Genomic DNA, 72,089 nt, shown 5'->3' with positions numbered 1-72,089 from the left:
TGGAGGTCGGCGGGGCTTGAATGGATGGCCGGGGGCGGTGCCAAGCACGGCGGTGCAGTGAGGTAGAGGGGAGGGCGCAGGCAGGGGAGGAATACTGGGCCGATGGTCGCTGGCGTTTCGAGGAAGATCGTCAACACTGACTCGCTGGAGGTAGATCAAGGCGATCTACCTGTTCTTTGTACATCAGACGGTACAGAAAAAATGGACTGACCTATTTGCTTTAAGTCGACTATTATTTTCATAGAATCCTGTAGTAATTTAGTGTGCCATGCATGTTGTAGAGCTATCATATGTCTCCCGTCATTTATTTCTCACCGACCTGCTATCTGCCGCCTTTACACTGTACTAATTGTGCACACACTTCACCCATACTCACATTATTGTTTTTTTATGCATGGGTATTTTAGACTTTGACGCAGTGTTGATGAATGCAGAAAAGAAAAGACAGAAGTCGCTCCAGTGTAATTCGAAGATAAGCACTAAGCGTTCCAGCGCTCTAACGGGTGCAGTGTCAGCAGTTGGAGACAGTAAACTTAGCTCTGCAGTTGATGATCTCAATTGCCACACACAACCATCCCAGGTGCTTACTTTAACTTTGCGCTGTCAAATGTGGTTGCATGTTGCATATGGTGTCTAGCTTGTATTGCTTCCAATTTGGTTAAATTGCATCTGCTTACTTTACACATTATACCTTTGATAATGACATGCCTTCCTATTTTTGATACATACTACATATGTCTATTAACCATGTTCATACATCAAACTAATGCTCTTTTGTATCCCTCGCCAATCACTTATGATGAGACAGTCACCCGGGTGGGTTTCTGTGAGACACCATACTCATTTAAAGAGTGCAGTGTCATCCTCCCCACATGATTCTCAAGAAACAGCAAGGCTAAATGAAGATAGTCAATGTAGCTCTCTAGTTGATCACCGCAATTCCTCGACACCACCATCGCAGGTGCTTGCTTTTACTTGGCAGTGTGATATGTAGTGTTCGTCTTACATGAAAGTAGTGTTCGTCAGTATCATGCATCAATGTCTGAAGAGCAAATTTTATTCCTTTTTCTTGTGGGTTTGACTTGACAAGGCAAAATCAAGAAAGAGGAAGGAAAAGAGTAAGGAATGCGATGATGGTGGTCCTCTGCAGCAACGTAAATGGAGCATCTGTACCGATTCTCCTTGTACTGATAGTGCATTACAAGGTCCAAGTCTCCGCTCCCCTACTCCACCATCCAAGGTGCTTGCTCTAACTTGGCAGTGTGATATCTGGTTGCATGTTGCATATGGTGTCTAGCTCGTATTGCTCCTAATTAGTGTAAACTGCATCTACTTAGCTTACACATGATACATGTGAATATGACACGCTTTCCTGTTTTTGGTACATACTATATCTTATGATAAGGCACCTTTAAGTCACCACTGTGATATTGGTTGTGTCTTGCATATGATTTCTAGCATGTACTGCTTCTAATTTGTTGAAATGCCATACAGTTTGAACTTGGCAGAGTGATATTGGTTGCATCTTTCATATGGTGTCTAGCTTGCAGTGCTTCTAATTTGTTGAAATGCCTTCTGCTTAGTTACCACATCATAGGTGTGAATATGTCACACCATCTGTCTTTCATACATATTCCATCCTCGCATCATGTGTTTCCCTTTCATCCGAGTAGTGTTCGTCAATATCATGCATGAATGAGTTCTGAAGAGCGAATTTGATTCCTTTTTCTTATCGGTTTGACTTCATATGCAAAATCATTACAGCTGAAGGAAACTAGTCCGGCAGTGGATGATGGTGGTCCTTCGGAGCAACTCAAACAGGGGGTCTCTACAGATTCTACTCCGCCATCCTCCCAACAAGATTCGCAAGACAACACAAGGCTAGACAGTCAACGTAGCTGTGTAGATGATGAGCACATATCCCCTACTCCAACATCACAGGTGCTTGCTCTAACTTGACACTATTATATGTGGTTGCATGTTGCGTATGATGTCTATCTTGTATTACTTCTAACTTGAATTGCATCTACTTACTTTACACATAATGCCTGTGAATATGACACGTGTTCCTGTTTCTAGAACATGCGTGTACATGATGAGCACATCTCCCCTACTCCACCATCACAGGTGCTTGCTCTTACTTGGAACTGTTATACGTGGTTGCGTTTTCCGTATGATGTCTAGTTTGTATTGCTTCTGATTATGTTGAATTGCATCTGCGTAGCTTACAACTTATACCTGCAATGATCACTTACCCATAAGACACATTTAACTTGGGACTGTGATGTAGGTTGCATCTTGCATTGTCTTCTAGCTTGTACTGCTTCTAATTTCTTGAAATGGCACTTACGACGAGACACTTTTTACCTGATAGAGTGATATTGGTTGCATGTTCATATGGTGCCTAGCTTTCATTTCTTCTAATTTTATTGAAATGCCTTCCGCTTACTGTTTTTTCATACATATTCCATCCTCCTATCGTACGTGTGAATATGAAACATTATCTTTTTTTGTATATATTCCATCCTCCTATCCTGCGCTTGCCTTACATCAAAGTAGTGTTCGCCTGTATCATGCATCAACCAGTTATGCAGAGCTAATTTTCTTCATCTTCTTATGGTTTTGACTTCATAAGGCAATATCAGAAAATAGGAAGGAAAATAGTAAGTTAGGGGATGTTGGTGGTCCTCCGCACCGACGCAAACAGAGACTCTCTAGATTTGCCACTGCTACTGCTAATGAAGTTGAAGTCCCAAGTCTACATGATGAGTTCATCTCCCAGACTCCACCATCGCAGGTGCTTGCTCTAAGTTGACAGTGTGATAATTGGTTTCTTGTTGCATATGTTGTCTAGCCTGTATTTCTTCTATTTTGATTAAATTGCACCTGCTGAGTTTATACGTTATACATGTGCATATGACATGGCTTTCTGTGTCTAGAATACACTACATCTATCTATCACACCATGTTCTTACATCAAAGTACTACTGTTGTGTATCCCGCATCATTCACTCATGATTGGACGCTTTTAACATGGCATTTTGATAGTGGTTGCATCTTGCATTGATTTCTACGTTGTACTGCTTCTAATTTTTCGAATTGCCACTTATGACAAGACACTTTTAACTTGGCAGAGTAATATTGGTTGCATCTTCATATGGTGTCTAGCTTGCATTACTTCTATTTTCTTGAAAATACTTCTGCTTAGTTTGCACATCGTAGCTGTGAATATGTCATGCCGTCCTGTTTTTCTTACATATTCCATCCTCATACGGTTGTCTTACATCAAAGTATTGCTTGTCTGTATCATGCATCAATGAGTTCTGAAGAGTGATTTTATTCTTTTGTGTTGTGGGTACAGCTTGACATGGCAAAGTCAAAAAAGATCAAGGAAAATAATATAGTAGGGAGTGTTGTTACTCGTCGGGTGAAACGGAAAAGGTTCTGCCGTCGAGATTCTGCTGGTACTTATAGTGCAGTAGAAGGTCCAAGTCCACCAGCTAAATCTACAAACACAGTATCACCTGCTCCACCAGCTGCAGCATCCGCTTCAACTATACCAGCATCTCAACCAGTTACTCGTTTGTTTGCTCCAGAACTGGCCAGTTCCCAAGCTGCCTTCACACCTAACACTACTTCCAAAGCACTGCTGACACAACAGGAATTGGCAAGATCAGATGAACCTCATGAGCATCAACACCAAGACGGTACCTGACCGAGTCAAGTTGCAGTTGCATGCTCCTCTATATGTACTCTCATAGTTTGATGTACACTAACACTTTCCATATTCGTTGTTGAACTAGCACCACGGCGCAAGCGGAAACAGACATCAGGGATAATGCTTGACAGATTAACAAAATCTAAAGGAGGAAGAATGGAGATCCATTTTGGGGCAGGTTTAAAAAGGCCACGTGATGCTACAGAGTCAGCCAAGTTAGTATCAGAGGCAGCTGTTGCCGTTAGGTGTCATGCACGTATCCTCCCAACGTGGATCCAGTACAGGAATGAGAAAGACAATACCCAGTTTAACACCTTCCTTGACCATTTATCCGTAAGTAATGTTATTCATCACAATTAGTAATATTGTCTTGCTCTGTCCCATACTTTCTAGCTTCCTCCTAATAAGACTCACATTCTTTTTTCAACAGATGAGGTTCAAGTTGGATCCGAAAGATGATGCAACTAGACAAGCATGCACTCATGTTTTTCAGTCTGCTCTGCGACAGTATCGGTACCACCTTAGAAAATCTCACTTTGAAGGCAAGGCTAACAATGAAATTGCCCAAACATCTCCAGTGGAATATATTACAGATGAAGACTGGACAGCCCTCGTTAAACACTGGTCTGATCCAAAGTATCAGGTAGGCTATATGTATTTGATCAGACCACATATTGAACTTGTATTTATGTATGTGCCTTACAAGTGTATCTTCTTCTAGGCTAATTGTTTGAAGAACAAAACCAACCGTTCTAAAGTGAAATTCCAACAGACCACAGGATCTCGTAGCTATATTGCACACTGCGAGGCTCTTGTAAATAGCTGCTACTTCCTTCTTTTTTTGTGCCATATTATCGTATCTATATTGACTTGTTCCAAATACAGAGGAAAACTCGTGCGGACCAAAAAGAACCTGGACCGAATGCAGTGCAAATCTTCAAGGATTGCCACACCAACAAGATGAAGGGCATGGGCACACCAGTTCAAGCCGCTGTTGTAAGTCCTTACTCCTCCTGCCTTGAACTGATTGGTACTGTGATGTGTTCATTTAACTACTTCGTTTGCAGCCAATGTCAGTTACTCTGTTCACTTTTATTCACAGTTGTCTTAACGTATCATTTCACCTTACATGGTTTAAAAGAGATGAAGGATATTCTTTTGGTCTTGATCTGTAATCTAGTTGTTATGTTCACGTGCGCACACAATGATAAAATAGCCTGTTTGTTTTATATCTGTTTGCCCATGATATGAATGATGTCATACTATGTTCATCCTACTTTAAACCATGTCTCTTTATCCTTAGATGTCAACGAATGTGAGGAAATAGACAATACAGTAGGCATGCTACATGGACATATGTTCCGAAAATGATTTTATTATGTAGTTGGCACTACAATACATGCTAATGTATTACAGTAGTTCACCAAAATAAGTTATGTATAAACGTTTAACCAACTTTGTTTGTTTTTGTCTCATTAGTAACTTATCTGGTACACTAATCTACAAGTTCAAACTTTTAGGAAGCTATGGAACAAATGATTGAACAGCCACAACCACCTGAAGGTGACGAGGCTGCTACAGGCACAATGTCACCTCTTGCTGCAGTGCGTCAGTATCTCTCCACTAACAGTGCAAAAAGCACCTTCCTGCGTAATTCTGGGTTGGTTGTCAAGGTAACCTCGTCCAAATCGCCTACTGAACAAAATCTTCCTTCTAGACAGAGTGATATATCTGTGCTCCAGACACAAGTCCAATCCCTAATGGACGTTGTTTCGGAAACAAGAATAGTGGTTGAGAAATGTCGTCAAGATATGAATGGTTTTGAAACTAGACTATCAGACATTCGCTTCGTTGTTCAAGAGCAATGGCGGAAAAAGGTGGAGATCGTGCTGCTCCATCAGATTCTACAGCCTGAAACATTAGCACTCAGGTCAAATGATTTGTGCTTCTATACATCTGATGGTAATTTTATCTGGAAGGACTGTAAACTTTATGCCAACAGGCCTTTTGTTGTATGGTTGGAATTTATTTTGTTGTGATACAACATTTATGATGCTGCCTCAGGCTGCAGTAATTACGACACTATTTTTGTATAGTGTAGGTTTATCTTAGTAATGTATTCGGCCAAAACCTTCGTAGGAGCCCAACATGCCAACATTCGTCGGGCCCATTCCAATTGGGCTAAAAACGATTACGGGCCGAAATTGGCATGTAGCCCACTAAAAATATTTGGGCCTAAATCAGCATAAGCTTTCATATTTTTCTGGTAGGCCTGTGCCCATAGTGGGCCTTTAACAGGCCTAAACATAATTTGGGCCCTCAGTAAAGATAGGCCGTTTATAGGTGTAAATATCTCGAGCCCATAAAATACAGGGGCCTTTAATAGACCGAAAGTGAGATTGGGCCCTGATTGTGCCAAATAACCCACTGGACTTTAATAGGCCGAAATTCGGACGGGCCGTAAATGCGCCGACCTAATACACGGGCCTTTAACAGGCCGGAACTTCGATCGGGCTATATTATTGTCATTTTTATATGGGCCGTTAATGGGCACGATATGATGTTGGGCCACATATGGCCCATGGTTTACGTCCGGCGTTAACAGGCCGAAAATGACAACAGGCCGAAAGTGGCCCAAAGCTATAGTGGGCCTCTAACACGCCGAATGTCAGACATGGCCGAATATGACCCAAATCCTTCACGGTCGTTTATGGGCCAAAAGTTTTGATGACCTGTAAATGGGCCCAAATGAAGCCGGACCTTTAACAGGCCGGAAATACACCGGGCCGTAATTCGGCCCAATTACTTAGCGGACTGTTAACGGGCCAGAAGTGACCATGGGCCGCGTTGATGACAAGTTTAGGACAGGCCGTTGACGGGCCGATTTGACAGAGAATGTTGGGCCTTTAGCTGGGCCGGCCCATTATGGTCGGCAGAATCTAGTGGGCCTTTAGCTGGGCCGGCCCATTGTGGTCCGCAAAATCTTGTGGGCCTTTAGCTGGCTTGGCCCATTATGGTCTGCAAAATCATGTGGGCCTTTAGCTGGGCCGGCCCATTATGGTCCGCTAAATTTTGTGGGTCTTTAGCTGGGCCGGCCCATTATGGTCCGCTATATCTTATGGGCCTTCGGTTGGGCCGGCCCATTTAATCTTTATGGGCCATTTTTGGGCCGGTCCACGTGTCAACATATCATAGGCCCATCTCGACAGTTGGATGAGTGACACCTGTGCCAACGCGGAGCTGACGCGTGGATCCGTCAGCCAATGAGAATTTTACACGTGGAAAATCGACATCGCTCGTGGCTGTTAATGGGTTATCGGATCCAAAATCCGACCCGATAGGTTAACGGCGTTCCGTTACGGTGGATGCCACGTGTCGGTCACCCTTGACGAAAGCACTTCTGTGATGCGCGATTTATCGTCATGGAAGTGGACACTTCCGTGATGATAATTTTGGCAATGTCATGGAACACTTCTACGACAGCACATGTATGACTATCTTGATTCCGTCATAAATTTGTCATGGATGTACATGCATGACAGAAAACTCGACCTACTGTGACAAACACGTTGTTGACATCAGATTTTGGCATGGTCAAGAACTTATTTAACATGGCCTCAAATGGAGAAGTGATCTACATGAACATCTTTGAAGTTTGGGCCATCGTCGTCCGATTTCATCCCGAAAGCCGAAACTATGCTCAAAGTACTAAAATCTTATATTCAGAGTACAGTTTGGCCGATTAAGCCCCTAAGACGACCTCAAATAGAAAAATGACCTACACGAGTTGTCTTTGTATCGTCAAAACGGTCAATTTTGATATAAAAATCGTCCAAATCCGAGTTCTTATACAAAAGTTACAGCAACTGGAGTGCAGCACTGTCACGAGGCGAGATGTGGCGTGCCCCACCAGACACATGTCTGATGGGTAGCGCGAGAGAATAGCCTGTTTTGCGAGACTGATTTGACCCTCAAGATGACCTCTGATCAAAAAACTTTCAACATGAAAGTTGTTCGTCTCGTCGAAACGGTTAAGATTGCTTTTGGGCTCGTTTTCATCCGAGATCGTTTACCATCACAAAAATGACCCGCAAGGTGCAGACAGTTTAAACCGAACAGTTTTGGAAAGTTCGGATAAAACCAATCCGAATTTGACTAGGGTTCTCGACGTGAATCCAAGCCTTTTCCTTGCACGGGAAGTGCAGCCACCTCTTATATATCTAAGGGATGATGGCCAATTGAACAACACACAATCGATCAAATCATCTACCACTTTCTATCTTTTATCTTTTCTCCCTAACCCTAGTTCTTCTTCTTCCTCGTTCTTCGTTTGTTCTTCTTGTTGCAGGCCGGCGAACCTCGAGGCCCTAGGGGCGATCAGGTAGACCTAGGGCAGCCCATAGCTTCCGCGCGCCCTGACGGGGTCCCTCCCGGGCGTGTGGGGTTTCGGGTCCTCAAAAGCACCCGCTGGATTGCTTGCGTACTGCCCTTCCGAATGGGTCTCCTTCGACGTGAGCTACGGTGCATCACCCCCAGCGTCGAGGGTACACAGTGACGTGTTCGTGTGCGAAGACACTTTTTGGCGACTCCACTGGGGACGAAGCTTTGAACGGTCTCCAGCCCGTTCTTGCTACGAAGAGATCGTCATCAAGTTGCTGCAATCTACAAAGGTAATATGAATACCCAATTCCCCTTTGTAGATGCAAATAATCTATATGTTGTTGCTGGATCACCTAATGAGCATAATGTATCGGCTAGCCCTAGTTTTATTAATCATGCATCTAATTATGCGCAAGGGCCGATGCAAAGAAATCTTCATGCTTCAAATTCTTATGATTTTAGCAACGTACAACATATGTATCCAAACTCTCATCCATTGGCAACCCCACAAATCCATATGCCGATGAACAACATGATGGGTTTGGTTAATCAATTTGAAACACCTCATGTCCAAATTTCTAATAGCATACAAGAAAGTGTTTCACATTTTTATTCATTGGCAACTAATTTTCAATATGTGAATCCAACCTTGCCGATCGATGGGAGAATTGGCCATGCTACTACTAGCTATTCGGCCAGTTACTCTCAACCATCATATGCTACACCTCATGTTAGTAATTTTTCAGCACTGTATGCAACTGTAGATGTTCATAATTCGGCCCCGCATCTTCATGGTCATAGCCGAATAAGTGAAAATTTTACAGGAACACATGTGTCATCATCAAATACTGTAGCATATAATGCATACTCTAGCAATTCAAGAATTTCGGCAACACTCACGAATCATTGCCGAAAGAATCAGAAAGTATTGCGGAGCAATCTCTTCTAGAAGTGGTTGTGGCTGCGTTAAAAAAGAGCTTGACACAAAATAAGAGGATTAGTGCGCTTTGCCTTGAACAATATAAAAAGGGGTTGTATCCTGATTATGCTGCAATAAAGGCTAGAATTTTGCAAGAAGATGAAACTTCATCAATTGATATAATTGGTGAGAGAGCATATGGTTATACAGCAGTGCATACACCTCCACCTAGTACCGCATCATATCATACACCCCCTACACAATTGCAAAATTCCGGCAACACTAACACTTCATTGCCGAAAGATTCTAAAAGCATTGGGAGGCAAACTAATCTAGAGCAGGCTGGAATTGAGAGGGGAGTTAAAGCTTTGCGCGATAAGGTGCAGGTACTTCGCCAAGAGAGAATTGATAGGGAATTGGCTCAAAGAAAAGAAGCCTTGCCAATTGATATAACCGGCAAAAAGAATGATGATTCGGAAACTAAAAGTGCTTCGGTTGAAAAAGTTGAATCAAGTAGTATATATTCCGAATCCATCAAATCCAAAGAGACAAGCATTATTGAGAAAGGGCATGGGAAGCATAGCAAAACAACCATGTTTGATTTTTCTGAAGTTAATGGAACCTACTTCCTGCCCTAGGAGTTTCATGCCATAGAAATTGACAAGCTTCAAGGACAAGAGCAAGTAGCCGAACAAAGTTCGGTTGACAAAGATCTTCAAATTTATGATGCACGAAATCAAGAAGAAAATTATGACATGGTGTTGGGAAGTCATCCAGAAGCAAAGCACAATATTATTCATCATATGCAATCATCATGCTCTCCCAACATATTTGAAGAGGTATGTCTAGCAAGTAATTTACCTATTTTTAGATTTGGTCACAACTTTATTGGTGATGCATCTATTAGAAAAATTCTAAGAAGTAATTTTCAAAGACCAATGAAGAAGGGCAATTTACTTGTTAGCAATAAAATTGTTACTAAGCATATCGGTCAATATATTGTACCATTCAAAGAGACCGATAGTGACTTATTACTGCAGCCAAAGCTTTTCCCATTGCTTTATTTAAAGTTCATATCTAATTGGGTAGCTTTGCTTATTTCTTACTTGGCTTACACTTGGTCTCAATTGAGCAAGCCGATGCCAGTATAGTTTCTTATCCAAAGACATCAGAGATAGACTGAAAAACACAATGCATAGCCGAATGGGGTGATGCAAAATCTGAACCATTCGTTTGCTTAACTCCAAAGCCGTTCTCACAACAAGATCGGATAGAGAATACAAAGTTTACCTTGAAATCAAGCATGTGTGATCAAATATTAATTTGGTGTTGAGAAATAATTATATTAGAATTCTTGATCACCATGTTGAGCCATCTGTCCAGGGACGAATGTATTGTAAGTTGCATGATTCGTTCAAGCATAATTTTGAGGATTGCAACATGTTTCATCAAATAGTTAAATCGGCCATTGATAAAGGATGATTGAAATTTGTTGAGACACCAAGTGATCACCAGTCTATTCCGATTGGACCCGATGGCAGAAAGTTTTTGCATCAGCTACTTCGAGCCGATCCATTTAAAGAGAAGGTAAAAACTGCAGGTGATGGGATTAAGCTTTCAAGTAAAGAAGTTGTTGAAGAGGATAATGAACATAATCTTGAGGGCAAAAATTCCATCGAAGCTACAATGGAGACGCCAAGGACTGGGGGGCAGCAAGCAAATTCAGAGATCGGTGCAAGCACAACCAAAGGAAAGAAAAGCCGCAATAAGCACAAGTGCAAGAAATTCAAGGTCACTTTTGCACAATTATTAGATAAATATCAAAATAGGAGTGAAGAGAAAAGTGCTTATCGGCCAAGTAATGCAAAAGCATCAAGATCACCCCCAAGGAACAAATATGAGGATCGGTATTGGAAAAGTGAAAATTTTCATGCAACATATTCATATCCTTATTTTGGGCCGCCAATGCCAGTGTCCTGGATTTCTCCCTATGCTCGTGTAGATTCATATCCATCATGGGATAGGTATGATACAAGGGCACATTCTCCATCTTATTTTAGACCATCTCATCAATATTATGCAGCTCCAAGAAGATCACCATTTGAACAATCGCATGTTAAAGACCGTTTCAATCATAAGGAATCAGTCCAGAGCTCAAAGAAGAAGAATGAGGTGGTCAAGCAAGTTTACCGTGTTAAAAGAGATGGTCGTAAGAGTGCAACTTCGGATTTGATCTCAAATGAAAAAGAGCCAATTAAAGTGTTGAAATTGGCTACTAAAGGCAATGAGATGAAGCAACCAATTATTGAGAGTCAAAGTGCCAAATCTGAAGAAAAGAAGTTGAGAGTGCACAAGGTCAAAATAGAATCACAGCCAAGATGCCCACTCGGTTTATCGTATTGGCAAAGCTGTCAGGACCCCGATTCTAAGTCACACCGATCTAGCCTGTAACACCTCATATCACTTTGCGGCCTCGCGCACGGTATTCCCACGGGTGTCGCCTTACCATGGCCCAGGACCGTTTGCACCTTTTGGCTCACGTATATGATAGTGTCACTAGCATCCATATGACAGAGAACCCGGGCCGACATGACTAGTCGTGAACCCAAAGTGGCACTAACTTACGGGGACAGGCATACATGAATCAACATCGAGCATGTCGGTCAGCAACGTGTGAATCCGGGCTATAGCACTGGGCTAATAGGACTCCGGTAACCCAGGCTGTAGCAGGCTAGGCAGGACTCCGGATGTCACCGTGTGACATTTCCCCGAAGGGACAGACACAGGAACAAAGTGAATCACATGTCGGCCAGTTAAGTGCTCCGGAGCAGTAGTGCTGGGCTAGAAGGACTCCGGTGAATCGGGCTGTAGCGGACTACTATGGCTCATGGAAGCACAAGACTACATTTCCCCATAAGAGAGGCTAACAAGGATAAACAACTAGGTTGTCGGATCCCACACATACCAGGCATTTCAATCATACACCCAATATGCTCGATATGTGTAAATACAACATGGCATCACAACATAACTCTACGACTCAAGGATTTATTCAATAGGCTCCGAGGAGCGAGATATTACAAACATGGATCTCATGACCCCACATACAGAGCATACAAGCAACAAGCGAAAGCAATACATGTCTGAGTACAGACAATTACAAATGAAGAAGGCTGAAAAGCCTGACTATCTACAAGATCCTCCCAAGGGTACAAGATCATAGCTCAGGTATCAAGCTAAACGTCGAAGTCCAGACGGAACTACTAGCGAGACTGGCGTCTCTCTGCAAAACATAAAATAGTCAAACGTGAGTACAAATGTACCCAGCAAGACTTACATCAGAACTAGCTACATATGCATCGGTATCAACAAAGGGGGTGGTGGAGTTTAACTGCAGCAAGCCAGCTTTGACTCAGTGGCTAACCTGAACTACGACTGCAAGTAACTCTTTTCAGGTGGCGCACACGAGTCCACAAATTCACCATACCAATACACCACTATGGATCCGCTCCCGTCTCCCTGCGAGAAAGCCATCCATAGCACTCACACTTATCTTGCGCATTTTAGAGTATCCACTTTCACTTGTCTATGAACTATGCAAGGGGTCCAAGTTTCCATATCCGAGGAATCCGGCTATTCGAATAGATAATGATAACCCTGCAGGGGTGTACTTCTTCACACACGCTCTCGCCACTTATCGCCCTGTACACGTCATGTACCTCAGCAACCTTCAAGTGGAAGCCGGGCGAGGGTGTCGGCCACGACCTGACTAACCTCACAAGTCTCTCGTCCAGGTTTATCGCCTATTCGGGTTCCATCCGTAAGGAGATCCGGCCGGGGTGTCACTCACGGCCCCAAATGATGTGTGCAGGGTTCCCAAGCCCACCATCCGGGTGCCACTTGGTACACCGTGCCACTGTGCCTAGTCTGTCCCAAGCCCACCTGTACCGGGTGCCACTTGGTAGACTACTAACACTACCTACAAACACCAGAAACTAGTTGCAACTCCTGGACAGAGATCGAGTTGATTAATAAGCCGAGAGGGGCCGAGTTACCGGAACCCAATGTGTGGTAGTAACTGTTCATGGATCACAAACACAGAACTCAGTTCCTGAGAACGGCTGCAATGAGACAACCCACCATGTACTCCTACATGGCCTCTCACCGCTACCTTTACCAAATCGTGTTCACACACTTAGCTCTCAACGGTAGGACATGTTCACCACGTTCCAATTCATTCCCGATGAATCAGACCTGACTCAACTCTAAGAAGTAGCAGGCATGACAACAAGCATGAATGAGTAGGCACATCAGGGCTCAAACAATTCCTACTCATGCTAGTGGGTTTCATCTATTTACTGTGGCAATGACAGGTCATGCAGAGGAAAGGGGTTCAGCTACCGCAGCATGTAACAGTTGAAACGTTGTTGTCCTAATGCAGTAAAAGAGAGCACGAGCGAGAGTGTGGGATTATATCGGGATGAACAAGGGGGTTTTGCTTGCCTGGCACTTCTGAAGATTATATAGCTCTTCATCGGTGTCATAGAACTCATCGTCGGAGCACATCTATCGAGAGGGGACAACACCGACAAACAGAGAATAAACACAATCAATGCAATGCAACAATATGATGCATGAATGTGACATGGCAATATGCTGTGATTTGAGCTCATGCAACTAGCAACAGGTTAAATGGAGTTGGTTTGAATCAAAGATTCAAATTCAAACTCCATATGTGATGTTTTAAATGCCCTTCATATGATTTGTCCTAAACAGCAGCTATAAGTTGTTCTAACATGCATGAAAATGGTATAGATGGATAGATTGGATTTTTCTGATCATTTTTCATATATAAATTATTTCATTCTGAGTTACCGTTGAATTTATATGAATTTTTGAAGTTTATACTATTTTCTAGAATTTCTAATTAGTTTCTGATTTATTTTAATTCCAGAAAGAGCTTTACTGCGTCAGCACTATGTCAAGGTGATGTCAGCAGGTCAACTAGATGGGTCCTGGTCAAACCTGGCCAGTGGGGTCCACTGGTCAGTGACACAATGCTGCCTAGGGTCAATGACAGGTGGGTTCGGTCAACGGCCACGTCAGCAAAGTCAACCTAACATGTGGGCCTAGTGGATTAGTCTAAGTTAAACAGGGAATATATGCCGGGGATCAATTAGGGAGTGGGGCCCATCCGTCAGTGGCACATGGGTTAAGCTAACCACGGGGTTAGTGGCTAAACTAACCTGCCACGTCACCTAACTGGCGTTTAACCGCCAGCACTAACAGAACGCGGCGGCGCTCCTCGTCCGGCCATCTCCGGTGATGGGAGCTTGCGTGGCTGGGCTCTACGGACGCGTTGTGGTGAGGCGCATCTAGTGGAGCACGCGGGGCGAGCTGGGGTGGTCAGTGGCAGCGACGGTAGCGAGCTGGGCGGCCGCCGGAGCTCGGTCATCGATGAAAACGACGACGTGGTGCACGAGAGGCTCAATGGGTAGCACCTATGGTTTAAGCGGGCGTGCACAAAGCCAACGGGCACAAGAACGGGACCAAATGGTCATTGGGGCCTCGTCGGCGATGAGCTTGTGCGGCGGCGGAACTCGACCACGGTGGGGATCGAAGCTACAGGGCGAGCGAAGCTACGCGGTTAGCGGGCGAAGAAAGAGAAGCTCACAGGGAGGGGGATGGTGCAGACGGCGGGGCCGGGGACACGTTGGTTGCCGCAAATTGATGGTGAGGTAGCCGGCGGTCGGAAGTTGAGGATGAGCTCGGGGACGACGCTACAGGGCTCCCGCGGTCGAATGGGTTGGTGCAGACGACGCATAAGGTGATGGCGGTTCCTCTGGAAGCATCAGCGAGGTGCGGGGTGGACGGTGGCCCTGGTGGTGCTCGTCGGCGCTCTCGGGTGCCCGTGGTTGAACACGGGTGAGGGAGCAGAGGAGGGGGAGGGGTCCACAGCGAGAGAGGGGGAGTGAGAGGGGGTCAGGGGGTGTCGTGGCGCTGTTTGGGCGCGACGAGGAGGAGCCAGGCAGGCAGCTGCCGGCGTGGCGCGCCGTGGTGCCGTGCTCGGCCTTGCCGCTGCCAGTAGGTAGAGGTTGAAGACAAGGATGCCCCTGGTGGGCTGGGCTGGTTTGTTGGGCTGCCAGGTAAGACGACCCAGATAGTTTCCTCTCTTTTCCTTTTTTTCTGTTTTTTATTTTCTGTAACTTCAGGGCTTTATTAAAAATGCCAGGGCATTTCCAAAAATCATGAAACTAATCATGGCTACTGTTTATAATGTATCCAACAGTAAACATTTTAGTTTATGATTATTTGAGCATTTAAAATATATTATAGCATTTAAATGCAAATACTATATGATTTAATTCAGTGACCCTATGTTGTCCTAGAAAAGTGTGCACCATTTTTGTCAGAGGTTCTAGACCAAGACAAAGATGATGAACATTTTAGAAGGGCATTTCAGGTTCATTGAAAAAGTATTTTAGTAACCCTTGTTGGTTTGAGTGGTGTTGGGGGTTTCTGTCATCCCCATTTCAAGTTTCTGAGAAAATTAAACATGATGATATGATGATCATGCAAGGACAAGCAAAGGCTAAGATAGGGTTGTGACAACACGCCCCCACTAAACAAGAATCTCGTCCCGAGATTCAAGAAGTGGAGTAAGAAGACAGAGGGGTCACAAAACTATCACAGTCTTCTTGATCCAACTGCCCTTCTCGAAGATACCGATATATTGCATCACATTGCTCTTGACGTCTTTGTCTTCGAGATCTTCATCCAACACGATGACGACGGAAGGAAACTCTACAGGAAACGATCTTCTCAAAGATCGAGAAACTCAAGATCAACTCATGGAGTGAGACATTGAAACATCTCTTGGGCTGAGACACAAAACACACATCGAGAGAGATGGGAGGTGTCGGTGTCAAAACCGGCGGATCTCGGGTATGGGGTCCCGAACTGTGCATCTAGGCCGGATGGTAATAGGAGGCAAGGGACACGAAGTTTTACCCAGGTTCGGGCCCTCTCGATGGAGGTAAAACCCTACGTCCTGCTTGATTAATATTGATGATATGGGTAGTACAAGAGTAGATCTACCACAAGATCGGAGAGGCTAAACCCTAGAAGCTAGCCTATGGTATGATTGTTGTTGTGTATGTTGTCCTACGGACTAAAACCCTCCGGTTTATATAGACACCAGAGAGGGTTAGGGTTACAAAGTCGGTTAGAATGGTAGGAGATCTACATATCCGTATCGCCAAGCTTGCCTTCCACGCCAAGGAAAGTCCCTTCCGGACACGGGACGAAGTCTTCAATCTTGTATCTTCATAGTCCAGGAGTCCGGCTGAAGGTATAGTCCGGCTATCCGAACACCCCCAAATCCAGGACTCCCTTAGTAGCCCCTGAACCAGGCTTCAATGACGATGAGTCCGGCGCGCAGATTGTCTTCGGCATTGCAAGGCGGGTTCCTCCTCCAAGCACTTCATAGAAGATTTTGAACACAAAGATAGTGTCCGGCTCTGCAAAATAAGTTTCCACATATTGCCATAGAGAGAATAATATTTACACAAATCTAATCTGCTGACGTATTCCATAGTGTGACGCACCACGGCCAAGCCTTTATCCGAGTCGTTTTATTATCCCACCTCAGCGCGTCATGCGAGGCGGTTTCCTTGGCACGTCTTGTTAAAGCAGAGATCGTGTCCCCTTATTCCGGGATTCTCATCAATACGGGCGTGGGTAACCCAACCGCGCCATCGATTACGGCGCTTGGAGATAAGCGAGTTTTATTAGGCTGGTGGGGACATGTAGCTGCGTCCACCCATATAAGGGGATAAAGATCCACCTTTTCACCTACGCCTTCTTCCTCCTTCGCCTATCCATTCTTGCGCACTCAAGCTCCAGCGCCCAAGTCCGCACTCCCAACCTCAACCTTCTCCAGTCATGTCCGGAGTGGGAGGCAAGTGGATGGTCTCCTCCGTCACGGAGGGACATATCAAAAAGCTGAGGAAGGCCGGATACCTGTCTAACGACATCGCGTACCGGCTCCCCGAAAAGGGGCAGCTCATCCCCACCCCTAGGCCCCATGAGAGGGTGGTGTTCCTCCCCCATTTCCTCCGCGGACTGGGCTTCCCTCTCCACCCATTTGTCCAGGGGCTCATGTTCTACTACGGCCTGGATTTCCAAGATCTGGCCCCGAACTTCGTCCTCAACATCTCGGCTTTTATCGTCGTGTGCGAGGCCTTCCTCCGCATCTGCCCCCATTTCGGCCTATGGCTCAATACTTTCAACGTCAAGCCGAAGGTGGTGCGCGGCAGCCAGGCGGAGTGCGGAGGCGCCATGGTGGGCAAGATGACCAACGTCCTCTGGCTCGAGGGCTCCTTTGTGGAGACCCTGAAGGGGTGGCAATCGGGGTGGTTTTACATCACCGAGCCGCGCGGCACCGAATGGGTCGCGCCCCCCGAGTTCCGGTCCAGACCCCCAATGCGGCTCACGTCCTAGAAAGAGATGGGCCTGTCGTGGGGTAAAAAAGGAGAGCTGACCGGACTCCAAACATGCGTCAAAACCCTGGTGGACAAGAAGCTCAAACTTGTCAACGTAGTCCAGGTTATGCTCATCCGCTTGATCCTCCCGGGCCAACAACGGGCTTTCAACCTGTGGGAGTTCGACCCGGCACGGCACCAGACTCTGAGCAGGCTCTTTGACACGACGTACGAAGATGCCTGGAAGATGCTTTTCAAGGGCGCCGAGGCTCCCGTATCCGCTACTGAGGATCGCGCATTCAGTGCACAGCGTCACGCTCTCGCGGTAAGCTATTTTTTTTCCTTTTACAGGGTATCAGTTTTTCATAGTTTGACTCCATGCGGGATCTAATCTCCCTTACCTTTGACAGGATTGGCAGGTGACATCTGGACAGATCAACTGTCCGGCTCCTTTGCCCAAAGGCCCAGCGGATGCTCGCTTGGCGAAGCTGCTGGTTCCGGCACCCTATGTGGTGCCGGAGAAGAAGGTCAAGAAGAAGGCCACGGGGACTCGAAAGAGTGCCCGACGCCCGGAGGTGTCGGATTCATCATCCGACGAATCCAAGACGAATTCCTCCCGTGAAGACGAGGAGGAGGAAGAAGAGACCCCTCCCCCTCCAGCGGGGGAAGGGAAGAAAAGGAAGGCCTCCCCAACTGGGGAGGCCGAAGGGTCCAAGAAGGGGAAAACCCATCCTCCGGACTATTCCACCGACGCCGACGGCGGCGGAGAGGAGTGGGCGCCTAGGGCCAAGCCCCTGGCCAAATCGTAAGTATCCGGATACCAGAGTAATTCATAGTATTCCTTTATTTCACAGCTTTCCCTCATGTCGAATATGTTTATGCAGCCCACCCAAAGACCGGCTCGACGCGTCGTCGAGCGGCTCACTGGACTCGTCGGACGTGAACTCACTTCTGACGGCTTCCTCCCCCCGCCCTACGGACGACACCAAAGTGTTGTCCCAACAGCTTCCAAGCCGGGGGGAGGTGGTCCTGGAGGCGCCGCAAGGCGACCTCCCGGATTCCAGGAGCAAAGGGGATGAAACCCCTCGGGGCTCCAAGTCTGGCTCTAGGCCGGACACCACTCCGGAACCTTCAAAGGTTCCAGAGTCCGGCGGGGGACCTCCTTCCAAGAGGAGCAAGTCCACCGTGCCAGCAGCCCCCGTCCAACCGGAGGCGCCAGACAATATGTTGGAGGCGCTCCAAGGCGCCTCCATCGACGAGGAGCATAATAGCGCGGTGGTCCAGAAGGTTCAGTCCGCCAAGAGCGGACTGACTGAAGCTTGTACTAGCCTTTTGACAGGCTTTGAGGTAAGTAAAGAATGTGTAAATAATAGTACCGCATAGACAGTAGCCCCTGATGCTCTGTTTGGCATTCGGGAAGAAAAGCCGAATAGAGGATCAAATAGAATTCGTAGGAGTCTAACAAAAATGAGTCAATATACATATGCAGGCTTCCCTGCTTGCGTCCGCCGCACTGACTGCGGAAGTGGACGCGCTAAAGCAGAACCTCGAGCAGTCCGAGCAAGAGCTCGAACGTGCCAAGAAGCAGCTCAAGGACAATGAAGGTAAGAAATACCTTGTTAAAAATATATATAAAAAGGTGCAATTGCAAAGAATGGCAGGATTATCGTGGCTAATGTAGGGGCCTCGTCTGATGTGGCGACCCTTAAGCAAGCGCTGGTCGAGACCGAGAAGAGTGCGGCCTCGGAGCGCACCGAGCGGGAGAAATATGAGGCCGAGGTTGGCAAGGTGCGGCAAGAGCTCCAGGCTCTCATGGAAAAACATGAGAGTTTGGAGCTTAACTCGAAGACGCAAGCGTCCGAGCTCGTGGTGGCTATTGAAAATGCCAAATCTGCCAAGGCCGAATCCCAGAAGACCCTCCAGGAGTTGGATGAGGTGAAGAAGATAGCGGCGGGTAAGGCATTCTTTATGAAAAGCAAACACATAAACGTGAGTTACTTGTTACTTACCCGAATCCGGAGCTCTCCAGGAGCGTTCGCAGATCTTCCCCGGAGTGTATCCGATGCCGCCGCATTCTACCGAGCCGAGGAGGGCAGCTCGACAGAGAAGGTGTTCTGGTCTCAGTATACTGAGGCCGGACACCCCGTGCCCCTGAGCGACCAGCTGAAGCAACTGGTTGAGCTCCACAAGGCGGCCGAATAGGCCATAAAGGGCCTCAATGTTCGGCTGTGGCCTGGAGGGGCTCTGCCTGGGACCTATTTCGGGCTGGTGCGGCGGTTGGTGGAGGCCTGTCCAAGGCTCGAAGTCATCAAGCACTCCGTCTGCATTGAAGGTGCCCGTAGGGCCCTTGCCCGTGCTAAGGTGCACTGGGGCAAGCTGGATGCTGAGAAACTTGTGAAGGATGGGCCACCGCCGGGGAAAGAGCATCGCAAGCCCGAGAATTACTATAAGGATGTTCTGAAGGGTGCCCGCCTTGTGGCGGATGAATGTTCTAGGGATGTAATTTTTGAGTGAAACTTGCTCGTTTTGTCCTGTGCGCTGAAAACTTGTTTATATGCGCTAAGCAATGCTGTTAGAATTTAAAATATTACCTTCTGTGTGGCTGTTTATCAATTCTGAGAGATGGCGAGTCGTCGGCTTCTGCCCCCGTGCCGCTAGTGCCAGGGTGTTTGGGGATAAACCTGAGCGCTCTTTTTCCCATGTTTGGTTCCTTCGAGGGAGGCGCTCAGCCCAATGAACAAGGCAATCGGACTATAATGCATGAACACTCTCACTTAGCCATAGAATTCTATAATTTTAAATTTCGGCAAAGCCCCTGGTATTCGGAAGACCGAATTCGGGGCGCTATCCACTCCTTGGCCGGACAGAGCCGTCTCCTCGCCCTAAGCGGCATAAGTCTTTAGGGACTCGAAAAAACCTCTCGAACAGTGACCAGCTCTCACTTCATCATGACAGTCAGTTTTAGCTTTCTCCACTGAGGTGCTCGACCCAGCTCAACCGGGGCACAATCGCAGTGGTTCTCCTAGTGCTACCTTAGCCGATATAGCGGAACGTAAGGCACCAAAACATAGGAGCCGGGAAAACCCAACTATTGACCCAAGACATGATTCGGAGCCGATGCATATAATGCTATAAGTTCGGGGTGCTGCACTTGTTAAAGTGTTCGGACTTCTCACACCATATTGAGGGGTACTAAAGCCCCAGGCGTATTTTGGCCGTACCAATGTGTACGGGTGCAACATGTCATTAAGGAACATATATAAAGAAAAAAGGTAATGCAAAAATAGACGAAAGCTATGCATTGTTAATTAAGAAGGTGTGCAATCAAGGCAGAATGATACAAGTAATGCGATAAGTGGAAGGTTGGACTAATTAACATGTCCATTCCAGGAGCAAGATGCGGAATAGCATGCGGAACGGGTATACTGCTCGTGATAGAGACCACCTGGGAGTTCCGTAGTGCGACGTGGCTTGTCTGCTTCCCTGGTTCTTGCATCGTTTGTGCGGAAATTGAACTGCCGAATAGGCCTTCCGAAGGATGAAGTCCTGAAAGTAAGAGAAAATTAAAAAATCGGCAACCCCTGGTACGGTTTAAGCCGTGTTTTGGGCGTGCCGTGATGGTGCCCCTCCCCCTGTGCCCATGGTATCTCTAGAGCGTAGTTATGTATGCGAAGTACTGGCGTCGCCTTTTTGCGAGGGTTGGGGTTGGGGCCGCATTGCTACGCCTGCTCGGATCATGCCACGCGGTCTTTGTTGTAGGTTACTCCGGGCGCGCTTGACGGTGTCCGGTCATTTAGTGGCCGGACTGGAGAACTGCCTGGAGAGGCTGCTTTGAACTTCCGCTGCAAGGGCCGCCATGTGCTCCTCTGTTCGGAGGGAGCGTTCGGTGTTTCCATTGACCGAAATTACTCCTCGAGGGCCTGGCATCTTGAGCTTAAGGTATGCGTAATGCGGTACCGCATTGAACTTAGTGAATGCGGTTCGCCCGAGCAGTGCGTGATAGCCACTGCGAAACGGGACTATGTCGAAGATTAACTCCTCGCTTCGAAAATTATTCGGAGATCCGAAGACCACTTCAAGTGTCACTGAGCCTGTACAGTTGGCCTCTACACCTGGTATTACGCCTTTAAAGGTCGTTTTGGTGGGCTTAATCCTCGAGGGATCTATGCCCATTTTCCGCACTGTATCCTGGTAAAGCAGGTTCAGGCTGCTGCCGCCGTCCACAAGGACTCTAGTGAGATGAAATCCATCAATAATTGGGTCTAGAACCAATGCGGCGAATCCGCCATGATGGATGCTAGTGGGATGGTCCCTTCGATCAAAGGTGATCGGGCAGGAGGACCATGGGTTGAACTTTGGGGCGACTGGCTCTACCGCGTATACGTCCCTTAATGCGCGCTTCCGCTCCCTTTTGGGGACGTGGGTTGTGTATATCATGTTCACCGTCCGCACTTGTGGGGGAAAACCCTTCTGTCCACTGTTGTTCGACGGCCGGGGCTCCTCGTCGTCATCGCTATGCAGCCCCTTGTCTTCATTTTCGGTGTTTAACTTGCCTGCCTGCTTGAACACCCAACAATCCCTGTTGGTGTGATTGGCCGGCTTTTCGGGGGTGCCATGTATCTGGCACAAGCGGTCGAGGATTCGATCCAAAGTGGACGGGCCCCTAGGATTCCTTTTGAATGGATTTTTCCGCTGACCGGATTTAGAGCCTCTGAATCCGGCATTAACTGCCGTATCCTCAGCATTGTCGCCGTTAATGCGGCGCTTCTGCTTGTTGTGACGCGACCTGCCACTACTGTCCCTGGTGTCCGAATTACCAAGGTTCTTGGTCATATTGTTGCTACGAGCAAGCCAGCTGTCTTCTCCCGCGCAAAAGCGGGTCATGAGTGTCGTGAGTGCTGCCATAGATTTCGGCTTCTCCTGTCCAAGGTGCCTGGCCAGCCACTCGTCACGGATATTGTGCTTGAAGGCTGCTAGGGCCTCAGCGTCCGGATAGTCGACTATTTGATTTTTCTTTGTTAGGAACCGTGTCCAGAATTGCCTGGCCGATTCCTCTGGCTGCTGAATTACGTGACTTCGGTCATCGGCATCTGGGGGTCGCACATAAGTGCCCTGGAAATTTTCGAGGAATGCGGCTTCCAGGTCCTCCCAACAACTGATTGATCCTGTTGGCAAGCTGTTAAGACAATGCCGAGCTGGTCCTTTAAGCTTGAGTGGGAGGTATTTGATGGCATGGAAATTATCACCGCGGGCCATGTGGATGTGAAGGAGATAATCCTCAATCCATACCGCAGGATCTGTTGTGCCATCATATGATTCGATGTTTACGGGTATGAAACCCTCGGGGATTTGATGATCCATTATTTCGTCTGTAAAGCAGAGTGGGTGTGCGGCGCCTCTGTACTGGGCTGTATCATGACGTAGCTCCAATGAGCCTTGTCTACTGTGTTCGGCCCCGCCAAATTTGTGGCCGGCGTGACGGTTACCGTCTCGAGCTGTGGGGCGCCCACGCGATTCGTAGATCGATCTTGTTTGCCTTGCCTTGTCCTCCAACATGTCTCGTAAGTCCAGCGCATATTCCCATGCCTTGGTATGGGGTGCGGCTTGAGTGGAGGGCCGAGAGGCCTCTCTATCGCGACCACGAGGTGGCCGGTCGGCCGCATCCATTGCTTCCTCCTCTAATCGGGGTAGCAACCTGCGCTTTGGGTAGCTCTTGGAGGGGCGTTCGAGTTTATGCTCTTCGGCCGCAAGGACTTCAGTCCATCTGTCGACTAGCAAATCTTGATCTACCCTAAGCTGTTGCTGTTTTTTCTTGAGGCTTCTTGCCGTGGCCATAAGCCTGCGTTGAAAACGCTTTTGCTCGACGGGATCCTCTGGCACGACGAATTCGTCATCGTCGAGGCTTGCCTCGTCTTCGGAGGGAGGCATATAATTATCGTCCTCGACCTCTCTGTCTACCGCTCTCTCGTGAGGGCTGGTTTCTCCATCCTCCTGTGCTAAATCTTGCTGGAGGGGGTTTTCTTCGGCGCTTTCCGGAGTATTATTATCTCCCGTGCTGGAATCACCTTGTTTGTTTTGGCGGGATTTTGAGCGGCGCCGTTGACGCCGGCGCTTAGGCTGTTTCTTGGAGGGGTCATCCTCCGCTGTTCCATCGCCATCTCCCTCTTTTGGGGTGTCCACCATGTATATGTCATACGATGAGGTGGCTTTCCAGGGCCTAGTAGGCGCTGGTTCTTCATCATCAGCGTCCATACCGTTGATGTCTTCGGAGTCGAAGTCGAGCATGTCGGTTAAGTCGTCGACAGTGGCTACAAAGTGGGTGGTGGGTGGGCTTTGAATTTCTTCATCGTCCGTACCCCAACCTTCCTGACCGTAGTCCGGCTAGGGCTCTCCTGATAAAGAGAGAGACTTTGGTGACTTCAGGATATCGCCGAAAGGCAAGTGCTGAAAGATGTCCGCGGCAGTGAACTCCATGATCGGCGCCCAGTCGGATTCGACTGGCAGGGGCACGGAGGGTTTGGAGTCCGGAGAGGAGTTCGGCTCCTTGGAGTCATGAGTCTCGCAGAGTACGGGGCTGGTGCTTGGCTCAATCGCCATTGGGGTCGCAGCCCCAGAGGTGGCGTCCAACTGCCCATCCTCGATCGGCGCAGTTGGCTCCGAATTAAGGGTCGGAGCCGATGCGGGTGCGGCCTCCAGGGCACTGTTCAGCGGCAGAGCTAGATCTTGCTCGTCGTGACAGTGCGGCGCGCTCGGTAGTGGCTCGAATCCGTCTAAGATCATGTCCCCACGGATGTCAACCGTGTAGTTTAAACTTCCAAATCTGACCTGACGGCCAGGGGCGTAGCTTTCGATCTGCTCCAGATGGCCGAAGACGAAGATCTGTCCGGGGAGGAAGGTCTCACCCTGGACTGCATCGCTATCGATGATCGTCGGAGCCATCGAGCCTGACAACGATGACACAGAGGAACTCTCAATGAAAGCACCAATGTCGGTGTCAAAACCGGCGGATCTTGGGTAGGGGGTCCCGAACTGTGCGTCTAGGCCGGATGGTAACAGGAGACAAGGGACACAAAGTTTTACCCAGGTTCGGGCCCTCTCGATGGAGATAAAACCTTACGTCCTGCTTGATTAATATTGATGATATGGGTAGTACAAGAGTAGATCTACCACGAGATCGAGGAGGCTAAACCCTAGAAGCTAGCCTATGGTATGATTGTTGATGTGTGTGTTGTCCTACGGACTAAAACCCTCCGGTTTATATAGACATCGGATAGGGTTAGGGTTACATAGAGTTGGTTACAATGGTAGGAGATCTTCATATCCGTATCGCCAAGCTTGCCTTCCACGCCAAGGAAAGTCCCTTCCGGACACAGGACGGAGTCTTCAATCTTGTATCTTCATAGTCCAGGAGTCCGGCTGAAGGTATAGTCCGGCTATCCGAACACCCCCTAATCCAGGACTCCCTCACCACACATCACTCTTTAATGGCTAGGAGATGCCGTGCGGATAGCTGCTTGACTGAACGGGAGGCCTGCGAGCGCACTCCGATGTGTAGACTGACCGAGAGGCGTGCAAGCTGTCCTCCAGTGCGTAGGCTCACCGGGAAGCATGCGAGTTGTACGCTGCTCAGGCTCATTGGGAAGCGAGCCCTTTGACTTCCATGGCTGCCTGCCTTGCTCGCATCCTCTCCATTAATGGAGCCCAAGCTATTGTTTAATACGGCCGGCCTTACTGTTTGCTGCTACCTCTTGAGCATGCGTTGGTTTTCCCTTGAAGAGGAAAGGGTGATGCAGCAAAGTAGCTTAACTATTTCCCTCAGTTTTTGAGAACCAAGGTATCAATCCAGTAGGAGACAACACACAAGTCACCTAGTACCTGCACAAACAATCAAGAACCTCACAACCGACGCGATAAAGGGGTTGTCAATCCCTTCGCGGCCACTCGCAAAAGTGAGATCTGACAAAGATAGTAAAGTAAATATTTTTGGTATTTCTATTGTATAGATTGGAAAGTAAAGATTACAAAATAGTAAACGAGATGCAATGTAAATAAAAGAGATGCAAATATAATAGGAAAGAGACCCAGGGGCCATAGGTTTCACTAGTGGCTTCTCACAAGATAGCACGTATTACGGTATGTGAACAAATTACTGCCGAGCAATTGATAGAAAAGCGCATAGTTATAAAGATATCTAAGGCAATGATCATGAATATAAGCATCACGACCGTTTCAAGTAGATCGAAACGATTCTGCATCTACTACTATTACTCCACACATCAACCGCTATCCAGCATGCATCTAGAGTATTAAGTTCATAAAAATAGAGTAACGCTATAAGCAAGATGACATGATGTAGAGGGATAAACTCAAACAATATGATATAAACCCCATATTTTTATCCTCGATGGCAACAATACAATACGTGCCTTGCTGCCCCTACTGTCACTGGGAAAGGACACCACAAGATTGAACCCAAAGCGAAGCACTTCTCCCATTGCAAGAAAGATCAATCTAGTAGGCCAAACTAAACCGATAATTCGAAGAGACTTGCAAAGATATCAAATCATGCATATAAGAATCCAGAGAAGAACCAAATAATATTCATAGATAATCTTGTTCATAAACCCACAATTCATCGGATCTCGGCAAACACACCGTAAAAGAGTATTACATCGAATAGATCTCCAAGAACATCGAGGAGAACTTTGTATTGAGAATCAAAGAGAGAGAAGAAGCCATCTAGCTAATAACTATGGACCTGAAGGTCTGTGGTAAACTACTCACGCTTCATCGGAGAGGCTATGGTGTTGATGTAGAAGCCCTCCGTGATCGATTCGCCCTCCTGCTGATCATTGGAAAAGGCCCCCAGATGGGATCTCACGGGTACAGAAGGTTGCGGCGGTCGAAAAGTGGTTTCGTGGATCTCTGCGATGTTTCTAGGGTATAAGAGTATATATAGGCGGAAGAAGTACGTCGGTGGAGCTACGAGGGGCCCATGAGGGTGGGGCCACGCCTACCCCCCTTGGGCGCGCCCTCGTGCCTTGTGGCGTTCCAGACTTCAACTCCAAGTCTTCTGGTTTGCTTTCAGTCTAAGAAAGATCATCGTGAAGGTTTCATTCCGTTTGGTATTCTTTTTCTGTGAAACTCTAAAATAGGCAAAAAGAAAAAGAAACTGGCACTGGGCCTCCGGTTAATAGGTTATTCCCAAAAATAATATAAAAGAGCATATTAAATCCCATTAAACATCCAAAATAGATAATATAATAGCATGGAACAATCAAAAAATATAGACACGTTGGAGACGTATCAAGCATCCCCAAGCTTAATTCCTGCTCGTTCTCGAGTAGGTAAATGATAAAAACAGATTTTTTGATGTGGAATGCTTCCTATCATAATTATCAATTTAATTTTCTTTATTGTGGCATGAATGTTCAGATACGAAAGATTCAAGAAAAAAGTTTAATATTGACATAAAAATAATAATACTTCAAGCATACTAACAAAGCAATCATGTCTTCTCAAAATAACATGGCCAAAGAAAGCTATCCCTACAAAATCACATAGTCTTGCTATGCTCTATCTTCATCACACAAAATATTTAAATCATGCACAACCCCGATGACAAGTCAAGCAATTGTTTCATACTTTTGATGTTCTCAAACTTTTTCAATCTTCACGCAATACAATGACCGTGAGCCATGGACATAGCACTATAGGTGGAATAGGATGGTGGTTGTGGAGAAGACAAAAAGGAGAAGATAATCTCACATCAACTAGGCGTATCAACGGGCTATGGAGATGCCCATCAATAGATATCAATGTGAGTGAGTAGGGATTGCCATGCAACGGATGCACTAGAGCTATAAGTGTATGAAAGCTCAAAAAGAAACTAAGTGGGTGTGCATCCAACTCGCTTGCTCACGAAGACCTAGGGCATTTTGAGGAAGCCCATCATTGGAATATACAAGGCAAGTTCTATAATGACAAATTCCCACTAGTATGTGAAAGTGAAAAAATAGGAGACTCTCTATCATGAAGATCATGGTGCTACTTTGAAGCACAAGTGTGAAAAAAGGATAGTAGCATTGTCCCTTCTCTCTTTTTCTCTCATTTTTTTAATTTGGGCCTTTTCTCTCTTTTTTATGGCCTCTTTTTTTCGTCCAGAGTCTCATCCCGATTTGTGGGGGAATCATAGTCTCCATCATCCTTTCCTCACTGGGACAATGCTCTAATAATGATGATCATCACACTTTTATTTACTTACAACTCAAGAATTACAACTCGATACTTAGAACAAAATATGACTCTATGTGAATGCCTCCGGCGGTGTACCGGGATGTGCAACGATTCAAGAGTGACATGTATGAAAGAATTATGAAGGTGCCTTTGGTTAGTAGGTTAGTCCCAAAAATAATATGAAAAGGTATATTAAAGCCCATTAAACATCCAAAACAGATAATATAATAGCATGGAACAATCAAAAATTATAGATACGTAGGAGACGTACCAAGCATCCCCAAGCTTAATTCATGCTCGTCCTCGAGTAGGTAAATGATAAAAACAGAATTTTTGATGTGGAATGCTACCTAGCATAATTCTCAATGTAATTTTCTTTATTGTGGCATGAATGTTCAGATCCGAAAGATTCAAGACAAAAGTTTAATATTGACATAAAAATAATAATACTTCAAGCATACTAACAAAGCAATCATGTCTTCTCAAAATAACATGGCCAAAGAAAGTTATCCCTACAAAATCATATAGTCTGGCTATGCTCTATCTTCATCACACAAAGTATTTAATCATGCACAACCCCGATGACAAGCCAAGCAATTGTTTCATACTTTTGATGTTCTCAAACTTTTTGAATCTTCACGCAATACATGAGCGTGAGCCATGGACATAACATTAAAGGTAGAATAGAATGGTGGCTGTTGAGAACACAAAAAGGGGAAGATAGTCTTACATCAACTAGGCATATCAACGGGCTATGGAGATGCCCATCAATAGATATCAATGTGAGTGAGTAGGGATTGCTATGCAACGGATGCACTAGAGCTATAAGTGTATGAAAGCTCAACAAAATAAGCTAAGTGGGTGTGCATCCAACTCGCTTGCTCATGAAGACCTAGGGCATTTTGAGGAAGCCCATCGTTGGAATATACAAGCCAAGTTCTATAATGTAAAATTCCCACTAGTATATGAAAGTGACAACATAGGAGACTCTCTATCATGAAGATCATGGTGCTACTTTGAAGCACAAGTGTGGTAAAAGGATAGTAACATTGTCCCTTCTCTCTTTTTCTCTCATTTTTTTATTTGGGCCTTTTTCTCTATTTTTTTATGGTCTCTTATTTTCTTTGTTTTTTCTTTTCATCCGGAGTCTCATCCCGACTTGTGGGGAATCATAGTCTCCATCATCCTTTCCTCACATGGGACAATGCTCTAATAATGATGATCATCACACTTTTGTTTACTTACAACTCAAAAATTACAACTCGATACTAGAACACAATATGATTCTATGTGAATGCCTCCGGCGTTGTACCGGGATGTGCAATGACTCAAGAGTGACATGTATGAAAGAATTATAAAGGTGGCTTTGCCACAAATACGATGGCAACCACATGATCATGCAAAGCAATATGACAATGATGAAACGTGTCATAACAAACGGAACGGTGGTAAGTTGCATGGCAATATATCTCGGAATGGTTACGGAAATGCCATAATAGGTATGTATGGTGGCTGTTTTGAGGAAGGTATATGGTGGGTTTATGGTACCGGCGAAAGTTGCGCGGTACTTGAAAGGCTAGCAATGGTGGAAGGGTGAGAGTGCGTATAATCCATGGACTCAACATTAGTCATAAAGAACTCACATACTTATTGCAAAAATCTATTATTTATCAAAACAAATTACTTCGCGCATGCTCCTAGGGGGTAGATTGGTAGGAAAAGACCATCGCTCGTCCCCGACCGCCACTCATAAGGAAGACAATCAATAAATAAATCATGCTCCGACTTCATCACATAACGGTTCACCATCCGTGCATGCTACAGGAATCACAAACTTTAGAACGAGTATTACTCAAATTCACAACTACTCAACTAGCATGAATCTAATATCACCATCTTCATATCTCAAAACAATCACCAAGTATCAAACTTTTCATAGTATTCAATGCACTTTTTATGAAAGTTTGTATTATACCCATCTTGGATGCCTACCATATTAGGACTAATTTTATAGCCAAAGCAAATTACCATGCTGTTCTAAAAGACTCTCAAAATGAAATAAGTGAAGCATTAGAGATCAATAATTTCTATAAAATAAAACCACCACCGTGCTCTTAAATATATAAGTGAAGCACTAGAGCAAAAAATTCTAGCTCAAAAGATATAAGTGAAGCACATAGAGTATTCTAATAAATTCTGATTCATGTGTGTCTCTCCAAAAGGTGTGTACACCAAGGATGATTGCGGTAAACTAAAAATCAAGGACTCAAATCATACAAGACGCTCCAAGCAAAACACATATCATGTGGTGAATAAAAATATAGCATCAAGTAAAGTTACCGATGGACGAAGACGAACGAGGGGATGCCTTCCGGGGCATCCCCAAGCTTAGGCTTTTGGTTGTCCATGAATTTATCCTTGGGGTTCATTGGGCATCCCCAAGCTTAGGCTCTTTCCACTCCTTATTCCAAAATCCATCAAATCTTTACCCAAAAGTTGAAAATTTCATAACACAAAACTCAACAGAAAATCTCATGAGCTCCGTTAGTATAAGAAAATAAACCACCACTTCAAGGTACTGTAATGAACTCATTCTTTATTTATATTGGTGTTAAACCTACTGTATTCCAAATTCTATATGGTTCATACCCCCCGATACTAGCCATAGATGCATCAAAATAAGCAAACAACGCACGAAAAACAGAATCTGTCAAAAACAGAACAGTCTGTAGCAATCTGTTACTTTCGAATACTTCTGTAACTCTAAAAATTCTGAAAACTTAGGAAGACCAGGACAATTTGTATATTGATCTACTAAAGTTGGAATTGGTATTTTATCGCTCTCTGGTAAAAAATGAAAATTATTTTTGTAAGTGCATACTTTCTGTTTTTATCAGCAAGATCAAACAACAATCACCCAAGAAGATCCTAAAGGCTTTACCTGGCACAAACACTAATTGAAACATAAAAAACATAGTAATAACAGAGGCTAGATAAATTATTTAATACTAAATAGGAACAAAAAGCAAAGAACAAAAATAAAATTGGGTTGCCTCCCAACAAGCGTTATCGTTTAACGCCCCTAGCTAGGCATAAAAACAAGAATAGATCTAGGTATTGTCATCTTTGGTATGCAATCCATAAGTGGCTATCATTATAGATTCATAAGACAATTTAATTTTCTTCCTAGGAAAGTGTTCCATGCCCTTCCTTAACAGAAATTGGAATCTAATATTTCCTTCTTTCATGTCAATAATTGCAGCAATCGTTCTAAGGAAAGGTCTACCAAGAATAATAGGACATGTAGGATTGCAATCTATATCAAGAACAATGAAATCTACGGGCACATAACTCCTATTTTCAATGATAAAAACATCATTAATCCTTCCCATAGGTTTCTTAATGGAGGAATCCGCAAGATGCAAATTTAAAGAACAATCATCAAATTCACGGAAACCTAGCACATCACACAAAGTTTTTGGAATTGTGGAAACACTAGCACCCAAATCACACAAAGCATAGCATTCATAATCTTTAATCTTAATTTTAATAGTAGGTTCCCACACATCATAAAGTTTTCTAGGGATGGAAACTTCTAGTTCAAGCTTTTCTTCATAAGATTGCATTAAAGCATCAACGATATATTTAGTAAAAGCTTTATTTTGGCTATAAGCATGAGGAGAATTTAACACGGATTGCAACAAGGAAATACAATATATCAAAGAGCAATTATCATAATTAAATTCCTTGAAATAAAAAATAGTGGGTTCATTGCTATGTGAAGTTTTGACCTCTTCAATCCCACTTTTATTATTTTTTGCATCAAGATCTAGAAACTCAGAATCATTGGGACGCCTTTTAACTAAAGTTGACTCATCCCTAGTCCCATCTTTATCAGGATTCATATTGGAAACCAAAGATTTAATAGGAGTCACATCAATCACTTTTATATCTTCATCATTATTATCATCTAGATCTTCCTGTTTAGTGGCCATTTTATTAACTAAGGTGGTTTGCTTATCTGAAATTTGGCCTACTAAATTTTCAAGATGAGCAAACTGAGATTTCAAACATTAAAATTCCTTAGACATATCATCGAGCACTTTATTCATGTACTCCATAAAACTTTTTTGTTCTTTAAGCTCGTTTCTGAAGAAATTATTATGCTCAAACTACAAAGACATAAAGCTTCTAATGTTGTTTTCAATTTCTTCCAACCTTCTAAGGTGAGTATCAACGCTTTTTGGAAGAGTCGTCAAAGCAAACAGGCACACTAACACCCAAGAACACAAGAAGCAAGCAAAAAGAGATGAACGGAAGAGAGGCAAATAAAACGGTAAATTTGTGAAGTGGGGGAGAGAAAAACGAGAGGCGAATGGCAAATAATGTAATGCGAGGGAGAAGAGTTTATGATGGGTACTTGGTATGTCTTGACTTGGCGTAGATCTCCCCGGCAACGGCGCCAGAAATCCTTCTTGCTACCTCTTGAGCATGCGTTGGTTTTCCCTTGAAGAGGAAGGGATGATGCAGCAGAGTAGCGTAAGTATTTCCCTCAGTTTTTGAGAACCAAGGTATCAATCCAGTAGGAGACAACGCACAAGTCACCTAGTACCTGCACAAACAATCAAGAACCTCGCAACCAATGCGATAAAGGGGTTGTCAATCCCTTCACGGTCACTCACAAAAGTGAGATCTGATAAAGATAGTAAAGTAAATATTTTTGGTATTTTTGTTGTATAGATTGGAAAGTAAAGATTGTAAAATAGTAAACGAGATGCGATGTAAATAAAAGAGATGCAATATAATAAGAAAGAGACCCGGGGGCCATAGGTTTCACTAGTGGCTTTTCTCAAGATAGCAGATATTACGGTGAGTGAACAAATTACTGCCGAGCAATTGATAGAAAAGCACATAGTTATGAAGATATCTAAGGCAATGATCATGAATATAGGCATCACGTCTGTGTCAAGTAGATCGAAACGATTCTGCATCTACTACTATTACTCCACACATCGATTGCTATTCAGCATGCATCTAGAGTATTAAGTTCATAAGAACAGAGTAACGCTTTAAGCAAGATGACGTGATGTAGAGGGATAAACTCAAACAATATGATATAAACCACATCTTTTTATCCTCGATGGCAACAATACAATACGTGCCTTGCTTCCCCTACTGTCACTAGGAAAGGACACCGCAAGATTGAACCCAAAGCTAAGCACTACTCCCATTGCAACAAAGATCAATCTAGTATGCCAAACTAAACTGATAATTCGAAGAGACTTATAAAGATATCAAATGATGCATATAAGTATTCAGAGAAGAACCAAATATTATTCATAGATAATCTTGTTCATAAACCCACAATTCATCGGATCTCGGCAAACACACCGCAAAAGAGTATTACATCGAATAGATCGCCAAGAACATCAAGGAGAACTTTGTATTCAGAATCAAAGAGAGAGAAGAAGCCATCTAGTAATAACTATGGACCCGAAGATCTGTGGTAAACTACTCACGCTTCATCGGAGAGGCTATGGTGTTGAGGTAGAAGCGTCCGTGATTGATTCCCCCTCCGGCAGATCGCCGAAAGGCCCCTAGATGGGATCTCACAGGTATAGAAGGTTGCGGCAGTGGAAAAGTGGTTTCGTGGCTCTCTGCGTTGTTTCTAGGGTATAAGAGTATATATAGGCGGAAGAAGTACGTCGGTGGATCTACGAGGGGCCCACGTGGGTGGGGGCGCGCCTACCCCCCTGGGCGCGTCCACCTGCCTCGTGGCGTTCCAGACTTCAACTCCAAGTCTTCTGGTTTGCTTCCGGTCCAATAAAGATCATTGCGAAGGTTTCATTCCATTTGGATTCCATTTGGTATTCTTTTTCTGCAAAACTCTAAAATAGGCAAAAAAAACAGAAACTAGCACTGGGCCTCCGGTTAATAGGTTAGTCCCAAAAATAATATAAAAGAGCATATTAATGCCCATTAAACATCCAAAATAGGTAGTATAATAGCATGGAACAATCAAAAATTATAGATACATTGGAGACGTATCATTCGCCTCCCGCGGACCACCACCAACGCCATGGTACAGAAGGGTCATTTGCCACTAGTCTTCCATTTTGCTGAAGTCGACTCCAAGCCGAAGCAGATAGAAAATAAGGAGGAATGGGGCCTCATGGACATGGCCCTGAATGAGCTGGCCGTTGCGGTTGCTGCCCTCATGCCGGTCCTAGCTCCCATCCCCGCGCCCGCGCCCGCGCCAGAGACTATCCTCGTAGCATTGAAAGGCTGGTTGCCGAACACTATCACAGAGCTGGAAGCCGCGGCCGTCAGCGAGGTCTCTGCAGACCCACGCAAGCTCGTGTACATGCCAGCGCCAGCGCCCGTGCTCGTGCGCGCCCCTGCACCCATTGCGGTGCCGGTCCCCATGCATTTGCCTGCACCTACGCGCCCGTGCCCGTGTGCGCGCCCCCCTTACCAGCATGGGACACCCCCGTCGACCACTACCTTCCAGCGTCGCGAGTTGCCGTCCTCCCGCGCCCCGCCCGTCGGTCGCGCGATGACATGATGTTTGATTTTCATGTGAAGAACATTATGTGCTGCCTTGAAGATTTCAATAATGGCGTCCCGAAGGACGACAAAGATAACGCTGGCGCCGCACGCCGCCTGTGCCGCCGCCGGAATTAGTTTTTTTTGGGGTTTAATATTATATCTCGAGCATATGAATATAAATTCACAATGTGACTAAATGAAAGATATGGTTTGAACGAACTTGTGTTTTTCTCTCTGAATGTAAAAACTTATAAAACGATTTTCTTAAAAAACGTCAATGGTTTTTAAATATGAAATACTCATCGCAAACGTTTTAGTTAGAACACCCGTATGCAAACCGACAGCTTCCCAGGAAGCCAAGGGAAAATGTGTCGAGCAGAATTTGTGCAACTCTTGATCGCAAACTTTTTAGATAGAACACCCATATGTAAACCGACAGATTCCCTGGTAAGCCAAGGAAAAATGTGCCGAGTAGGATTTGTGCAGCTCTTCATCACAATAGTTTTAGATAGAACACCCGTATGCAAAGTGATAGCTATGGTCTTCCCCAGTAAGCCAACGGAAAATTTGCCGCGCAGGATTTGTGCATCTCTTCAATGCAAACGGTTCAGATTGAATACGGTATGCAAAGCAATACTTCGTCGCTAAGCCAAGAGAAAATCTGGCATGCAGGATTTGTACATCCCTTCAACGCAAACATTTTTTTGGATGACCCGTGTGCAACCATGTACAGACAATTTGGTAAGATTTGCATCTATCATATTGGGTATATTGCCATTTTCCAAACTAGAAAGATTGACATTTGTTGATCTAGTAACATTGCCCTTTGTCAACCTTATAACACTACCATTTGTCAACCTTATAACACTGCCATTTGTCAAAATATGCAGCTAAAAATCAGTAGCACTATCTAATTTTTGCAACTAAGATTCAGTAATTAAGCATAGATTTCATTCATAGGTTAAGCAATCGTTCTTTATACAAACAGTTCAACTCGATAGCTGAACCGACCAAACTTTTCCCCAATTGTTGCCAACCACTTACTGAAATAGCTAGTTCAACTATATATACTAGCTAATTTTAAGTAAGTTGTATAGTTCCACCACATCAATAGTCAGATGAAATGAAACAAATAGTCCCTAAATACTACTACTACTGAGGGGCTTTGTACTAATTTTGGTAGCCTCTCCTCTGCCGAGCGTGCTCAGTAAGAGGCAGAGGAGGAGGAGCCTACCGACAAGCTGGACAACTGCAATATGGTGCCTGCCGCTACTGTACCTTCAGCGACACTCACCCTCACCTCCAATGCCCTCTGCCGCTCCAGACGACCCCTCTCAAAGGGCGGGACTCCTCATAGATCTCCTGATTCCTCGCTTCTGCAGCGGCGTGTGCTGCGGTGGTAAGGCTCTTTGGGTGCTCAACGAGGCGCTCTCCTCCTCCTGCAGGAACTCGATGTAGCGTGCAAGGTCGCTGACGCACGTGCGGGTCTCCACCTCCGCCTCCCGCCTTCCAGCGGGAGTGGCGGAGCGGGTGATGACCCCGGCGGTCGATGGTGGGCTGGCGGCCACAACAACCGACCATGGGGTGGCGGCCATGACCACCACCTCCCGCCTTCGGGCCGCGGTAGTAGAGCGGGTCATGGCCACGGTGTCCGGCAGTGGGGTGGCAGCCACGAAGGTCACCTCCCACCTTCTGGCCACGACGGCGGAGTGGGCGATGGCCCTCGCTTTCAACCGTGGTGTTGTGGCCATGGCGGCGGAGTGGGTGATGGCCCTGCTTTCGACCGTGGTGTGGTGGCCGCGATGGCAGACGGTAGGGTGGCGGCAACGGCGGCCGGCAACAGCTACCGACGAGCAGTGGCGGCGGAGCGTGTGGTGGGTGTTCCGCGCACACCCAATAGGGACGCCACGCGCACTACACTATGCTCAAGACGGCTGATTTTGTTGAATTCTTCGGGGCACAATCCATTGAAGAGAATAGCACAAGCTTTAGCATTATATTGCAGCATCTTCAACTCTTCCATGGTAGCTTCATAGTTCGATTCTTTCCCATCAAAGAATTCACCTTGCAAGCCAATACACACAATAGCCCAGACGGTGGGGTTATGTCCAAGAATATGCATTTTCATCTTATGCTTCCAACTAGCAAAATTAGTACCATCAAAGTAAGGACCTCTACGGTGGTAATTTCCCTCACTAGACACCATACTCTCCTAGGTTGTGAAACCAAGGCTATGATCACCAAAAGCTATGGAAATCAAAGCAAATGGAGACCAAAGCTCTGATACCACTTGTAGGATTGAAAGTATGTCTAGAGGGGGGTGATTGGACTACTTGACCAAATAAAAATCTAGCCTTTTCCCAATTTTAAGTCTTGGCAGATTTTAGCAGCTTAGCACAAATCAAGTAATCAACCTACACATGCAATTCTAAGAGTATAGTGGCGGAATGTGAAACAATTGCATATGAAGGTAAAGGGAGGAGTTTGAAGGGAGCAAACGCAATGTAGACACAGAGATTTTTGGCGTGGTTCCGATAGGTGTTGCTATAGTACATCCACGTTGATGGAGACTTCAACCCACGAAGGGTAACGGTTGCACGAGTCCACCGAGGGCTCCACCCATGATGGGTCCACGAAGAAGCAACCTTGTCTATCCCACCATGGCCATCGCCCACGAAGGACTTGCCTCACTAGGGTAGATCTTCATGAAGTAGGCGATCGCCTTGCCCATACAAACTCCTTGGTTCAATTCCACAATCTTGACGGAGGCTCCCAAGTGACACCTAACCAATCTAGGAGACACCACTCTCCAAAAGGTAATAGATGGTGTGTTGATGATGAACTCCTTGCTCTTGTGTTTAAAATGATAGTCTCCCCAACACTCAGCTCTCTCTCATGGGATTGGATTTGGTAGAAAGATGGTTTGAGTGGAAAGCAACTTGGAAAAGGCTAGAGATCAAGATTTATGTGGTTGGAATGGGATATCTTGACCTCAACACAAGTGTAGGTGGTTCTCTCTCAGAAAATGTATGTTGGAAGTGTAGGCATATTCTGATGGCTCTCTCCATGAAGGAAGAGTGGGTGGAGGGGTATATATAGCCTCCACACAAAATCTAACCATTACACACAAATCACCAAACTCGGTGGGACCGAATCATAAAACTCGGTCAGACCGATTAGGTTCATAATGTGACTATTAGGCATTTCGGTGGGACCGACATGTCAACTCTATGGGACCGATTCCATTAGGGTTAGGGCATAACGTAATCTCGGTGAGACTGATTACACAAACTCGATGTGATCGATTTTGGTAATAGACAAACAGAGAGTTGGTCACGCAAACTCGGTGGGACCGATTCGCTCATATCGGTTAGACCGAAACATTACGAAGGGGAAACAGAGAGTTTGCATTGCAGTCTCGGTGGGACCAATCGCTCATCTCGGTTAGACCAAAACATTACGAAGGGAAAAAGAGAGTTTGCAATCCCATCTCGGTGAGACTGAGATCCCTATCGGTGAGACCGAAGTGACTAGGGTTTCTGGCAGTGGCTATGTCAAGTGAACTCGGTGGCGCCAGATAGAAGATTTCGGTGGGGCCGAGTTTGACTTTTGGTTTGGGACATATGTGGATATGAGAAAGTAGTTGAGGGTTTTAGAGCATATCACTAAGAATTTTGAGCAAGTAACTCATTAAGCAACGCCTCACCCCCTTTTAATAGTATTGGCTTTTCCTATGGACTCAATGTGATCTTGGATCACTAAAAGTAAAATGTAGAGTCTTGTGCTTTGAGCTTGAGCCAATCTTTTGTCCTTAGCATTTTGAGGGGTCCACTTTGTAATCCATGCCATGCCAATAATTGAGCTTTCCTGAAATATTCATCTTCAAGTAGCATTAGCTTAGTGAGCTATATGTTGTTAGGAATTACCAAAACCACCCAGGAATAGTTGCACTTTCAATCTCCCCCTTTTTGGTAATTGATGACAACATATAGATCAAAGCTTCGACAAATGATCATAAGATTGAAAAACATCGTCGCTTTGAGAAGTATGTGATAAGCAAGAGCTCCCCCTAAATTTGTGCATTATTTAAAATTTTCTTTTGAATGCAAATGCACAATCAATTAGGTTCATGGGTTACTCTTCCATGTCACATACACCTTGGTGGAGCGCTCAAAATGATAGTAATTAAAAGCATGCACTCATCACCAAGCAAGTGAATGATCATATATGAGATTTAAAAGATGGTATCATTCAACAAGCATTAAGGTAGCATATGATCAACTACATGATCACATGAGTATCTCACAAGGACATAAGGACATAAAGTATCTCACACAAGCACACAATAAAAATGTTCAACCAAAAGCAAGACACACTCTCTCAAAGCCAAGGATCTATACATATTTCTCCCCCTTTGGAAACAAGTTACCAAAAAGTTCAAAAATGCATATGCTATACATCTCTCAGGCTTGGTCTTCGGGAGGTGGTGTAGAGAGACTCCAACGATGAAGGCTTCCGATGATGTAGTTGGAGCTGGTGGAGGTGGAGTGGGTGCTGGAGGTGGCACTGGAGCTGTAGATGCTGGTGCTGACAATGTAGCTCTAGCATCTGAAACTGGCAGTGCAGCAGATCTTGGACCTCGTGGCACACGCTGAAAAGCATCAGTAGTTGCCTTTCCTTTCCTCTCCTCTGCTTCCTCCTGAAGCTGCTCAACTGCAGTCTGAATCTCAGTCACCTTCACATGAAGATCATAGAATTTTGTCTCCACAATCCTCTCCAGGCTCTCCTGATTCCGAGTCAGGGTAGCCAAGCCCTTCTCAATCCTCAGTGTAGCTTGAATCAGATAGCCCAATTGATCTTGCTTGCTCTTCAGGAAAACTTGAGATGCCTCTTCAACATTGGGCATCTTGGCAGCTTTCTAGCCTTTGCCTTGGCTCTCTTCTCCTGGACTTGAGCTGATGATGGTTCCTCCTCATTCATCACAATAGTGTTGTCTTCAAATTCAGGATGTAAGGGTAGATGCTCCTTGTCCAGCAAATAAATTCGTATGCCCATCTTAGAATTGATGAGCTCCTGAATATGTGGAGCATACCCACAACTCCTCTTTTGATTAGCAGCAGTCCTCTTGATCGTTTCTACAATCAAACTCATAACCTTGAACTTCTGAGGGACATCAAAGATTTGCAGCATGTTGATGCAGTGTCCTCTGATCATCTTGTGATCTCCTGACTTGGGTAGAAATGTGTGCCTTAAGATCCAGTTAATGGTAGGCAGACCAGACAACAAGAAGTGTGCAGATCCAAGCTTGTGTGTTTACAAAGCCTTATCAGGGATCTCTTTGTACATGTTTGCCATGGAGTTGTGGTCTTTCTTCTTGGTGGCATACACATCCAAGTCATCTTCATGTTCTTCGGGGGCATTGATTAGCTTGGCCCATTCTTCAACTGTGGACTGGTACCTGGTACCTTCAGACATCCATACTATCCTTCCATCTGGATAGAAGTGGGTAGTGGAGTCAAACTGCATGATCAGCTCATCATTCCAATTAGTGAGCTTTTTTCCAACAAACTCATCTACTCCACATGCCTTAAAGTTGTCATATACTCCCGGGAAGTGATCTTCATTCTTCTGGATGTATTCCCAATCCACCCATTTCATGTCACACACAATGGGCTTCTTGTCAAGCAAAATTGTCTCATAGAAGTCTTGTTGTTCCTTTTGTATGGAACCTGTAGTCAACTGCAATCCTCCTCCTAACAGCATAGGGATCAAACTGTCTCCACAATCTTAGTCCTGCATCTTTCCTGATGTGCATGTCCTCAGCGACTGGATGAGCATCATTGTGGTCAGGAATTTTGGGCTTCAACTTCCTCAAAACAAGAGAATCATCTTCCTCTTCTTCAGCTTCAGGCACTGGGGCCTTGTTCTTCTCCTTAGCAGGTATACTCCTGGTGTTCCTCTTGGGTTTGGAAGGTTTCCGAGCAGCAGCCTTGGGAGTAGATTTGGGCTTAGATGGAGCAGCCCCTGACTTAATCGCATCTCCCATATGCTTCTGAGACTTGGGATCTGGTGCAGCATCCTCTTCCTCCTCCTCTTCTTCTGGATATCTCATAATGGAGGATCTACCAAGCACTCTGGCAGTGGTCTTTTTGACCCTTTCCTTCCTCTTCTTTCCTTCTCGAACAACGTCTTCAGTTGGCTTGGAGGTTTAAGCAGTTGAGGCTATAACCTTAAAGGTTGGCACCCTCTTGGCAGGGGCCTTCTTGTGCAAGCTAGGCTTAGTTGTAGCAGTCGACCCATATTCTTTCTTCAGCACCTTCCTCTTGGAGCTGACTTCCTCCTCAACAGCCACATAGTCCTCATCTTCAGAATCTGAGGTTTTCTTCTTCCTTGACCTGGTGGCTGCTTTGGGCAAGTTGCTTGGTGTGCTCCTGCTGCCATCATCAGAAGTGCTAGAGGGACTAGTTCCCTCACTCAATTGCACTTGTTCATCTGACTTGTTCTGGCTGTCAGTCTGGTCAGACATCTCTGCAAACTTACTAACATCAGACCCTGTGAATAGATATAGATGAGGTAGAGTGGATGAGCATCACAAAGTGCAGAGTTTTGCAAAATAGATGAATTAAAAACATAGTTTTAGTTCTTCACAAAAAGCATTTCGAAGCTACCGATTTGTAAACTCGGTGATACCGAAGCAGCTTTTGGAACCTAAACTAGTGAACTCAGTCAGACCGAGTGATAGTTCGGTGGCACCGAGACTGCTAGGGTTTCACAAAGAATCGAACTCGGTCACACTGATTTGCAGTTTTCGGTCAGACCGAAAGTGTAACTGCAATGGCCTAAGCCAAATCGGTGAGACCGATTTCTACAATTTGGTCGGTCCAAGATGAGTTCGGCGCAGACCTAACCCTAAATTTTCAAATCAAACCTAACCTAAGGGATGTTTTCAGTGGATGGATTGATTGCATGCGTGGTCATGATCATGGAAAACTAATGTGCTACGAATCAGAGTTAAAAAAATAGCACAAAGGATCTAACTCGTACCCTAATTCGGCGGAGTTCTCTATGGCAGCAACGGAGGGGTAGAAATCCGTTGACGGCGATGGAAACCAGCGGTGAGAGGATGATGCGGAGACCCGAGGCGGCAGAGTAGGATACGTGCGGGCTGAGAGGTTTCGAAGAAATTTCCAGAATCTCACCCGTGGGTTTATATATACCGACCCTGTCGGTGTGACCAAGTGGAACAACTCGGTGGCACCGAGATGTAGAATCGCAAGCGGTTACCGCAACTCGGTGTGACCGAAAAGTTCAAATCGGTTGCACCGAGATTGAAAACCTAGATCAACTTAGTGATCTCGGTGTGACCGAAATGGATAACTTAGTCATACCGAAATGCACAAAGAGGTTTTGGAAGTTTAAGTCTATGATGAATCGGGGACTCCAAGTGCTCCTCACACAGAGTGGTTCGAATCTAACTTGATCAAACTTTTTGATGTAGCATGAATAGAGTTTGAGATGAGAAAAGCATAGATAGCTAGAGGGAGTCCTTAGGAATTCTTGTCCATCCATTTGGAAAAAGAGAAAAGGCCAGACAATCAATGCAACAAATGGATGTCCTCGAATGAGTGAAATATGCAATCAACATGCTCACACAATAAAATGACAAATGAAATATGCGACAAAGCATGCACAATCACTCTAGCATCTATCAAGCAATTTGGCGATGACTAGGTCATCTATATATGAGTAGATTGACTTAGGAGTCAAATGAGAACATTTGATCATAGGTCATACTCATCATTTAAGCACAAGTGGGGTTGCCACTTTTGCATAAAGCATTGTTGTGCTCACATCATTAGAGTTGCTTTAGCTCAATTAGTTAGAGTAAAGCTCCCCCTAGATGTGATATCCCCCTAAGAGGGATGAACTAACCTTGGGTTTTGTCGATGATGACTTCATGTAGGTGTTGAAGATGTAGATGCTCGATGTTCATGTAGATCATTTGGAGCAATCATTTGGAGTGAGTCGCACTTTTAGTACCTACATGGGTTAGTCCCACAAGGAACAACCAAGGATATCCATAGACATAGAGTGATGTTCACATAGGATGATGTCCATGAAAGCATTAGGTTATCTTGTCCCTTGTCTTACCAACAAGAGGGTTTGTGACTCCTTGAACTAGTGCAAGATATGGAAGTTGTTTGCACTTGTCCTTGCCAAGATGATAAGAGTGAAGTATGTTGGCGGAGTCACCCTCAAGAACTCTCTAGTTCTTCTTCTCACACCATCTTGATGGGAATCCTTGGAGTTGTAGTCATACTTGATGAAGTGGAACTTGATGTAGTCTTGGGAACCCACTTGACCAAGGCATTAGGTGCTTCTTCAAATGCATCAATCTCCTCTTGAAGCTTGTCATTGCCTTTTAGCTTGTGGTCTTGTGGTGGAAGATCATCTTGAGCCTGTGTTCCTAGGAAAGAAGTAGGATCATACTTCTCTTGTAGAGGAACAAACTTTGTCTTGGGGTATTGATCTTCTTTCCACTCAACTCCATTGGCATTGAACTTTCGTTCAAAACCAACACCTTGATTCTTCCGGTGTCTTCCTTGCTTCCGTACAATTTCCTCAAATTGCTTACTTCCGGCAAGACTCTTGTAAACACCTTTCTCTATAATTTCCTTCAATAAGCTATTTTCTTGCTCAAGTGTAACTTGGCTAAGAGAATCATTAGTGGAATCAAGAGAGCTACTAGAAGCAACAACATTGGATTTAGCATGATTGTTGTTACTACTAGAAGAAGAATATTTCTTGTTCTTGTTGCTAGATTTAACTTGTGGCATGTAAGTAGACAAGAGTAAACGCTTGGCAATGTAAGAAGAACTTTTCTTACGAAGATCATCATTGATTTCTTTTAAGAACTCATGCTCTTGCTCAAGGTTGAGCTTTTCAAAACGTAGCTTCTCATGAGTCTTTAAAAGTTCTCGATGATCTTCCAAGGTAGTTTCATGAGCTAACTTAAGAGTGTTTAGTTCTTTAGTTAGATGCTCAATCTCCTACATATCATTGTCATTCGTTTTATCTTGATTATCATGATTAATAGCAAGTTCATCATAGTTTTCATAACTAGAGTTTCAACAAGTAAATCATCATCACCTAGCAAATCATCTTCATCACTATTGAAATCAACATACTCGGGGTGTGATACCTTTGGGCCTTTAGCCATGAAGCATCTTCCAATCCCTTCATTTGGTGAGTCAAATATGTCATAGGAGTTGGTTGACACAAGTTCTAGACCGGCAACACCTTCATCTTGAGTATATTCGGAGTTGGAGTGATAACTTCTCTCGGAGTGATCGTCGGAGTCGGAGCCGGATACCCATTCACCAACATGAGCTTGTTGTCTTCATTTTGTGTAGCTCTTTGATGACTTGTCCTTTCTTCCCGAATCCTTGCTTCTCCATGATGTTCTTCGTTCATAACGGTCATCTCTACTCCTTCTCTCTCTTGGAGGTGATTATTCTCTTCTACTTCTTCTTTTAGGAGAATATTCTCTTCTTTTGTAGGGAGCCGTACACTCATTGGAATAGTGTCTGGGTCTTCCACAATTGTAGCAATTGTGCTCACGACTAGAAGATCTTTTGTCATTGTAGGACCTTGACTTGGAACTTCTTTCCTTGCTTCTACTCTAGTAAAACTTGTTGAAGTTCTTCACCATTAGGCTCAATTCTTCGTTGAAGGTTTGTTTCTCACTTGATGATGTGGGAGCATCACATGAAGCTTTGTAAGCACCACTTGACTTGTTGTGAAGCTCTTCCTTATCCTTGAGTGACATCTCATGAGCAACAATTCTTCCAATGAATTCCGTTGGCTTGAGATCTTTGTAATTGGGCATCATTTGGATCAATGTGCATACGGTATCATATTTTCCATCCAAGGCTCTTAGGATCTTCTTGATGATGAATCTATCGGTCATCTCTTCACTTCCTAAGCCGGCAATCTCATTTGTGATGAGAGCAAGCCTAGAGTACATTTCAGCGACACCTTCACCATCCTTCATTTTGAACTTGTCAAGTTGACTTTGAAGCACATCCAATTTGGATTCCTTGACGGAGTCGGTACCTTCGTGTATATCAATCAAAGTATCCCAAATTTCCTTTGCATTCTCAAGATGGTTGAGCATTGTATTGCAGCATCTTCAACTCTTCCGCGCTAGCTTCGCGGTTCGGTTCTTTCCCATCAAAGAATTAACCTTGCAACCCAATACACACAATAGCCCAAACGGCGGGGTTATGTCCAAGAATATGCATTTTCATCTTATGCTTCCAACTAGCAAAATTAGTACCATCAAAGTAAGGACCTCTATGGTGGTAATTTCCCTCACTAGATGCCATACTCTCCTAGGTTGTGAAACCAAGGCTATGATCACTAAAAGCTATGGAAATCAAAGCAAATGGAGACCAAAGCTGTGATACCACTTGTAGGATCGAAAGTATGTCTAGAGGGGGGTGATTAGACTACTTGACCAAATAAAAATCTAGCCTTTTCCCAATTTTAAGTCTTGGCAGATTTTAGCAACTTCGCACAAATCAAGTAATCAACCTACACATGCAATTCTAAGAGTATAGCAGCGTAATGTAAAACAATAGCATATGAAGGTAAAGGGAGGAGTTTGAAGGGAGCAAACGCAATGTAGACACGGAGATTTTTGGCATGGTTCCGATAGGTGGTGCTATCGTACATCCATGTTGATGGAGACTTCATCCCACGAAGGGTAACTGTTGCGCGAGTCCACGGAGGGTTCCACCCACGAAGGGTCCACGAAGAAGCAACCTTGTCTATCCCACCATGGCCATCGCCCATGAAGGACTTGCCTCACTAGGGTAGATCTTCACGAAGTAGGCGATCTCCTTGCCCGTACAAACTCCTTGGTTCAACTCCACAATCTTGACGGAGGCTCCCAAGTGACACCTAACCAATCTAGGAGACACCACTCTCCAAAAGGTAATAGATGGTGTTTTGATGATGAACTCCTTGCTCTTGTGCTTAAAATGATAGTCTCCCGAACACTCAGCTCTCTCATGGGATTGGATTTGGTAGAAAGATGACTTGAGTGGAAAGCAACTTGGGAAAGGCTAGAGATCAAGATTTATGTGGTCGGAATGGAATATCTTGACATCAACACAAGTGTAGGTGGTTCTCTCTCAGAAAATGTATGTTGGAAGTGTAGGCATATTCTGATGGCTCTCTCCACAAATGAAGAGTGGGTGGAGGGGTATATATAGCCTCCACACAAAATCTAACCGTTACACACAAATCACCAAACTCGGTGGGACCGAATCATAAAAATCGGTCAGACTGATTAGGTTCATAATGTGACCGTTAGGCATTTCGGTGGGACCGACATGTCAACTCGGTGGGACCGATTCCATTAGGGTTAGGGCATAACATAATCTTGATGAGACCGCTTACACAAACTCGGTAGGACCGATTTTGGTAATAGACAAACAGAGAGTTGGGCAGGCAAAGTCAGTGGGACCGATTCGCTCATCTTGGTTAGACCGAAACATTACGAAGGGGAAACAGAGAGTTTGCATTGCAGTCTTGGCGGGACCGATCGCTCATCTCGGTTAGACCGAAACGTTACGAAGGGAAACACAGAGTTTGCAATCCCATATCGGTGAGACCGTGATCCCTATCGGTGAGACCGAAGTGACTAGGGTTTCTGGCAGTGGCTATGTCAAGTGAACTCGGTGGCACTGGATAAAAGATTTCGGTGGGGCCGAGTTTGACTTTTGGTTTGGGAGATATGCGGATATGAGAAAGTAGTTGAGGGTTTTTGGAGCATATCACTAAGAATTTTGAGCAAGTAACTCATTAAGAAAGACCTCACCCCCTTTTAATAGTATTGGCTTTTCCTATGGACTCAATGTGATCTTGGATCACTAAAAGTAAAATGTAGAGTCTTGTGATTTGAGCTTGAGCCAATCTTTTGTCCTTAGCATTTTGAGGGGTCCACTTTCTAATCCATGCCATGCCAATCATTGAGCTTTCCTAAAATATTCATCTTCAAGTAGCATTAGCTCAATGAGCTATATGTTGTTAGGATTACCAAAACCACCCAGGGATAGTTGCACTTTCAGGGGCCTTTTCCGGTATCCTGCCTGAGGGGGATTCGATCACGGAGGGTATCTACATCAACCCTATTGCCCTTCCAATGAAGCGTGAGTAGTTTAGCACAGACCTACGGGTCCATAGCTAGTAGCTAGATGGCTTCTTCTCTCTCTTTCATTCTCAATACCATGTTCTCCTCGATGTTCTTGGAGATCTATCCGATGTAATCTTCTTTTCCGGTGTGTTTGACGAGATATGATGAATTGTGGATTTACGATCAGCTTATCTACGAATATTATTTGAATCTTCTCTTAATATATGCATGATTTGATATCTTTGTATTTCTCTTCAAATTATCGGTTTGGTTTGGCCAACTAGATTGGTTATTCTTGCAATGGGAGAGATGCTTAGCTTTGGGTTCAATCTTGCGGTGTCCTCACCCAGTGACCAAGTAGGGGTAGCGAGGCACGTATTGTATTGTTGCCATCAGTTGCTCGACAGTAATTTGTTCACCCACCGTATTATTTGCCTTCAAGAGACAAACCTCTAGTGAAACCTATGGCCCCCGGGTCTATTTTCCATCATATTAGTTTCCAATTTACTATTCTTGCAATCTTTTATTTTCAGATCTATAAGCCAAAAACCCAAAAATATTTTATCTTTTGTTTAGTTCTATCTATCTCTATCAGATCTCACCTTTGCAAGTGACCATGAAGGGATTGACAACCCCTTTATCGCGTTGGCTGCAAGTGTTTGATTGTTTGTGTAGGTGCATCTATTGGGGACTTGCGCGTTTCTCCTATTGGATTGACACCTTGGTTCTTAACTGAGGGAAATACTTATCTCTATTGTGCTGCATCACCCTTTCCTCTTGAAGGGAAAAACCAATGCAAGCTCAGGAAGTAGCAGGAAGAATTTCTAGCACCATTGCCGGGGAGATCTATGCCAAGCCTACCAAGTATCCATCATAAACTCTCATCTCTTGCATTACATTATTCTCCATTTGCCTCTTGTTTTCTTCTCCCCCACTTCTAAAACGTGTTCGAATATATTTGCCCTTCTCTTCGCCCTTCTCTTGATCGATCTTATGTTTGCTTGTGTTGCCATGTGCCTTCTATTTGCTTGCATCTTCGCTTGCTAAAAAGCTATTGTTATGGATCCTCATCCACTTGCTAATCTTTTTAAAAGATCCAATTATGATAAACCAATTGCTAGTGAGTTGAGTGAACTAGATTATCTTTATGAGGTTTTGCTTGAAATTTGTGAATCTGAAAATTGTGATGAAGTGTTGAAAGAACAAAATTATAAAGTGATTCTCTATAGCTCCTTGAATGAAAAGCATGATTGCAATGATGTTGTTATAAATTCTATTAATGTCAATTGTGTTAATGATATGCAAAACCCTAAGCTTGGGGATGCTAGTTTTGTTATGTCCACTACTTGTTGCAATGATCATTATTGGGGTGATTCTTCTTATAATCTTGAAAAATTATTTAAGCCCCATGATGAATATGAGATTGATAATAATGTTTGCAATAATACTAAAAGTGGGTTTGGAAGAGTGTCAACTTTAGATCCCACATATTTGGATAATGTTCAATCTTATGAAGTTTTTGATAGAAGTGGGTTCGGAGAGGTCATGACTTTATTTGATGATAATCTCACTATTGTGGAAGAGTGTCAATTTTTCGTGCATGTGGATCATGTTGAGAATATTTTATGCGATAGTTATATTGTTGAATTTGATTACGATCCCACATGTAATTATTATGAGAGAGGAAAATATGGTTGTAGAATTTTTCATGTTACTAAATTACCTCTCGTTATGTTGAGATTGCTATTATTCCTTTCTTCTTCCTTGCATATGCTAGTTTTTGCTTACCTTGATAATTTGCTTCCTTATAATATGCCTACGCAAAGGAAGTATGTTAGACTTAGATGTGTTTTCCACATGCTACATAATGCTATCTTCCTGTTTCAATTGCTATCTTTCATGTGAGCATCATCGAAATTATCAATGCTTAGCTAGGGGCGTTAAACAATAATGCTTGTTGGGAGGCAACCCAATTTTATTTTTGTTCTTGTTTTTATGGTTCTGTTTTTCAATAAATTTTTCATCTAGACTCTGGTTATATGGGTTTTATGTTTTAGTTAGTGTTTGTGCCAAGTAAGACCTTTGGGATGGCTTACGGTGATAGTTGAATTGATCTTAATGAAAAACAGAAACTTTTGCACCCAAGAAAATAATTCTCATTTTCAACACAAGAGTGAAAAAATACTGATTCTTTTTTCAGAAGATTAATATACAAATTTCCCAGGTTGTCCTAATAGTTCGGAATTTTTGGAGTTACCGAAGTATTTGAGAGTTACAGATTGCTACAGACTGTTCTGTTTTTGACAGATTCTGTTTTCTTTGTGTTGTTTGCTTATTTTGATGAATCTATGGGTAGTATCGAGGGTATGAACCATGGAGAAGTTGGAATACAGTAGATATTACACCAATATAATAAAGAATAAGTTCACAATAGTACCAAAGTGGTGATTTTATTTTCTTATACTAACCCAGTCACGACGTTGTAAAACGACGGCCAGTGAATTGTAATACGACTCACTATAGGGCGAATTCGAGCTCGGTACCCGGGGATCCTCTAGAGTCGACCTGCAGGCATGCAAGCTTGGAGATGCCCAAGGCACCCCAAGGTAATATTCAAGGACAACCAAGAGCCTAAGCTTGGGGATGCCCCAGAAGGCATCCCCTCTTTCGTCTTCGTTTATCAGTAACTTTACTTGAGGCTATATTGTATTCACCACATGATATGTTTTTTTCTTGGAGCGTCTTGTATGATATGAGTCTTTACTTTTTAGTTTGCCACAATCATCCTTGCTGTAAACACCTTTTGAGAGGGACATGCATGAATCGTGATTTATTATAATACTCTATGAGGTTCACTTATATCTTTTGAGCTACGCAATTTTGCTCTAGTGCTTCACTTATATATATTTAGAGCACAGAGGTGGTTTTATTTTGTAGAAATTATTGAACTCTCATGCTTCACTTATATTATTTTGAGAGTCTCTTTAAATAGCATGGTAATTTTCTTTGGTTTTGAATTTAGTCCTAATATGATGGACATCCAAGAGGGATATACACTGGTGCGCGTCGGTGCTATACAAACGGGCTTTCACCCCTTTCCGTGATGGCATTTGGAACCATCGCCATGTGAGTGTGGGTGATACGGGGTCCTTCCCACACGACCCAGAAATCATCGGGGATAGGCCCTCCTGGGACACAGGCTGGAGTCGTGTGCGATCGGGCGAGGCATCGAAACCCAATCACTTCTGTAGGTATGTACATCCCACACGGTAATCCAAGAAAAACATTTCCGTAGGTATGTACATCCCACACGGTGAATCCCAGCAAATCATTTCCGTAGGTTTGTACATCACACACAGTCAATCCAAGGAATACGTTTCCATTCTTATGTACATCCCACACAGTCAATTCAGGGAAAACGTTTCTGTTAATACGTACATCCCACACAAATTTTTGTGTAGGCTCGTGTATGAAAGGTGTAACTGTCACACACGGTCTGCCTTGGTAAACTGTTTGCTTTTATCAACTATATCACACATGATTTGATGAAGAAAACTGTGTGGCATTGGGATATCCATCGCAAGCGCTTTTACTGCTAGAACCGTTTGCAAAGGTCCCGACACAATTAGCAGGTTTATTAGTTTACAATTAATAATTCTAGTATTATGAAAATTCACATTTCATATCGAACAGCTGTTTGCCAATTTCATATCAGGCATATAAATATATTATAACATCACAGTACGATAGCTACATGAAAACAACATAGTACAACATATAGCTAGTTCAACTTCATAAGAACAATATATTCATTTCCCTAATCGAGATCATCCAGGCTCGTCTTATCCACCTCTACTTTTAGTTCAGTAAGAACCTATTTTGCACGGGCCAACTGGGAAAGTGCCTCCTCCTTCGCCAACACCCACTACAAAAAAAAGACACATCCGTGACATTTTGGGCCGAACGAAAAAAAATTATGTCATACATATGACACTTCTATGACGATAATTGTGACAAAACCCGGTATCATCATAGATGTGGTGGGCTCCTACTTCTATGACAAAAAATCATGATATAAAATGGGCTTTTCGTCTTGGGCGGGCCGGAGATGCAGCTGCATGACATTCTTTGGGCCGTCCATGACGGAAAAAACTGTGGTAGAAGCGAGGGCGAGGAAAATTTCGGGGAGTTCCCGGTTACGGTGGGAAGTCGGGAGCCGAGCGATGCGCATTTCTCTCGTACACGTACGCGCGTGTGTGCGAGGCGTTGGCTCTAACTGAACCCGAGCCAGGCGTTGGGATCTAACTGAACCCGAGCGATTGCACTGCAGGCTATGCGTTACTGAACCTGAGCGATCGATCGATGGCTGTTAACTGAACCCGATCGAGCGATTCCTTCGCTACTGCTGCTAACTGAAGCCGATCGATGCTGCCTCTGGATGAACAGTGAGCATTACGGGGGGGGGGGGGGGGGGGGGGTTGGATGAACAGTTCCCGATGGGGGTGGATGAACAGGACCCCGTGGTGTTGCCTCTGGATGAACAGGACCCCGATCGATCGAGCCGGTTGGGGCTGGATGAACATGACCCCGTGGAGGGATGGATGAACAGGACCACCCCGTGGAGGGCAGGATGAACAGTAGCCCGTGGAGGGGTGGTTGAACAGGAGCCTGTGGAGAGGGCTGGTTGAACAGTAGCCTGTGGAGTAGCGCGCGGTGGAGGCTGGATGAACAGGAGCCCGTGGATGAACAGTCGCAGGTGGAGGCTGGAGGAGGTCGACGGTGGATGAACAGTAGCTCGTGGAGGCTGGAGGGGGTCGGCAGTGGAGATGAACAGTATCCCATGGAGTCCCATTTTACGGTACGCCACACCCCTCCCGATGAACAGAACCCCCGTTTCGACCGTACTACTCCAACACAAGTCTGTTTCGTCCATTTTGCGGTACACCACACCCCTCCCGATCAACAGGACCCCCTTTTCGACCGTAGGAGGTCCGTTTCCTCCGTTTTGCGGTACGCCAGACCCCTCCCGATGAACAGGATCCCGTTTCGAACGTGGCCGGTCGAACACAAGGCCGTTTCCTCCGTTCTGCGGTACGCCAGGCCTCGTTTCCATCGCCTGTTCCGTCCAAGCCCTCCCGATGAACACGATGCATTCCGTTGCCTCCCCATGAACACGTCGCATTTCGTTGCCTCCCCATGAACACGACGCATTCCGTTGCCTCCCCATGAACATGACGACGATGCTGTATCTCCGTTCCGACCCAGCCATGTGCACGAGCCCTGGTCGTACGTATGCGCGAGTAGGCGTTCAAGACCCCGCCCGTATGTACACATACGTGGCCGTATTTTCTTTCTTGCACCCTGGCCGCCTCTACTACGACACGTGCGCACCTCTACATCGACCAGTATATATGTACGTACATGTTCGCGACCAGAATGAAAATGCTACGTACGCTTCGACCAGGTGGGTCCCGACTATCAGGCACTTCCTTGCGGGCGAAGATGTAGCTGGTGGGTCCCAGCAGTCAGGGGGGTGAAATACGGTGGCCCGCCCGGTGGGTCCCACTGTCAGGTGGAGGAATAATTATTTTGCACATAATAAGGAGGCACTTCCTTGCTGCGGCCGTGGACCCAGCTATCAACCTCTCCATGTACAGTCCATGTCCGATGGAAGCCGTTCCTTGACCACGTTGACCATGCCACGCCGAGACCACCAGGGCGATGGATGACGGCGAGGCCTAGGAAGGGGACGACGCGGAGCCGGGGAAGACGCGGCAGTGGATGCCCACGCGTAGAGGAGTACGAGGGTTCACTGGTTCGCTACGGTGTGAGGCTGCCGTCGCCGCAGAATAACAGGGGGTGTGGGTGAGTAGAGGGATGGCCTGGCCAGCGGTGGGAGTAGTAGGGGGTGGTGAGGCCTCCGCCGCATCGCAGCCGGCCACGGGAGGCAGGAGCACGAGCCACGACCGGCGCTAGTTTGGGCGGCTGGAGCAAGAACACCAGAGGTTGAAGAAGCACTACGGCCGTTGGATGGACATCGTACAGTCACTGGAGCTAGAATCGTGCATATTGACTAAGTTGACAAAGCCCTCCGTCCCCGTCAACTTAGTAGGCCCACAAGTCAGCCTGCCACTATACAGGGTCCCAGCTAACAGGGGGAGTATTCATTTTTTTGTGCGTAATAAGGAGGCACTTCCTTGCGTGCGAAGATATAGCTGGTGGGTCCGAGCTGTCAGCGACGGTAACATTTCTTTCGTGAAATATAGAGGCCCTTTCGGTGGGTCCCTGATGTCAGGTGGAGGAATCATTATTTTGCGCGTAATAAGGAGGCATTTCCTTGCGTGCGGCCGTGGACCCAGCTATCGGCCTCTCCACGTAAAGTCCACTTCAGAAGCATGTCGGTCGTTGACCACGTTGACCAGGCCGCGCCGAGAGCACTAGGGCGGTGGACGACGGCGAGGCCTAGGAAGGGGACGACACGGAGGCAGGGAAGACTCAGAAGTTGTTTCCCACGCGGAGGGGAGTACGACTGTACGAGGGTTTACTGGTTCGTCTACCGTCGCTGGAGAATAACAGCAGGTGTGGGTGAGTAGAGGGATGGCTAGGCCAGCAATGGGCGTACGGTCGGGCGGTGAGGCCTGCGCGGCAGCATAGCCGGCCGCGAGGAGGAGGGAGCAGGCAGTCCCGCCGGCGCTTGTTTGAGCGGCTGGAGCAGGAAGAGCAGAGATTGAAGAAGCATGAAGGTCGTTGGATGGACATCCAACAGTCAGTGCTTGCACGTCAACCTTTTTTTAGGAAAGCCTCAAATCTGTGGAAAACAGCATACAGCCCATCTGCCATTATTTCTAATAATTTACAACCCATTTGCTAATTCTTAAGGTTTTTTTGGAGCCCATATTCTTTTTGTTAGCATTACAGCCCATATTGTGGCAACGGTTAAAAAATTATATGAAATTTTGCATATTTTGGTGCGGTCCGAGCTGTTTTTAATCCCGAAATTTCGACTCACATTCAAACTGATTTTAAAAATAAATGTATATCAATATAAAATCCAACAAATTCTCCACGCATAAAAATTAATGTAATTTAAAATCTTGAAATAAAAAAAAGATATTTGAAACTAATTGCTGGTTTGATGTGTTTTAAAAATGTACAACCCATTTCTCATTACTGATGGGCCATTTTCTCGGCCAGCCGAATGAAAGCTCTCCTCATCTTGAAAGATTTGCAGCCCAACAGGCCTGACAAAGCGACTTACTTGGCAAATCACAAAAAAATTGGGTTGTGGCCGTGGACCCAGCTGTCAGCCTCTCCACGTACAGTACTCTTCCGATGAAAGTCGTTCCTTGACCACGTTGACCATGCCGTGCGGAGAGCACCACGGCGGTGGACGACGGCGAGGCCTAGGAAGGGGACGACGTGGTAGTGGAAGCCCGCGTGGAGAGGACTACGAGGGTTCACTGGTTCGGCTGCGGTGTGAGGCTGCCGTCACCGCAGGGCCTGGCCAGCAGTGGGAATAGTAGGGGGCGGTGAGGCCTCTGCGGCAGCATAGCCGGCCACGGGAGGCAGGAGCATGCGGCATGACCGGCGCTGCTTTGGGCGGCTGGAGCAAGAAGACCAGAGGTTGAACAAGCACTACGGCCGTTGGATGGACATTGTACGGTCACTGGAGCTAGAATCGTTCATATTGACTAAGTTGACAAAGCCCTTCATCCCCGTCAACTTAGTAGGCCCACAAGTCAGCCTCCCAGCAAGGTGGGTCCCAGCTAGCCGGGGGAGTATTCATTTTTTGTGCGTAATAAGGAGGCACCTCTGGTGGGTCCGAGCTGACAGCGGAGGGAACGTTTTTTTCGTGAAATACGGTGGCCCGTCCGGTGGGTCCCAGCAGTCAGGGGGAAACGATTTTTTTAGCAAAATACTGGTGGCCTGTCCGGTGGGTCCCCGCTGTTAGGTGGAGGAATAATTATTTTCTGCGTAATAAGGAGGCACTTCCTTGCGGCTGCCATGGACCCAGCTGTCAGCCTCTCCACGTACAATACTCTTCCGATGGAAGTCAGTCGTTAACCACATTGACCACGCCATGCCGAGAGCACCACGGCGAGGCCTAGGAAGGGGACGACGCGGAGCCGTGCAAGACGCGGCAGTGTATGCCCACGCGGAGAGGAGTACGAGCGTTCACTGGTTTGGCTGCAGTGTGAGGCTGCCGTCGTCGCAGAATAACAGGGGGTGTGGGTGAGTGGAGGGATGGCCTGGCCAGTGGTGGGAGTAGTATGGGGGCGGTGAGGCCTCCGCGGTAGCACAACCGGCCACGGGAGGCAGGAGCAGGTGGCACGACCGGCGCTGCTTTGGGCGGCTGGAGCAAGAAGACCAGAGGTTGAAGAAGCACTATGGCTGTTGGATGGACATCATACAGTCACTGGAGTATTGACTAAGTTGACAAAGCTCTCCGTCCCTGTCAACTTAGTAGGCCCACAAGTCAGCCCAACAATATGGTGGGTCCCAGCTAGCAGGGGGTATTCATTTTTTTGGGCGTAATAAGGAGGCACTTCCTTGCGTGCGAAGATATAGCTGGTGGGTCCAACCTGTCAGCAGGGGGAAGGTTTTTTTCGTGAAATACAGAGGCCCTTCCTGTGGGTCCTAGCTGTCAAGTGGAGGAATCATTATTTTGCGTGTAATAAGGAGGCATTTCCTTGCGTGCGGCCATGGACCCAGCTGTCAGCCTCTCCACGTACATTCCACTTCCGATGGATGTCGTTCATTGACCATGTTGACTAGGCCGCGCCGAGAGCACCAGGGCGGTGGACGACGGTGAGGCCTAGGAAGGGAACGACACGTTGCCAGGGAATACTCGGCAGCTGTTTCCCACACGGAGGAGTACGAGGGTTTACTGGTTCGTCTGTCGTTGCTGGAGAATAACAGCATGTGTGGGTGAGTAGAGGGATGGCTAGGCCAGCGATGGGAGTATGGTGGGGCCGTGAGGCCTGCGCGGCAGCATAGCCGGCCGCGGGAGGAGGGAGCGGGCAGTCCCGCCGGCGCTTGTTTGAGCGGCTTAAGCATGAAGAGCAGAGATTGAATAAGCACGACTGCCGTTGGATGGACATCCAACAGTCATTGCTCTTGTGTGTTGACTAAGTTGACAGGGCGTTGCGGGTGCGTCAACTTTTTTTTTATGAAAGCATACGCGTCAATCTGTAGTAGGCGCACAAGTCAGCCTCAAATCTGTGGAAAACAGCATACAGCCCATCTGCCATTATTTCTAATAATGTACAGCCCATTTGCTAATTCTTAAGAATTTGTTTGAAGCCCATCTTCTTTTTGTTAGCATCACACCCCATATTTTGTCCACGGTTAAAAAGTATACGAAATTTTGGATATTTCGGTGCGGTCAACTGTTTTTAATCCAGAAATATCTATTCACATTCAAACATTTTTGAAAAATAATTTATATAAATATAAAATCCAAATAATTGTCCACGCATAAAAATCAATGGAATTTAAGATCTTGTAATGAAAAAAATTAAACTAATTCCCGGTTTGATGTGTTTTAAAAATGTACAGCCCATTTCTGGGCAAACCAAATGAAACTCTCCTCGTCTTGAAATATTTGCAGCCCAGCAGGGCCGATAAAGCAAGTAGGCCTTGTTTGGGTATTTCTTTAAAAAATAGAACTGGGCTAGCCATTTTCAACAAGAAAAAAACACAACTGGGCTCATGATGTGGTAAACATAAATAAAACCCTGGCTAGACGGGCCACAGCCCCCGCATAGCCCTGTTGTTACCCTGATCCGTCGCTAAAACTAGTATAGATAACAACTGCTTGTTCCTCAAAAAAAACTGCGCGACTTGCTGGGTCCCTGGTGTCAGCCGCTCGTAGTGTAATTCTTTCGTTTATTGACTACGTTGACAATGGCGTGAGCCCCAGATGTCCAACCATTAGGAGGAACCATATTTTTGGGCTTGTACTATAGAGGCACTTGCTTTCATACTGCCATGACGCTGGTGGGTCCCTACTGTCATCCTCTCCACGTACAGTCATCTCCTTGTTCCTCTCGGTTGTTGACGATGTTGAAAACGCAAGAGGGCGGTGCATCGCGCACGGCGAGCGAACCAAGGGCGCAAGGCAGAGGACGACGGCGAGGCCTCAGACGGAACGAACAGGAGCCGTTGAAGATGCACCGGTCCAGTCGCAGGCGGAGGGGAGTACGAGGGTTGACTGGTTCGGGCGCGGGTGCCTGTTGGGGCTGACGTCGCCGGAGAATAACAGGGTGTGTGGGGGAATAGAGGGAGGGACCAGCCAACATTGGAGGGTACGTAGGGTAGGGCGGAGGCGCAGCCAGCCATGGGAGGCAGGAGCAGGCGGAGCCGACGGGGTGGTTTGGTTTGGGAAATTGGAGGAAGAAGAAGACAAGAGATAGAAGATACACGACAGATGTTGGATGTCAATCCAACGGCTGGTAGGCAGAATCGTTTGTTGACTGGCTAGTAAGTCGACACTGCTACGTCTTGAGCTTGCGTTGGTTTTCCCCGAAGAGGAAGGGATGATGCAGCAGAGTAGCGTAAGTATTTCCCTTAGTTTTTGAGAACCAAGGTATCAATCCAGTAGGAGGCCACGCTCAAGTCTCTCGTACCTGCACAAAGCGATAGCTACTCGCAACCAACGCGATTAGGGGTTGTCAATCCCTTCACAGTCACTTACGAGAGTGAGATCTGATAGATATAATGTTTTTGGTATTTTTGGTATAAAGATGCAAAGTAAAAAGTAAAAAGCAAAGCAAGATTAAAGTTCTAGATTGATATGATGAGAATAGACCCGGGGGCCATAGGTTTCACTAGTGGCTTCACTCAAGAGCATAAGTATTCTACGGTGGGTGAACAAATTACTGTTGAGCAACTGACAGAATTGAGCATAGTTATGAGAATATGTAGGCATGATCATGTATATAGGCATCACGCCCGTGACAAGTAGATCGAAACGATTCTGCATCTACTACTATTACTCCACTCATTGACTGCTATCCAGCATGCATCTAGAGTATTAAGTTAAAAACAGAGTGATGCCTTAAGCAAGATGACATGATGTAGAGAGATAAATTCATGCAATATGAAATAAACCCCATCTTGTTATCCTCGATGGCAACGATGCAATACGTGCCTTGCTGCCCCTTCTGTCACTGGGAAAGGACACCGCAAGATCGAACCCAAAGCTAAGCACTTCTCCCATGGCAAGAACTACCAATCTAGTTGGCCAAACCAAACTGATAATTCAAAGAGACTTGCAAAGATAACCAATCATACATAAAAGAATTCAGAGAAGATTCAAATATTATTCATAGATAGACTTGATCATAAACTCACAATTCATCGGTCTCAACAAACACACCGCAAAAAGAAGATTACATCGAATAGATCTCCACAAGAGAGGGGGGAACTTTGTATTGAGATTCAAAGAGAGAGAAGAAGCCATCTAGCTACTAACTGTGGACCCATAGGTCTGAGGTAAACTACTCACACTTCATCGGAGGGGCTAGGATGATGTAGAAGCCCTCCGTGATGACGGCCCTCTTCTGGCGGAGCTCCGGAACAGGCCCCAAGATGGGATCTCGTGGATACAGAAAGTTGCGGCAGTGGAATTAGGTTTTTGGCTCCCCTTCTGATTGTTTGGGGGTACGTAGGTATATATAGGAGGAAGGAGTATGTTGGTGGAGCACCGAGGGGCCCACGAGGCAGGGGGGCGCGCCCTAGGGGGGCACGCCCCCACCCTCGTGACCGCCTCTTTTGTTCCTTGGAGTAGGGTCCAAGTCTCCTGGATCACGTTCTGTGAGAAAATCACGTTCCCGAAGGTTTTATTCCGTTTGGACTCCGTTTGAAAAAGTTAGATATCAATGTGAGTGAGTAGGGATTGCCATGCAACGGATGCACTAGAGCTATAAATGTATGAAAGCTCAACAAAAGAAACTAAGTGGGTATGCATCCAACTTGCTTGCTCACGAAGACCTTGGGCAATTTTGAGGAAGCCCATCATTGGAATATACAAGCCAAGTTCTATAATGTAAAATTCCCACTAGTATATGAAAGTGACAACATATGAGACTCTCTATATGAAGAACATGGTGCTACTTTGAAGCACAATATATGAGACTCGCTATATCATGGTGCTACTTTGAAGCACAAGTGTGGAAAAAAAGGATAGTAGCATTGCCCCTTTTATTTTTTTATTTTTTGGGCCTTCTTTTTTTTCTTTGGCCTTTCTTTTTTTGGGACAATGCTCTATTGAATGATGATCATCACACTTTTATTTATTTACAACTCAATGATTATTCTAAAACAAAGTATGACTCTATATGGATGCCTCCGGTGGTGTACCGGGATATGCAATGAATCAAGAGTGACAAGTATGAAGAAATTATGAACGGTGGCTTTTCCACAAATACTATGTCAACTACATGATCATGCTAAGCAATATGACAATGATGAATGTGTCATGATGAACTAGATGGTGGAAAGTTGCATGGCAATATATCTCAGAATGGCTATGGAAATGCCATAATAGGTAGGTATGGTGGCTGTTTTGAGGAAGGTATATGGTAGGTGTATGATACCGGTGAAAGGTGCACGGTATTAGAGAGGCTAGCAAGGGTGGAAGGGTGAGAGTGCGTATAATCCATGGACTCAACATTAGTCATAAAGAACTCATATACTTATTGCAAAAATCTAGAAGTTATCAAAGCAAAGTATTACATGCATTCTCCTAGGGCGATAGATTGGTAGGAAAAGACCATCGCTCATCCCCGACCGCCACTCATAAGGAAGACAATCAATAAATAAATCATGCTTCGACTTTGTGACATAACGGTTCACCATACGTGCATGCTACGGGAATCACAAACTTTAACACAAGTATTCTTTAAATTCACAACTACTCAACTAGCATGACTTTAATATTATCACCTCCATATCTCAAAACAATTATCATGCTTCAATCTTTTCTTAGTATTCAACACACTCAAAAGAAAGTTTCACAAATCTTGAATACCAAGCATATTATTATTAAGCAAATTACCATGCTATTAAGAGACTCTCAAAATGATTTAAGTGAAGCATGAGAGATCAATAGTTTCTTTAAAACAAATCCACCACCGTGCTCTAAAACAAATCCACCACCATAGAGCAAAATTATAACGCTCAAAAGATATAAGTGAAGCACATAGAGCAAAACTACTTAGCTCAAAAGATATAAGTGAAGCACATAGAGCAAAACTACTTAGCTCAAAAGATATAAGTGAAGCACATAGAGTATTCTATCAAATTTTAATTCATGTATGGATCTATCAAAAGGTGTATACAACAAGGATGATTGTGGCATACTAAGACACAAAGACACAAATAATACAATACGCTCCAAGCAAAACACATATCATGTTGGTGAATAAAAATATAGCTCCAAGTAAATTACCGATGGAAGTGGACGAAAGAGGGGATGCCTTCCGGGGCATCCCCAAGCTTTGACTTTTTGGTGTCCTTGTATTATCTTGGGGGTGCCATGGGCATCCCCAATCTTAGGCTCTTGCCACTCCTTGTTCCATGATCCATCAAAAGAATTCACCCAAAACTTGAAAACTTCACAACACAAAACTCAAAATAGAAAACTCGTGAGCTCCGTTAGCGAAAGAAAACAAAATACCACTTCAAGTTACTGTAATGAACTCATTCTTTATTTATATTGGTGTTAAACCTACTGTATTCCAACTTCTCTATGGATTATAAACTATTTTACTAGCCATAGATTCATCAAAATAAGCAAACAACACACGAAAACAGAATCTGTCAAAAACAGAACAGTCTGTAGTAATCTGTTGCTAGCGCAAGATCTGGAACCCCAAAAATTCTAAAATAAATTGCTGGACGTGAGGAATTTATCTATTAATCATCTTCAAAAATAATTAACTAAATAGCACTCTTCAAATAAAAATGACAGCAGTTCTCGTGAGCGCTAAAGTTTCTGTTTTTTACACCAAGTTCAACAAGACTTTCCCCAAGTCATCCCAACGGTTCTACTTGGAAAAAACACTAATTAAACACAAAAAACACAACCAAAACAGAGGCTAAATAATTTATTTATTACTAAGCAGGAGCAAAAAGCAAGGAATAAAAATAAAATTGGGTTGCCTCCCAACAAGCGCTATCGTTTAACGCCCCTAGCTAGGCATAAAAGCGAGGATAGATCTAGGTATTGCCATCTTTGGTAGGCAATTCTTCAATGAGGCATCCGTTTCCCTTAGGAATTTCTTTATTTCTAGTGATTATTAAACTTTTAGGCACAAGATCAAAAAATTCATGTGTAGCAATTGGTTCCTTAATGATATCAAAAAGATTGGGATGAATACTTATAGATTTAAGATCCGCAGTTTCCTTAGATGATTCACCCTTATTTTTAGGAACATACATAAGCTTGGCAATTTTAGTAGGAGGACTTGGAGTATTCTTTATGGAAGAAAAAGCGGTTCCCAAGTTTGTAATGATACCCTCAAGTTTATCAATTCTAGTAGAATCTAAGTTCATTTTCTCATTAACTATGGGTTCTTTTCCTTAATATTTTTCAAAGTCATTCCTACCTTAGATCCATATTGAGTAATTTGATTGTGGATCTTTTTATCTAGATTTTCAATTGATTCAATAGTAGCAACTTTATTTTCAATAATTTCAAGTCTTTGCATAACATGCTCCAAAGTTAACATGGTTCCATTAACCAAAAGAGGTGGTGAGCCAAATAAATTTAGCATAGCATTATAAGAATCAAAAGTATGGCTACCCAAGAAGTTCCCTCCGGTAATGGTATCGAGGATATATCTATACCAAGGATTAACACCTACATAAAAATTGCAGAGAAGAACTAAGGTAGATTGTTTCCTAGTAGATCTATTTTGAGCATTGCAAATTCTATACCAAGCATCTTTTAGATTTTCTCCCTCCCTTTGTTTAAAATTTAGAACTTCACTCTCGGGAGACAAGGGAGAAGATATGAGACTAGTCATGACGATAAGCAAACAAACTAGCACACAAGAAAACAAGAGCAAACGGGCAAAAGAGGAAAATAGAGAGGGAGGATATATATATATATATATATATATATAGAGGGCGAATAAAACGGCAAGGGCGAATTGGGGGGAGAGGAAAACGAGAGGCAAATGGAAAATAATGTAATGCGAGAGATAGGGATTGCGATGGGTACTTGGTATGTTGACTTTTTGCGTAGACTCCCCGGCAACGGTGCCAGAAATCCTTCTTGCTACGTCTTGAGCTTGCGTTGGTTTTCCCCGAAGAGGAAGGGATGATGCAGCAGAGTAGCGTAAGTATTTCCCTCAGTTTTTGAGAACCAAGGTATCAATCCAGTAGGAGGCCACGCTCAAGTACCTCGTACCTGCACAAAGCAATAGCTACTCGCAACCAACGCAATTAGGGGTTGTCAATCCCTTCACGGTCACTTACGAGAGTGAGATCTAATAGATATAATATTTTTGGTATTTTTGGTATAAAGATGCAAAGTAAAAAGTAAAAGCAAAGTAAAAAGCAAAGCAAGATTAAAGTGATAGAGATTGATATGATGAGAATAGACCTGGGGGCCATAGGTTTCACTAGTGGCTTCTCTCAAGAGCATAAGTATGCTACGGTGGGTGAACAAATTACTGTTGAGCAATTGACAGAATTCAGCATAGTTATGAGAATATCTAGGCATGATCATGTATATAGGCATCACGTCCGTGACAAGTAGATCGAAACGATTCTGCATCTACTACTATTACTCCACTCATCGACCGCTATCCAGCATGCATCTAGAGTATTAAGTTAAAAACAGAGTAATGCCTTAAGCAAGATAACATGATGTAGAGAGATAAATTCATGCAATATGAAATAAACCCCATCTTGTTATCCTCGATGGCAACGATACAATACGTGCCTTGCTGCCCCTTCTGTCACTGGGTAAGGACACCGCAAGATTGAACCCAAAGCTAAGCACTTCTCCCATGGCAAGAACTACCAATCTAGTTGGCCAAACCAAATGGATAATTCGAAGAGACTTGAAAAGATAACCAATCATACATAAAAGAATTTAGAGAAGATTCAAATATTATTCATAGATAGACTTGATCATAAACCCACAATTCATCGGTCTCAACAAACACACCGCAAAAAGAAGATTACATCGAATATATCTCCACAAGAGAGGGGGAGAACTTTGTATTGAGATTCAAAGAGAGAGAAGAAGCCATCTAGCTACTAACTATGGACCTGAAGGTCTGAGGTAAACTACTCACACTTCATCGGAGGGGCTAGGATGATGTAGAAGCCCTCCGTGATGACGGCCATCTTCCGGCAAAGCTCCGGAACAGGCCCCAAGATGGGATCTCGTGGATACAGAAAGTTGCGGTGGTGGAATTAGATTTTTGGCTCTCCTTCTGATCGTTTGGGGGTACGTACATATATATAGGAGGAAGGAGTACGTCGGTGGAGCACCGAGGGGCCCACGAAGCAGGGGGCGCGCCCTAGGGGGGGCGCCCCCCACCCTCGTGACCGCCTCTTTTGTTCCTTGGAGCAGGGTCCAAGTCTCCTGGATCACGTTCGGTGAGAAAATCATGTTCCCGAAGGTTTTATTCCATTTGGACTCTGTTTGATATTCTGTTTCTCCGAAACACTGAAATAGGCAAAAACAGCAATTCTGGGCTGGGCCTCCGGTTAATAGGTTAGTCCCAAAAATAATATAAAAGTGGAAAATAAAGCCCAATATAGTCCAAAACAGTAGATAATATAGCATGGAGCAATCAAAAAATTTAGATACGTTGGAGACGTATCAGACACCACCTTGGATAGGCTATTTCCTCGCGGGTCCCAAATGTCAGAATCCAAATCTGTCACGGTCATGTAGCCTTTCCTATGAAAATTTACAGCCCATTTGATGTGCTAGTTCGAAATAAGTTTGTGGGTGCTGGTGGGGGCTAATCACTTGGCTTTTGTAATGCACAGTGAGCTCAAGCAGCCGGCGAGAGTGATGTTATTTCCCTTGGTTTTGATTTGTTACAATATTTCACTCTAAATTAAACGAATGGCAAGCCATTTGCCTTGTTTCAAAGAAAATATGACAGTCACAGCCGAGTTTAAAAGGGTAGGAACATCTTACTCCAGCTTACAAACTGTACAAAAGCACGAGGGTTAATTGTTCATCAGGTTTACAAAAAACCAGATTGAAAAGGGCAATAACATCTAACTCCAGCACTATTTTCGGCAGTCACAGTCAAATGGATCGGTCAGGTCCATAGAATGAACATGCTGGGTCTTAAAATTTACTGGATTATGACCACAATATGTTGTAAATAGAAGCCCGACACGTTCAGAAGCTCTTTTGCCCACCTGAAACTCCTTTTTTTGCTCTTCGACATACCCATCCGTCAAAACCATGCTGCTGATAAACTTAAGCCTGATGGACAATAGTAACCTCGCATTCAGCAGGAAGAATGTGACAAATCTTGTGTTTGCACGGTTGGCTACATATCATTCTAGCGTTATTGTCTTTAATCGAATCTCATGAGAAGTGAGAAAATCCCGATGCTTACGAATCCTCCGATTGGTTATAACTTTCTTACCCCGTCCTGTTGCCTAAATAGACATGAAGATTGAAAACAGTTAAGGTCTAAAAGAAGAGTGTCGAAAGAGCAACAACTGAACGGTTAATTCTAGTACACTATATGCGGGCTTCCAATGTGCGTGAAATTATCACCTTTATATACAACTTCTCTAGACATGGAAAGCATTGCAGCAAGCCAATAATCTTGTTCAGATCAAAACTATTCATTTGGATATATAAGATCTTGACAGAATCCAGCACCATTGATAGGCCATCCATGGAGAAACTCTTCATTGAGCATAGAACATAATATTAGTACAAAATGTGTACTCCAAGATGATATATAAATTATGCGCAGAAATTTAAAATGCAGCTTATGGTTACAAGTGTAGATGATAATATAAAGTACCTGAAGAACTATGGAGCCAAACACCATATTGAAATGAGCACAGAGATCATGTATTACACCCAAGGTCTCCAGTTTAGGCGCAGAGAGGACGGTTATTTGCAACGGTGAATAACTAGAATCAAGGATCAACTTTGAAGTGAAGGGGCATCTTGGATGATGATCTACCTTCCGTCAAAAGAAATTCCAATTCTTACATGGTTAGGCGACTTTATTTGTAGACAACCGATTCTAACTGTGAAAACAAGCACCAAGCACTACAGCGCAGGGCAACTAGAGTGGATGATGTTGTGCAATGAGGCCTCCGATATACGAACCCGCACAAGTGAAAGTTTCTTGAGAAATGGGAGTCGAAGGTTTAGTACCAGATTGTTTGGTAGGTAGCACTACGCAAACGTGGCAGTGTGGAGAGAGGACGAAAACCCCGAGATGGACATCGGTGCTGAGGGCACTAGTTCATGGCGTTCGGTATGTGGTATGTGATTTGCAGGGGAATAGTAGAACTCAAGCAGCTATAGTTCTGTGAATTTAGGGGATTCCAGCCAGGCATGCACCGTGCAAGGGCATGGTATGCTTTCTCAGGTAGCATGACGGGATGCAGAGGCTTTGAACGGAGCCCTGGTGGGAGGAGATGATGGCTCTGGGGATTTCAAAATCATTGAAGAGAGATAGCTGACGACAGTCGAGATTAAGGGGAACGGCACGCCATAGAGGGCGCCACCAAATTGAGAGGACTTGGGTACGGCAGCAATCCTTGGTGGGGTGAAGCGAGATGATCTCCCCAAGGATGGCGTCTGGGAGATCGCTGATGCGGTTCACCCGAGATTCTACGGGTTCCTGGGATCCGGTGGGGGCGGGGTCACCGCTTCTCCCCGCGCTGCCGGGTGCAGGATCTACAACAGGCGTCGCCACGGGCGGGAGCCTCATCTTCTAGGCGCTGGAGTCAGCTGACTCCATTTTCCTCGAGGGCGTCGTGTCGCGCTCACGGATTTGAGCAGAGTAACGAATGACAAGCCTAGTTGTAGTGCGAGCGAAGAAGAAGGGGAGCTGGGGGTTTTTTGTAGGAGTGAGGAAGAAGGGGAGCTGGGGTTTTCTGTAGGAGTGAGGTGAGGAATTTGGGGGTACGAGTGGAGCGAGCTGACGTGAGGTGGGTGGGAGTGAGGAGGAAGAAGAGCACCCAGGTTTTTGAATTGATTTTACTATTTACTAGTGTGGATGGGCTGTTTTGTCTTGGGACCCGAGAAACAATTACTACTAGTACAGTGGAGACACTCTACAGCTACCCAAAAAAACAATTACTACTAGTACAGTGGAGACACTCTACCGCTTCTGGATCCTCCTAGGTCATGGAAACGTCTCCCTCTACTGAATATCGTTATACTTTTGTTCACGACATGTAGGCCATGCAGCGCGCGGGCCCAAATGCCATCCACCAAATTAGAAGGCAGTATGCAGGCGGAGAGTCACCCCGGTCGTAGCACGGCAGTAACGAGACATCGTATCACAAAACCCCACCTCCCCGCAGTCTAAGTTTGACGGACGAAGCAACCATCATTTCACTCTTTGCTGTATCCCCTTCTCCCTCACCGTCTTCAAAGGCAACACTTGCATCTGCCACTGTTCTTCTCTCTGAACGAAGGGAAGGTAAGCGGATCCGCGATGTTGGTATATTTTTGTTCAGAGGAAAAAAAAGAACTTTTGCAAAGTAGTAACCGATCCTCACTCTCTTTTTTGTTTCATTGTCATTGCGATTGTGTTTTCCTTTCAGTGGACTCCTAGTATTCGTCAGTTTCATGATGGACCAAGGAGAACCAAGCAAAGATCTGCCGATATTGGAGCAGACGTGGGAGGCTGATCCCCACGAGACAGAGAGCTCCAAGAAGACGGAGGCAACCACCGAGGCGACCCCAGATACTGAGATGGTCAACGCCCCGTTTAAGGTTACAGCCCCCGTGGCACTGCAGGAGCAGTTTTCCCCCTTCAAGGATGTGTCCCCCCCCCTGCTGAGCTGCCCATGGTGATTTCCTTCTTTGCTGATCTCGATTGTGGTTTTTCATCTAAGTATGTGGTGAATTTTTTTAGAAAAGGAAGTATGCGGTGATTAATAATGCAAAATTTTATTAGCTTAGATGCCATGCTATATGTAGTGGTTTAAATAACTTGTGTTTCTTATACTAAAAAGTAATTCAGAATTTGTTTCTGTTTCAATTAGAGCGCAGACAAGGATTGGTTGTACATGTCACTCGCTATGAGGTGGACGACCTGAATATACGCACTGGGAAAAAAGAGTTTTTAGGTTGTTGGATCCTGGAAGCCACTTGCGGTTATACCAATGAAGAGTTGTATTCCAGCCTCACTGTTGTCAGGCGTGTTGTCCAGGGTGTACTAAAGCACAAGAAGTTCAAAGCTACTCCTTCGTTTGTGATGAATACTGTTCTTGTCAAGCTTACGCAGGAAGATGACGTGGCATGCCTCCACAAACAAGTTTATCAGTGGCAAGGCCACAAGGTTGTCTTCATGAAGGTTCACATGATTGAGCTGCTGCGGGACGTCCTCGATGATGTTCATGGCAAGGTCTGTCTTGTGTCCAGCCCAAATTAGATCGAGGCATGAAATAGTTTCCCCAGCTAGTGTTTAATAGTAGATTGGATTGTGTCTAATTATCCGAACCTTGCCTGTTATCGACCCCTCTGGGGCTAGTACTCTGTTTGAATCCGTCTAGAGGAACTGCTGCTACTTTTGTGTGCCCGTGAATCATGTGAGAACCATCGTAATTGTTGCCGAAACAGATGCGTCCTCACTATTTTTTTCATGAATATGGCATGGTAAGACATAAGTTGTCACGGTTTATCATACGAGCAGTGTGTGTTTTGATGAAATAGAGCACTCGTTCGAGAACCATGCGCCGGCGTATACATAAGTACTTGTAAACACTGTTGGTGCTACCCCACTTGTAAGTAGTTGTGCAAAACACGACACATTGGCTTAGCTCGCTACAACACTAGGCTATCAACCAACTAACAATCAACAATCTGATGTCTGACATATAAGCAACTATGTATCTTGTTACAGTGGTTCATGCAGTTAATTGAGGCCACAATGTAATAAATTCCAAATGTTCACACGCTAGTCCAGCGCTCATGCGGAACACTCACATTAAACTCGTCTTCATAAAAAAACTTGAAAAGCATAAGTTAAGTAATTTTATACATCTCAATGATTCATAGAACATAACAAACATATACTAGTTCACAGCAAAAGACAAAGTTGTGAGAAGGTTTACAAATCAAGAAAAAACAAGCAAGGCTTCTCTCTGACCAAAGGGCCTCCCGGCGGGCTTAAATTTCCTGGAGTTCACTCTGGTTTTTTCTTGTTGCCACCATTCAGGATTAGGTTCTCTCATTCCAGAATAACCAATTATAATTGTGGTATCAGCTGGAATGCTGAACTGAACCATGCAGTGTACTGGCCAGCTGAAATGCTTGTGCATTCCACTAAATTTAAGCACTGCTATTTGCAGAAATAAGCAGACCACAATGCCTCTTGTCCGCGCACCTGCCTAAAAAACCGCCGTGCAGCCATGCCAGCTAGTCCTTGGTCCATGGATGAACTGGTAGAAAGTGCATTCCGGACTAGGATGCAGTTGTTTTCGATCGTCCCTGCACTACAATCAGGAAGTAAAACATACGAATCAACTTCTTTTAGATTGTGTTGGTCATTCTACCTTAGTTACTACCATTGTAGGGATACCTTGAAGACGGGAGGTTAGACGACGGCAGCGAGGGATAGCCATCTCATTTTGCGTAGTTGTACTAAAACTAAGGTGTGTGCTTTTGATTGCGTGGATAGAAACGATACGGAGACAGACATCCCGAAACGATATGGAGACAGACATCCCTGTTTGCGCAAATAAGATATATGGTTATTTAAACAGTGACAGATATTCCTACTTTCCCCCGTTTCCTCTTAGAACCAAGTCCTAGATTCATGCTACAGCTTTCCCACTTTCTTCCCTGTTTGAACCAACGCTTTGAGTCAACTGTATGAAATAGCTTTACTTCTAATCTACTACTAATATAATGCGGCAGTTTTGAAATTGGATTTACAACTCCATCTTCGGTTCTCCCGCCCAAACAAGCATTGGCTCAAAATCCACCGTTCATTTCCCCTCTCATGCATATCACTGCCATCCATCAAACAAAGGATGACATGATCTGACGGCTAAGAGCTGCCGGATTCGCTCCCGCTCCTTGTGCACATGGCCGACTCTGCTCTCCAAGTAAACAAATAAAGAAGTCCCCGTTGAATCTGGATTGCACCTACTGAAGTTGAGAAATGTCTAGAAACTGCTGCCACCTCCTCACATGCAAGTACGACAAGTTGGCAAATAGCTAGCACATTTTGGTTACCCGTTGTCACCTGGGAAATAAACACTCTACTACTAACTTATTTTTTTATATTACTATAAAAATGGATTTTTTTAGATGCCGCTATAATGCAAAGTTTACACTGTTCACATAACATAACATTGCATGGCTGATGCTAGCTAAAGTTTTATTCTGCTTCATCGAGAAATGTAATATTTTTATTATTCACAGAAAAAGTGTAATATTTTATTTCATTCATACATAAGCTATACCTCAAGCTAATACAGGACACGAGTGTCTGTCAGACCTAAATGACTTATTTAGTTGCACAAAATAGTCCATAAACATGCATGTAAACCGTCAAACAACTCTGGAACTATACATCAGTGGAACCCAGGAAACAACATATAATAAAACTACAACTTTTATCTTGTAATCAAATTCTTACTTGGAACTAAGTTTGATTTGTGCAAGTGATTTGCTTCTTATTTCAGAATAGTCCTTAGATCATGCAAACAAACACACTATGATATCTACTCAAGATACGATTACCCATTTCTCTCTCTAAAAAGAAGGTATATGAGTATCTATCATACAGAACATATGTGCAAAGAACGTGCCTTAGTAGAAGTCTAGGTGGCTTTGGAACAGCGGACGGAAGTAGAAAAGGATCCACACGAAGGGAGCTGGGGCAGTAGAGCAAGGCAGGTTTCGAAGGAATATATACCTGAGGGTTGTCGGCATGTCCCAAAGACGGCGTCGGGAGGCCGCATCTTGGCCACAATACCGTAGGGAGGAAGAAGGGGTCGGAGGCCCTCCCGAGCCGGCGCTCTCTCGGAGAGAACGACACGGCCGCTGATTGGGATGCGCGGGCAGCCGTTGGTCTCCTCCCTCGCCGCCGACGACAGCGTGAACGATGCACCTACACCCTTGCCCCGGTCAAGGTTGTCCGGCCGAATTTGTGACCAGCCGTGAGCTGAGAGAGAGTGTGGCCACCTATGTGTTGCTTAGATCTGGAGAGCATGAGAGAGTGAACGAGAGGAACCCTAGTAAAGCAAGCACTAAGGCTCCTGCTTTTATATATAGTGGAGTGATTTTGTTGTACCAGCTTCAAAAAAATGCGCTCCTACGTGTACCCGCATGTGGGTGTGAGAGAACTAGTGCGTGCGTGCACCGCTTCTCTTCGTGAGAGTACAACATACTATGCCCAAAGAACGTTCGCCGCAAGAGTAATAGTACAAGTGTGCGACGTGCGAGCTAAAATAAAATGTGCGCGCCGTCTTTTGTTTTTTAGAAGTTCTGAGGGTAGGGTGTGAAGAGCACATATGTGCGTGACGTCTACCTGCAGATAGACGGTGGGTGCGACGTGCGAGTCTACGAGAGGACTCGGGAGAGTCGTTACTCGTGAGGGTGCGTGTGCGTGAGAGAGAGGGGGCACGTATCAATGCAATGCATGTGTCCGTAAATCATTATCCGACAAACGTTCGCCACAGGCCTTTTCCTGACGAACGCCGTAAGGACCGTTAGATCGGCATCCGATAATGTCAGTTTTGCCATGTCATTTAACAGAACAGCCACTCCTCCTACACACAAATCTTCCACGTGATTGTTAGCAACTGCCGCATGCTCCCTCCGTTCCGAAATGCAGTGCATATAGCTTTATTGAAAATTCGAACCTCGCAAACTTTTACCGAGTTTTCGTGTACCAAATTGCACATGTAGAATACCATGTATATATCATTTCATTCATCTTCGAGAGGTAACTATAAAGTTGGGTGAGGAGTCTACAAAGAAAGACCATCGTATCACCCGCAGCAATTTCAAGCATCCTTTAGTGTCGAGGAATATCATAGGAACTCTATATGATATGATTTTTATAGGATTTTTCCTTTAGAGCCAATTGGTTCATAGGAATAGATTCATATACTCCACATTTCAAAGGAAATAAACATGATATCATTTCTATAGCTTTAGAGCCACTTGGTTCATATGAATGGATTCCTATACTCCCTTAATTTCAAAGGAAAAAAAACATTAGCGTATATTCAATAGAAAAGTTCCTATGATATGAACCAAATTACATCTCTTTTCTAATCCCTCCTCATAGGAATTGAGAAACATGTCATCTCTATATTCAATAGAAAAGTTCCTATGATGTGAACCAAATGACATCTCTTTTCCAATCCCTACTCATAGGAATTGAGATGCTCCATGTCATCTCTTTCCCTACAACTTCCATGTATACATCTTCTATTCCTAAATAGATAGTACAACCCACTAGTAGCTTTGTTCCAAAACATGCAACTATGGCACAAGAACTATATAGTGTGCCAATAACTTTGAAAGATGGTCGCTGGATGAAGCTAACCCGACAGTGCAGAGATAGGCAAATCCGAGCACTACTGGCCGTTGGATATCATCAACATTCCACCAGATCTGCCACATGTACAATTTAGAAGACTCCATGGTTGAACTTAAGCATAATGCACAAACCTCAAAACACAAGCACTTCTCCTTTGTTCTAGAATCTTCTGTATCATAATTGATTTTTTTTCTAAATGAATTGCCATTATTTGTTTTTACTTTATGATTTACTCCCTCCGTTCCAAAATAGATGACCCAACTTTGCACTAACTTTGGAGTACAATGCACAACCCCATGAATCTTAACATTTTTATAAAACTTATTCATTTTGAATGAGATGAACTATAAGAACTAAATGAACATCTACATCATGCATATAGGACTCAAAGCTTTACATCCTATAGTGTGTATTTATTCATAAGTTGGTTTCGGAATCTCATGCGTTCAATACATGTGTACCTTACTAGTTTTGAGTAGAGTAGCAAATTTCACGCGGCCCCGGGTATATCAAAATGCAGGGCCCATGCATCATTGCCTTTTGGTCGAACCTACGTCCACAATTTTTTGTACGTATTATATCTCCACTTGTCCCTGAACCCAAAATGTTGCCTCGTTCCCGTAAAACCAAGCGGCCCACACATATTAAAGGCGTCGGCTCGAACCTGTTTACTACGACGTGGCCCCGCACGCCGTAGTACTCCTACAAACCTACCGCTGCACTCATCATCGGTTTTCTTCAAGAGGACGAGGGAGAAGCCAATTTGTAGTGGAGGCGCTTTAAAAAAAGGATCTGTAGTGGAGACCCCTACCCTAGGGTGCCCTAGGTAGCTGTCGCACGCATCATTGTT

Source organism: Triticum urartu, chromosome 2 (genome assembly GCF_003073215.2).
Source record: "Triticum urartu cultivar G1812 chromosome 2, Tu2.1, whole genome shotgun sequence".
Taxonomy (NCBI): Eukaryota; Viridiplantae; Streptophyta; class Magnoliopsida; order Poales; family Poaceae; genus Triticum; species Triticum urartu.
This window is presented reverse-complemented; position numbering follows the sequence as displayed.